At 41.7% G+C, this 60,948-nt stretch overlaps 2 pseudogenes; both read right to left on the bottom strand.

Annotated features, from left to right (window-relative positions):
• Positions 1-233: 233 nt before the first annotated feature.
• Positions 234-31,526, bottom strand: LOC101595450 (annotated as a pseudogene).
• A 27,293-nt stretch (positions 31,527-58,819) lies between these two features.
• LOC101595158 overlaps positions 58,820-60,948 on the bottom strand; it is a 4,734-nt pseudogene continuing 2,605 nt past the window's right edge.

The following is a 60,948-nucleotide window of genomic DNA, read 5'->3' as shown; positions in this document are numbered from 1 at the left end:
TCCAAATCCCTCCATTTGGGGGGGGGGGTGCAGGGAACTTTATTTGGTGGTAGTGACAGAAAGGGGCTCCTTACCCCCCTCCATTTCTTCCAGGGTTGTCTGGGATGGAAACTGAGGAGAAAGATGCTGAGTATGTTGGGGGCTGAGTTGGGCTAGGAACTCCCCAGCAGCTGAGGCCTCTCCTGGGGCCTCTCTTCTTCTCATGTGCTTGCTGGAGTGGGTGATCAGGGCTTTTACTCCTTGGAGGCCATGTGGACCATGAGGCCTACCACCCTGTTGCTATAGCCAAATTTGTTGTCATAGCAGGAAATGAGCTTGACAAAGTGGTCATTGAGGGCAATACCAGCCCCAGCATCAAAGATGGAAGAGTGGGTGTCACTTTTAAAGTTGCAGGAGACAACCCAGTCCTCCATGCAGCCCAGGATGCCTTTAAGGAGGACATCCAATGCCTATTTCACCACCTTCTTGATGTTATCATATTTGACAGCTTTCACCAGGTGGCAGGTGAGATCCATCACAGACACATTGGGGGTGAGCCACCTTACAACCCATGCCAGTAAGCTTTCCCTTCAGCTCTGGGGTGACCTTGCCCACAGCCTTGGCAGTGCCAGTGGATGTAGGGATGATGTTCTGGGAAGCCCCACAGCCATCACACCAGACTTTACCAGAGGAAACATCCATGGTCTTGTGGGTGGCAATGATGGCATGGACTGTGATCATGGGTCCTTCCACAATGCCTAAATTGTCATGGATGACCTTGGCCAGGGGGCCTAAGTAGTTGGTGGTACAGGAGGCATTGCTGACTGTATCAGACAGATTCAGGTTCACTGAGAAGAACTTTCAGACCAAACACAGTTATGGAGGAAGGGATATTTATTGAAGCTTACAGATCCAGGGGAAGTTTCATAAATGGCAGAAGAACCTGGCCTGCCTTCACAGGACCAAGCGGAGAGAGAGAAGCACAGCCAAAAAGCCAAAAGCCACAGCATACTTCAGGAACTCCAGCTAGGTACACTTTGCATATCTTTATGTTGAAATCTGAAACCCACCACCACACCTTAAGATCCACCCAATGACATTGCCTCCAGCCAGGTAGCTACAAATGCAAACTACAAATAATAAAGAACTGAATATATTGGGGCTATCTATTCAAACTACCACATTCTGCCCCTGGCCCCCAATAGATTTATAACCATCACACACTATAAATTGTACTCAGTTCAATTTCAAAGGTCCCCACAGTCTTGACAAGTAAAGATATTAAGACCTGTAAAATCAAACTAGTTAAACATTTCTAACATATAAAGGTACAGAGTAAACATTTTCAACTGGTATAATGCATAACAAGGAGAGACTAAAACGATGCAAATTCAACCACCATCAAATAAACATCAAATTTCTGCAGTTCAAGTTCAATATAACCAGAGACTAACAGTCTCCAGACTTTCCAATTCTTCCCCTCCAGCTGGGCAGAGTAGCCAGAGAACACTTCCATCCCAGGCTAGCAGTACGCTTTATGGTAGCCCTTGCATAGTTCTGGTATACCAGAAAACATCTTGAGGTTTTCATGCAAACCACAGTCCATCTACCAAAGGCTCTTTCAGCCTATCAGAGCATCATGCCCTGCCTCGTGCTGCATTCAGCAGCAGCTCCTGGAACCGTGTGCAATTCATGACCACTCCTCACATTTTCCAAAGGCTCTTTCAGCCTATCAGGGCATCAGGCCCTACCCCATGCTGCATCTCAGCATCAGCTCCTGGAAGCATGTGCAATTCACGACCTCTGCTCGCATTTTTCATGCTTCTGAAACCAATACCAGGTGTGCAGGACACAGCCATATTCTTAATTCACAGACAAAATAAATCATAACCTTGAAAAGCAGGTTCCTTCTCCAGTCAACTCTTTCCAAAAGTGTTTCTATGATAGTCTTTCCTCAGGCATCCTTTCCATGGTAAAGCAATTGGACCATCTTCCTTTAAGATTGCTAATGTGTTTAACAATAGCAGATTCAGTAACCTAAAACCAGTCTCAGTGCCTGTAATTTTAACTTGCTTGAGACTTTCCAGATTAAAAGTCTTAAATCTCTCAGTCCAATATCTCTAGCCAAGCACATCAATCCATTATAAATTTAACCTTGATCAAATTCTCTGGGCCTGGGCAGCAGGATGCAGCCAGCCCTTATGCGAGTAGCCCAGTTCTAACAAAGCCTTCTGCAGTCTTTCCTTCTCCTTAGAAAGCTCATAAGGCAAGCCTTGAAGTTCAATAATGTCTGTACTTAGCATTCACAAACTGTAATCAGAATAGTCCAAAAAACTTGGCTTACCCCTCCAGAAGGCATCTTCAGTTGCAAGCACTAAATTCATGCCTATTCCTCCAAAAGATCAACATCCTCATGGTAAGGTTCATCTCAGACCACTCCTCAGTACCAAATTCTGTAGCAGACAGATTCAAGTTCACTGAGATGAACTTTCTGACTAGACACAGTTATGGAGGAAGGGATATTTATTGAAGCTTACAGATCCAGGAGAAATTCCATAAATGGAAGAAGAACCTTGCTTGCCTTCACAGGACCAAGCAGAGAGAGAGAAGCACAAGCCAAAAAGCCAAAAGCCACAATACACTTCAGGAACTCCAGCTAGGCACACTTTACATTATCTTTAGAGTGAAATCTGAAACCCACCACCACACCTTACGATCCACCCAATGACATTGCCTCCATCCAGATGGCTACAGATGCAAACTACAAACAATAAAGAACTGAATATATTGGGGGCCATGTATTCAAACTACCACACTGAAAATCTTGAGTGAGTTGTCATACTACCCGTGGTTCATGCCTATCACAAACATGGGGCATCAGCAGAAGGAGCAGAGATGACCTTTATGACTCCACCTTTCAAGAGGGCCCCAGCCTTCTCCATGGTAGTGAAGACACTGGTAGACTCCATAACATACTCAGCACCAGCATAACCCCATTTGATGTTGGAAGAGTCTTGCTCCTAGAAGATGGAGATGGCCTTCCCATTGATGACAAGCTGCCTGTTCTCAGCCTTGACTGTGCTTTTTTCTGTATAGTATCCATCTCTTTGTTGAATTCCAATTTCAGGTAATGTTTTGATTTTTTTTTTTTTTTTGAGGTCCTGGGTTTTGCTCTAGCCCCAGCTGACCTGGAATTCACTATGTAGTCTCAGGATGGCCTCAAACTCAGGATATAAGGCATGTGCCACTATGCCCAGCTTCTTTTGATTTTATATATATATATATATATATATATATATATATATATATATATATATATATATATATATATACATATATATATATATATATATATAATTTCTTGTTTCTTTTTCTTTTTTCTCAATTTTTATTAATGTTTTCCATGATTATAAAAAAATCCCATGGTAGTACCCTCTCCCCCCCCACTTTACCTTTTGAAATTCCATTCTCCATCATATTCCCTCCCCATCTCAATCATTCTACTTACATATATACAATACAAACCTATTAAGTACCCTCCTCCCTACCTTTCTCTTCCCTTTATATCTCCTTTTTAACTTATTGGCCTCTGCTACTGAGTTTTTTCCTTCTCACGCAGAAGCCCAGTCATCTGTAGCTAGGATCCACATATGAGGTAGAACATGTGGTGCTTGGCTTTCTGGGCCTGGGTTACCTCAGCATAGTCCTTTCCATGTTTTGATTTTCTTAATGCTTCTTGGACTTCACTCTTGCATTTATATATGTCTACCATAAATTTAACCAGATGGCTATTGAGAACCTTTATTTTTTTTGTCTCACCTTCAATTCATTAACTCTCTTTTGAGGTCTCTCTGGTTTTTGTCTGTTAGGTCAAATGTAGTGAAGATATTTGTATGGACATCATTTATGTGATTGTTGGTTTTTTTCTTAATTTGCAAGCAGCTTTGCAATTTGCTTGGTCAGGGTCATATATTTTGTGTCTTCATTTTGGGGTTCGATTCCTGTTGTTTCCTCTTTGCTTTCATTGGAGACTTACATTGTGGAACTAGGCAACCTTGTTGAAGGTCTCTCAGTTTGTTGGTTCATGTGGTTTCTTTTGCATTATGGTCTGCCCATCACAGTGTGGGAATCTTATTTAGTTAAAGAAGAAGCAAGAGTTTCCCCTTGTAGTGTTTTCAGAGAGTGTTCTGTTTTATGTTTAAATATAATAGGCTAATGATGGCTTTGCATTTGGGATGCACAAGTTGTGCAGGGTATAAGTGCATCAGCAGCTCTGGTCTGGTACTTACTACCAAAGGTGGGATTGTGGGTCTGCGATCTCTTTGATCTGCTCTCAGTTGTGTCTTGGCTGTGGCTCTAGAGCCATAGGACTTGCCTTTTCTCTCCCAGTGTACACATATGGGTAAGTTATAGAGGACTCACTGGTTTCCCCTGGCAGGTGATTGACTGATTTTCCTGTGTTCCCTTTCTAGAGCTGAGGTGACGCCCCAAGTAGTCACTGGGAATGGGGGGGGGGTTGGAGAGATGGTGGGATGGGTTGCTGGGTTCCACAGCCCAGGGAACATCAGGGAGTTAGCTGGTGTGGAGAAAACAGGGGCACTGGCTATGGGGTATACACATGGGGAGCCAAGGCAGCCTGCAGGCCAGCCTAACAAGGAAGCAAGACAGCTGAGTGCAGCTGGAGATGGTAGTGTGGGTAGACTGTAGGCTCAGTCATCAGAGCATGCAGGAACCTGGTGTGGGCCTGAAGCAATGGGGAAGCTTCTGGGAGACAGATGGGATGGGGCCCCCTGAAGACAGGGATGTGCACATGGGCAACTGACAGATGCAGTGGTGGGCAAGGTGGGGGGAAGCCTGTGGGTAGTTCACTGGGAGACAGAGGCGTGTACATGGGCCTTGGCTGGAAACAGCTGTGTGTGTGTGTGTGTGTGTGTGTGTGTGTGTGTGTGTGTGTGTGTTGGGAGGGGGGGTTAAGACAAGGAGGCACCTGGGCTGCAGGTGTTAATGCCTGTAGGTAAAGCAGCAGAGAGCCTTGTCAGGCAGTCAGGGATGCAGAGGCTGGGGCAGGTGGTTGGGGGCCTGCAGGTCTAGTGGGCTGCCTAAGCGGTGAGAATCCAGTTTCCCACTGTGCCCCTAGGTGCCATCCATTGTAGGTCTGCTAAGACCTACTTGGACAGGAGCTCCACACATCTTGCCTGATATTACCCAGGGAGCTGAAGTATGAATAGGAGGCCACCATCTTCTAAAAGATAACTTTCAAGAAAAAAGTGAAAGCCATGTTTGCCATAAGCTTGTGAGATGAATATTTTATTAACTCATCATTGATGAAGGAGCTAGTAAGCTACTATTACCAGCCAAAGGAACCTTCACATACAGATACCTGAGTAGATGAGAATGTTCAGAGAAATGTGTATGATTGCCTCTTCTACCTTTAGTACAGCCTTGAAAGGACCTCAGGATTAGAGTAGAGGGCTACAGACAGGATGTGTTTTGCCCTGTTGTCAGTTATAACAACTTCCTGAGTTGTGAAATGTCACAATGGTAAGGCAACAGTAAAATGGGTTACATTGCAAGGATGATTTTCATGTCTACACAGAGCACAATCTTCCACTGAAGCACAACTTTTCTTCTATAATCATGTTTTGCTTTCAATTGCAGTCCCCAAACTTAGTGTTGAGACAAGTAAATATTCATCTCAAAAACATCAACTACAAGAACTGGATGTGTCCTCTTGTGGTTTCAGTACTGAGGTGGCTAAGAAAAATTACCTTGAATTCCAGGATGCATGGGTTATATAATGAAACCCTATTTTGAGAGTCTTCCTATATATCCTGGCTGGCCTGGTACTTGCTATGTAGCTCTAGCTGCCTTCAAACTCATGGATATCCTCCTGCATCAGCCTCCTGAGTGCTGGCATTTGAAGGATACATCATCACACCTAGCTGGGAACCCATCTTTTAAGAAAAGATTCACAATAACAATCAACATTAATGCTGATGAAATTTAATTCTACTATCTTATCTTCAATTATAAAAATAAGTTAGCAATGTTTAGCAGCACGTAATTTGTACAAATTAATTGCTATCTATAGTTAGACTTACATATATGTATAAGAAGTATGGGAGAAGAACTAGGAAGATGGCTCATGGTTAAAAGCACTTTTTTGCAAAGCCTGCCAGCTAGGGTTCAATTCCTCAGTACCTTTGTAAAGCCATAAATAAAGTGGTTCACACATCTGGAGCTCATTTGCTGTTGCCAGAGGCTACTGATGTGGCCATACACACATGCACACACACACACTCTCTCTCTTCCTCTCTCACAAGTAAATGGATAACTTCTTTAAAACTTTTTAAAGTACAGGAAAAGCCATAATATGCCTTTAATATGTTGGTAGGCAAGCATGCATTCAGCTCTAATGTTTGGCTTAAAAAAATAGCTAAACAAGAAATGTTTTTTAGAAGGCTTGGAAGATTGCTCAGTGGTTAAAGGCACTTGCTTGCAAAGTCTGCTGGCCTCTGACAATTTCCAAGCCACAGAACCAAAAGCAATGCAATGTCTGGTATTTGCAGCAGCAAGAGGCACTGGTGTACCCATACACAGGTACATGTGCAAATAAATGAACAAACTTTTTTATTTTATTATTTATTTCTTTGACAGAGAAAGAGAGAGAGTGAGAGAATGGGCTCACCAAGGCCTCCAGCCACTGCAAACAAACTCCAGACATGTGCGCCCTGTTGTGCATCTGGCTAACATGGATCCTGGGGAATCAAACCTGGGTCCTTTGGCTTTGCAGGCAAATGCCTTAACAGCTAAGCCATCCCTTTAGCCCATGAATAAACTTTTAAAAAAAAATTTAATTTGGGCTGGAGAGATGGCTTAGCGGTTAAGCGCTTGCCTGTGAAGCCTAAGGACCCCGGTTCGAGGCTCGGTTCCCCAGGTCCCATGTTAGCCAGATGCACAAGGGGGCGCACGCGTCTGGAGTTCGTTTGCAGTGGCTGGAAGCCCTGGCTCGCCCATACTCTCTCTCTCCCTCTATCTGTCTTTCTCTCTGTCTGTCACTCTCAAATAAATAAATTTTAAAAAAATTTAATTTAATTTTTTACCAATTTTTAAAAACATTTTCCATGATTATAAAAAATATCCCATGGTAATACCCTCCCTCCCTCTCCCCCTTCCCCTTGGAAATTCCATTCTCCATCATATCCCCTCCCCATCTCAATAAGTCTCTCTTTTATTTTGATGCCATGGTCTTTCCCTCCTCTTATGATGGTCCTATATAGGTAGTGTCAGACAGTGAATAAACTTTTTTAGATGAAGTGCTTTTTTTTTTTTTTTTTTTTTTGCTAGGAGTAGTGGTGCACACCTTTAATCCTAGCACTTAGGAGGCCAAGGTAGAAATATCACGGCGAGTTTGAGGCCAGCATGAGCTTATACAGTGAAACCCAGGTCATGCTGGGCTGGAGTGATACCTTAGAGAACAAAAAATAATTTTTAAGACATGTGACCTAATTTTTTCTTTTTATTTTACTTTTACTCATTTTTATTATTTTGCTGTGATGGGGATACAGAAGGGTTTTTGTGCATTCTGGGAAACACTCTACCACTGTACTACTTCCCCAGCCAGGTTCATTTGTTTGTTTGTTGTTTGTTCATTTGAGGGGGGGGGGGAGGGAAAGTATGGGTGTACTGGGTCCTCTTGCTGCTGCAAATGAACTCCAGATGTATGAGTCACTTTGTGCATTTAGCTTTATTTGGGCACCAGGAAATCAAACCTTGGCCAACAGACTTTGTAAACAATCATCTCAAACCTCTGAGCCATTTCTCCAGCCCCTAAGTTTTATTTTTATTAACAAAAACAGACTATATTAAACATTTTATCTGACCACACACAAGTGGTGATGATGTTACTTGGCCACTTACATCTGCGCTCCTTATTGAATTGAATGACACCAGATCTGACACTTAGCTCATGAGATATTTATATCAGGGTTTCCTCTCGCTGATGTCCTGGAAAGCACTCATTACTATTGCCAATGTGCTGTTGCTGCTGTTATTTGGAGACAGCTTCCTTTTGGCTGATGACATCTCTGTTAGTGAACTCAGGGAAGAATGGAAGACAACTTCTAGAAACTGGTTAGTATTCTGCTTTCTTCTCTTCAGACTTTCACTTCTGGGGCTTGGACAGCCATTAGTTAGAGAAGAGTTGGTAAAGGTGAGGAGGTCAGTCCCATTGTTGTGAACCCAGCACAGTCCACTGTCCTGGCTCATGAGGCAGGGACAACTGCAACTGCACTGTGCATGAGTGAAGTCTGAGGTACACTTCAGGTGTTAGATCAGCTCTTGAGCATTATATTTTGAAGAACCTTGGTCCACTTGACTTGTACTCCTTTCTAAGACTAGCAAGGAATAAAGCATGTGCCTGGTTTTGCCACATGAATGTTGCATCTTGGCGGGTGATCCTTGGTAAACTAACTCACTTGAGGGTGCTGGACAGCAAGATGAGGAACTTGGAGCATGTACAGGGATGTGTAGCCAATACCTTAGAGCCAGGGTAATAGAACAGTACTTGTAGTAGAGTACTTGCTTAGCATGAGCGAAAGATGGTGACAAAAACAAAACACATATCAACTGCCTGCCACACAGTTCATATAAAGCCCACTAGAAGAGGAAGCAAAACACTGAAGTGATTTAGGCAGGTGTTAACCCTAATCCAGGCAGCCAGACCACTTACTTTTGTGATGGCTAGAAATTCTAGGGGTGAGGCATGAGCTCCTGTTTTTAAGAAGTACTCCAGGCCATTCTTAACACTGAATTTTGTAAACATTTGTCATCCCCCTCCATTTTCCTGGATGGTCCTTACAAGCATAGCTACTTGTTCATGACACCTCTTCAGCTGTTTTGATTCTGTCCCTTCAGCTGAGCCCTGAAGCCCAGCTCCTCCTGTTCTCCAGGACCTGATTTGCTGAGATGTCCCCCCAGTTGGTCATTAGTTCAATCTAATGAATCAGGACTTCTGTTGGCTTCCAGGCAGATTTCTCAACTGGTGGAAGACTTTGGGCATGTTGAAAGAGAGAGATGTGCTATCTGTGAAGTTCCAACACAAGAAACAAAATATTATCTCTTTATAATTATGAAGCACTTCTATTTTTTTAATAACAATTATGAATTAGGAGCTGGGGAGATGGGTCAGTAAGTAAAGTCATGCCTTGCAAGCAGGACCAAAAGCTACTGTCATGGTTTAAATCAGAGGTCTCCTATAAGCTCATGAGTTCTGAATGTTTGTTACACAGCTGGTATCAATTTAGGAATTTAGGAATTAGGCTTGCTGGAGGAGGTGTGCCATTGGGGTGGGCTTTGGGGCATTATAGCCAGCCCTCCCTCTCCCATTGCTAGAGATCAGCTCATTCTCCTGCTGCTGTTTTCCACCTGCTATGGCAGAGGTGTTGTCCAGCCTTTGCTCATGTCATGTTCCCTGCCAACATATTTCTCAATACTGTAAGCCACATATACATGCATGTTCACCTGCACATATACATGCACCTCCATATGATCATACACACACACACACACACACATACACACACATAAAAACATAAAAGAGAAAAACATTTTTTTCTGTTGTCCAAGAGTGAAGAAAAATACAATATGACTAGTGAAGACTGTAGAAAAGAGAAACTGATAGTTTCATATGTTACAGGTATGGATGGTGTGACTGTACATCATGATATGATTGTATTTCTACAGAGTAGGGTGGCCACAAGATCAATAAGCCATGTCTTCTTTGTTTTTTTTTTACCAAGAAAAATTGTGCATATTAACCTTTCTCCAGGGGTTGGAGAGATGGCTCAGTAGGAGTGCTTGCCTAAAAAGCCCAATGACCCAGGTTTGATTCCCTAGCACCAATATAAAGCCAGATGCACAAAGTGGCACATGCATCTGGAGTTTGTTTGCAGTGGCTGAAGACCCTGGTGTGCCCATATTCTCTCTCTTCTCTCATTGCAAATAAATAAAAATAGTTTTTAAAAAATGTGTCTGCAGGGCTAGAGGGATGGCTGAGTGGTTAAGGTATTTGCCTGCAAAGCCAAAGGACCCAGGTTCAATTCGCCAGGACCTGCATAAGCCAGATATACAAGATGACACATGCATTTGGAGTTCGTTTGCAGCAGCTGAAGGCCCTGGCATGCTCATTCTCTCTCTCTCTCTCTCTCTCTCTCTCTCTCTCTCTCTCTCTCTGCCTCTTTCTCTCTCAAATAAATAAAATAAATATAAAAAATTTAAAAAATGTTTTTGCAATTTAGAGAAACAAAAATACCTCTGGCAGTATTGCCATTCCTGATTTAAAGCTATAATACAAAGCCTTATTAACAAAAACGCATGGTACTGGCACAAAGACAGATACGAAGATCAGTGGAACAGAAGATGTAAATCCAGGCTGCTATAGTCGTATTTGATTTTCAACAAAAATGTCAAAAACATGCATTGGAGAAAAGTCAGCCTCTTTAACAAATGGTGCTGGGAAAACTATATATCTATATGTAGAAGGATGAAAATAGATCCTTATGTCTCTCCATGCACAAGAATCGAGTCCAAATAGATCTAAGACCTTAATATCAGACCTGAAACTGAAACTGCTAGAGAAAAAAGTAGGGAAACCCTTCAACATATTGGCATAGGTAATAACTTTTTGAGTATAACTCCAGTTGCTCAGAAAAATAAAAACACTAATTAACCAATGATATTACAAAGCTTTTGTACAGCAAAGGACACTGGATAGAGCAAAGAAGCAACCCACAGAATGGGAGAAAAATCTGCCAGATATACATCTGAAAGAGAACTAATATATAGGATCTACAAAGTACTCAGAAAACTAAATAATAAGAAATCAAATAACCAAATTATAAAATGGGCTAAGGAACTAAATAGAGAGTTCTCAAAAGAAGAAATATAGATGGCAGATAAGCATCTAAAAAATGTTCTACATCCTTAGCCATAAGGGAAATGTAAGTGAAAACTACGTTTAGGGGCTGGAGAGATTGCTTAGTGGTTAAGGTGCTTGTCTGCAGAGCCTAAGGACCCAGGTTTGATTCCCCAGTACCCACATAAGTCAGATGCACATGGTGGCACATGCATCTGGAGTGGCTGGAGGCCCTGGTGTGCCCATTCACTCTCTCTATCTGCCTCTCTCTCTCTCTCTCTCTCTTTCTCTCTGTCAAAGAAATAAATAAAAAATATTGAAAAAGTACTTTAAGATTCCATCCTTTGTCAAAATGGCTATCATCAAGAAAACAAATCTGGGTGTGGTGGCACACACCTTTAGTCCCAGCACTCAGGAGGCAGAGGTAGGAAGATTGCCATGAGTAAGAGGCCACCCTGAGACTACATAGTGAATTCCAGGTCAGCCTGAGCTAGAGACCCTACCTTGAGAAAGTAAATGACAATAAATATTGGCAAGGAAGTCAAAAAAGAAGACCCCTTCTACATTACTGGTGGGAATGTAATCTGATACAGCCATTGTGGAAATCACTGTGGAGGTTTCTGAGGCAGCTAAAAATAGATACACCATATGATCCAGTTACACCACTCCTAGGCATATATCCCAAGGACTTTTCTCACTACCTTTGAGATACTTGCACAACCATGGTTATTGCTGTTCTATTCACAGTAGCTAGGAAATGGAACCAGCCTAGATGTTCCCCAACTGATGAATGGATAATGAAGATGTGGCACATTTATACAATGGAATTCTATTCAGTGGTAAAGAAAAATGAAAGTATGAATTTTCAGGGAAATGGATGGATCTGGAAAGGATTATACTAAGTGAGGTAACCCAGCCCCAGAAAGCCAAACATCACATGTTCTCTCTCATATGCGAATTCTAGTTACAAATGTTCAGACTTGTATGTGAGTTGGAGGAAACATCAGTAGCGGAGGCCAGTAAGTTAGAAAAGGAGTATAAAGAAGGGAGAAGAGGGGAGGACTTAAGGGGATGGTATTGTGTATATGTAATTAGATGAGCAGATTACTTGGGGTGAAATGGCCTAAGAGAGATCAAGGAAGAGAAATTGAGTAAAAGAAGGGTGGGAGGGTTAATCAAAATTAAGGATATTGTGAGTAAACCATATTATAACCTACTTTTTTGGATAATGGCATACCCAGAATCCATAGACTATCACTAAAAAAATTCATTGCCAGGAATGGGATATCTTCCAGTAAGTTGTTGGCCAGGGAGGTCCCTGATGCTACCAAGACATTACAGGCTATTGCCAAGAATCTTGGCTTCCCACCAGGAATAGATGACCCTATTGCAGAAGACTTTACATGCCTGGGCTGCAAGGTCACTGAGAAATCAAATGGGCTAAGCTGAAAACCTCCTTCCTGTATGCCAGCTGACAGAAATCTGGAAAAAAAACTGTACCGCATATAGCCCTATGGGAGACAGAAGTCAACAGTGGTGAAAACAGTGGACACTGCAAGCCTCAAGTTTGACTAGCCAGGCCAAATGACTGAATGGGTGCAATTGTGGTATGTCTGTTATGGGGGAAACCAACTGCTCTCTAATTGGACTGGAGCCCCATGGGAGGGAATACATGCTTGGTACTAAAAACCTAATCAAAAGCCTTTGGTGGGGGAAGTCATGAGTCTTAGGAGTATAATGCCTGGTGTTGTCTGGCTAAACACATATATTATGCCCACCAAACTGCCCTGAAAGCACTTTACTTAACATTCATACCCATATATTAAAGTTACTCTTACTTTTGGTTAGAGAAGCTTCTTTTTTTCAAATGGTGGTGATCACTGGGATGACCCAGAAGGTACTAAAGTGCTGAGAAGACATGGAGAAATAGTGTTCAGCATTGAAACATCTGTATCACACCTTCCTATGCTCAGGATTTATTGTGGAAGAGGTGGCAGAAAGAATGTAAGAGCCAAAGAGCAGGTAGGACTCCTTACAATGCAATCGTTCAGACAGAAATTGGCCTCGATGTCCATGACCTCACTGTGCCTAGCACTGCCTTCACAAGACCCTCGTAATAGGAGGAAAAGATGATGACATCAAAATAAAAGAGAGACTAATAGAGAGAGCAAGAGGATATGATGAAGTGTTGATTTGGGAAAAGGAAAGTGGGGGAAGGGAGGAAATTCTCAGTGAGTATAGAAGCTGTCAATAAAAAAATATAAAAGCAATAAAGAGGGCTGGAGAAATGGCTTAGCAGTTAAGGTACTTGCCTATGAAACCTAAGGACCCAGATTCAATTGCCCAGGACCCATGTAAGCCAGAGTAAAAAGGTTTATGTGAAGGTATAGCAATTCTAGGATCTTTTATTTTTAATAAAGATTTTCTAAGGGTAGTAGTTACATTTATTAAGAAAAATAAGCTAAATGTATACCATATGCTTATTTTCAATTTATTTCAAAGACTGACTCAGCCAAAATGCTGACAATATATTATGACATAGCTTTCTTTCAGAGAAGAAAAACTCACAACAGCTTGATTCCCTTGTTTGACTTCATTCATCATCTCAATCTGCCTTCCACATGCTGTGTGAACACTGTCCATCAACTGACAGAAGTTTTGAGGCCTTTCCCATGGGTACTGCTCACTGGTTGGCCAAAAGATTGATGTTGGCAGCTTCATCATTACAGTGTTTGGCCCAATGTTTGAACATTTTTGTTGCATTTTGTTGTTATTTTATAAAAGAGGAAAATGAGCTGTGAGGCTGAGGTAAGATCTGTCATTCTCACGAGTCAGCATGTAGATGGCCATCTGTCCATCTGTCCACAGTCACGCAGGCCTGGCCTGTGCTGTATGTTCCATATTTAAGAAGCATTCAAAACCAATGGTGGTGTTTTTAATACCTGAAATAAAGTCTGAAGATTGTGTCTGAAGGTTGACTAGGGGTTTGCAATGTTCTTTATGTGATGTTTGAAAGTGGCTATCTGACTCTCTGTGTTGAAAAACCTTGGAAGGAAGTGTCTGCAAATATTAAAACAGTCACTTCTGGAATCTGTATATTCTAAATGTTATCAAGAGGCTCTCAATTTCTTTATAAGTAGATGAAGAATTAAGCATTATGCTTAAGCTGGGTGGGGTGGGGGAGAGGAAAATACATGTACTGTAAACCTGGTCAAATGGAGCAGGATATAAGAGTGTTGACTGACTCTGAGAAGCTGGTGTCCTCCCCATGGCCTGTGACGGCTAGTCAATGTTCCTTGTGGATATTAGCCTTTAGTGTCAAATTCAATGCTCCAGGCAGAGCTGAAATGCTCTGGGGTTTGACAGAATCTAAGAATTATTAAAATTAGCAGACTCCTGGCTCTGAGTCCCCAGTGTTACCTAACTATTAAACTAATTTGTTTTTCTGAGCTCTTTGGTTGTAAGCAACCATCCTTTTCCTCTTTTAATTTCTTCTGAAATTTGCTGACACTCAGCATACACCAGACATGTGTATTAAATAATGTCAGACATTGCTTAAGGGTATGGACACCCCTCGCTTTCAGTCTTCCCTCCCATGGCACAGTGGTGGTTTCACATCTTAAATATGCACTTATATATGCATACTCATTTGCTGTTGTCTTTTACAATGTGTGATGACCAAAATTAGAGTGCTCTGACCTTTGCCCAGTGAAATGGAGAGCCCCTGTTTCATTTAGGTAGTCACGAGGCTACAATAGCCCTGCTGAGAGATTCTACATGCACAGACAGCTACATGGACTAGATGTGCTTAAGGTCATGTTTCTCCACAGCCACGACTTGAGTCTGGTATCTGCGCACTTGAGCAACTGGTGTTGTCATAGCTGTGGTGTTGTGTGATGCCTGTCTTGAGTGCCTGGCTTATTTTACTTACCATAATGCCTTCCACATTTGTTCATGATATCACAAATGGGAGAATTCTCTTCACTTTAATACAGAATAACATTTCACTTTGTGTGATATTTTCATATTTACATCTACATTTAACTGCTTCCATATTTTACAGTTGTGAATAGACCAGTTACTAATGTGAGATGTTTCTTTAAGATGCTGATTTCAATACCTTTGCACACATACTGAAAATGGCAGCTGGACCATAGAGTAGTTCTATTTTAATTTTTAAGTGCCCTAGTACTGTTTTTCATAGCAACTTCACCAATTTACTTTCCTACTAATGGTGTAGAAGCATTTCTTTTTCTTCAATCTATACCAATTCTTGTTACTATTTCTTTGTTCTGATAATACTGTCCTACCTCATTGTGGTTTTGATTTGCATTTCTTGATGCCCATTGATGCTCAGCACTTTTTCATATACCTTTTATCTGCTTATATGTGTCCTCTTTGGAGAAATGCCTAGTCAGTTCCTTCGCCTAACCTCTTCTTTTCTGTTCTTTGTACTTACTTTTGAGAAGCAACAATAGAAGGAGTTCTTTTTATTTTAATTCAAAAGTATAATTGGATAAGTAGATTTGTTTACAACTATTCTTATGAAATAATTTTGAAAAACATAAGCACCTTCTTTGCAAATTGCAGAGACATACCTTAACTACAGTGACCTGAGTTTTAGTGGCTACTGTAGAAGAGGTGGAAACAAGCAAGCTTGCTCCAATAGATTAACTATCAAATGCTCAGTCAAAACTTCCATGTGGCCAATTTCTTGATAGAAATCTGTTTTTATTTAGTCTTCTGCCATCTTGCCCTCTTTCTGACTGTCCCCATGTCATCTTTGGCTACTTTATAGGTCACCAAATGGATCACCTGGTAGACTGACCAGTCTGACTTGCTGCTTGTCTAGCCATTCTCTGTCTGGATGTCCTCCAGCCTCAGGTCATTTGCTGGCACTGTTGGTCCCCTGTGAGTCATACCACTGATGAAACCCTTTCTGACTCAGGTGTGGGAGCATCAAAGAAAACATATATATATTTCCTTCCCGAAAGCACATTTGGATAGTTTGGGACATAGCATTATCATTCAGATTTCTGTTAAGTTTTTTTGTAAGCATGGCTGACATGCTGGATTTTTTATGTGTGCTTGATGAAAAGGATCAAATATTAGATTTAGATTTTGCTGGTGTGGTGGTTTGAATCAAGTGTCCCCCATAAACTTAGGTGTTCTGACTGCTAGGTTCCCAGCTGTTGGAGATTTGGGAATTAACGCCTCCTGGAGGCGGTGTATCATTGGGGGCGGGCCTATGGCTATCATAGCCAGTTTTTCCTGGCCAGTGTTTGGTACATTCTCCTGTTGCTATTGTCCATCTTATGTTGGCCAGCGGGTGATGTCCACACTATACTCATGCCATTGTTTTCTCTGCCATCAAGGAGCTTCCCCCTTGAGCCTATAAGCCAAAATAAACCTCTTTTTTTCTCCCACAAGCTGCTCTTTGTTGGGTGATGTCTACCAGCAATGCGAACCTGACTGCAACAGTAAAGTGGTACTGACAGTGGGGTTGCTGCTAGACACCTGACTGTATGGCTTTGACGTTTTGGAGCTGATTTTCAAGAGGAATGTGGAAGGGTTTGAAACCTTGGCCTAAGAGATGTCTTGTAAGTACAGCCTGATGGACTATTCTGGTCAGAGCTGCAAGACCCGGATGCCCTAAGAACTATGGACTGTGAGGTTTGGCTTATGAGGATGAAAAAGAGCTTTGCTTGGATTGGGCTAGCAGTTTGCATGAGAAGCTTGCTGTTATGCCTGTATCCTGAGAAGTTGTGCAGGGTTGCTTTGTATAGAAATGAACTGGAGTGAGAAGAGGGATATGGCACAGAAAGAAAAATCTTTGGGTGAACTATTGCCCATTCAGCTGCAATTGAGAGATTACAACCTTTGAGACTGGCTAGCTGGCCTGCACTGGTGCAAAAGGAAGAATGCAGACTCTTTTGGAGGGGCCTGAGTGCTCAAGAAGTGTCCTGTTCTTCAAAATCTGCTTTATTCCCACTCCCTCCTCCCAGATTAACAAATTGGCACCCTATTTGATATTGTGGAGTATAAGATATGCAGGAAAGAGAGGGTCATTAAGTTTGTAGTGTGGTCTTGTGTTTTCAAAATGGCCATGAGCAGTGTAAAGCAGGTTTTCTGGTTGCTTGCATGAAGACCCGATGGAGCCATGAGGATGAACTGTGGATTGCAGTGGAGATCCAATGGAGATGCAGGGATCATGAGACAGCTGCTAAGGAAAGCTTCCAGCCCCAGATGAAGTTTTCCAGGACTGTGAGTAGTGTAGCTGGAGGGGCTGAATTGGAATACCAGAGACTTGTTGCTGTTTAGAATGATCAGACTTGGAGATTTGTCATTGACTAGTGTTGTTGGACTTGGAGCTAGAAAGTTTGATGTTTACCCTCTTAAATGTTATAGTGATTGAATCTTTCTTTGTTATGCCCAATACTATCTTTTGCAGTGTCAATGTTTATTCTGAGCTATTGTGGATTTTTGGGAGTTTTTTGGTATTATGACTCAGTTGATGATGGGGACTTTTAAGTTGGATGCATTGTATTTTACATCATGTATGGATATCAATTTATGGGGGCAAGGGGCAGAATGTGGTGGTCTGATTCAGATGTCTCCCATAAATGTAGGTGTTCTGAATACTATGTTCCCAGCACATCGATGGAGATTTGGGAATTAACACCTCTTGGAGGCAGTGTTATTGTTGGGGGTGGGCTTATGGGTGGTATAGCCAGTTTCCCCTTGCCAGTGTTTGGCACACTATCCTGTTGTTGTTGATCACCTTATGTGGGCCAGGGAGGTTGTCCACCCTCTTCTCATACCATTGTTTTCCCTGCCATCATGGAGCTTCCCCTCGAGCCTGTAAGCCAAAATAAACCTCTTTTTTCCCCCACAAAGTGATGTTGGTTAGGTGATTTCTACCAGCAATGCAAACCTGACTGAAACAGTTGGATACCTTAAAGATATCATCTATTAATCCTACAAAATGGATTCTGAAGATAGTTCTTCACACACTGTGTTTCTGTAGCTTTCCCTTGGTGGGTATAGAAAGGCTGTTAAACTCATAGTGTGAGGTGATCAAAATTGTAGGACAAGGTGCTAGAAATGTGTGGGTTGATGCTATAGCTACTGTTTCTATTGCTATTTCTCTTCTGTCAGTCTCTCAGTGGATGGTTATAAAAAGTCAACAGTAGCACAAAGCCAAAAGCAGAAGCCAGAAACCTGATGGCATCCATCCTTTTGATTTATCTAAATCCAATGCAGAAGGAGCACCTATGCACTTAAAGTAATCCCAGCTCTTTGTTCCTCATATCTTAGTGACCTCCTTTTCTTAGTTGATAAGAATATGCACATATCCTGATCTGGACAAGTCTACTTGAGCATCCAGTGCAATGGATATGGGACTCAGCATTTCTTAGAACTTTCATCATCAGGCACCCAAACCTTTAAAAGGATCTCCTCTGAAGCCTCTCTGGCTGATTCCTCCTGGTAATTGCACAATGTCCCCATATAAGCCATGGGCATTGTAGTTTGCATGTAGATTCATGGCCATTTCAGTTACATGCTTCTCAGTTTCACAGTAATAGCCCTGTCTTCAGCCCTACTGCAGTCTTGAAGGTCATCTCTAATCACTGCTGACCTCCTTGGAAGCTACCAGTGTTGTTTGGATAAATGAATATGTTATGCCCACCAAATTGCCCTATAAATATTTATGTTTATGCTAATATACTAGTACCGGATGACCTAAAACTCAGTCTGTAGCCCAGGCTGGCCTCAAATTCATGGTGATCCTCCCATCTCAGCCTCCCAAGTGCTGGAATTAAAGGTGTACACCATGACTTGAGTATTTTTAAAGTTTTTTTATTGTAGATGTCTTTTACTTTCTTGGTTTCTTTTATTCCAAGGTTTTCTTTCTTTTTTTCTTTTTGGGTGGTGGGGGCAAATAAATGGGATTGTGTCCCTGCTTTTCTCCTTAGCATATTTGTTATTGGTATATAGAAAGGCTACTGATTTCTGTATGTTAATTTTGTATTCTGTTATTTTGCTGGAAGTGTTTATCAGTTCCAATAGCTTTCTGATGGAGTTTTTAGTGTCTCTTATCTATAGAATTATAACATCTGCAAGTAAAGAAAACTTCCCTTCTTACTTCCCTAATTATATCTCTTATATTTGTGTTTCTTGGGCTAGAGAAATTGCTCAGTGGTTAAAGGTGCTTTCTTTTTTATTCTTTTCATTTTTTAAAAATAAATAGCCCATGGTAATACCCTCCCTCTCCCCGCTTTCCCCTTTGAAACTCCATTCTGCATCATATCCCCTCCCATTCTCAATCAGTCTCTCTTTTATTGTGATGTCTTTATCTTTTCCTTCTATTATGATGGTCTTGTGTAGGTAGTGTCAGGCACTGTAAGGTCATGGATATCCAGGCCTTTTTGTGTCTGGGGAAAGCACGTTGTAAGGAGTCCTACCATTCCTTTGGCTCTTACATTCTTTCTGCCACCTCTTCTGCAATAGACCCTGAGCCTTGGAAGGTGTGATAGAGATATTGCAGTGCTGAGCACTCCAGTCACTTTTGAGCACCATGATGCCTTCTGAGTCATCCCAAGGTCACCACCATCTGAAAAGAGAAGATTCTCTACCAAAAGTGAGAGTATCCTTAATATATGGGTATGAACATTAAGAGAAGTGCTTACTGGGCAGTTTGATGAGCATAGTATATACATTTAGCCAGACAGCAGCAGACAACATTATATCCCTAGGGCTCATGACTACCCTTGTTGTAGGTTTTCAGTATCAGGGATATACTCCTCCAGTCCAATTAGAGGGCAGTTAGTTTCTACCATGACAGATGTGCCACTATTGCACCCATTGGCTCATTTGGCCTGGCTGGCCAATTATAAGGCTTGCAGTGTACACTGTTGAGTATCTTTACTGGTGATTTCTCTCCCTCCCATTGAGCTGCATGTAGAATGGTTTCTTCCAGCTTTCTGTCAGCTGGTCTACATGCAGGAGGTTATCAGCTCAGTTACAATAGGATTTCTCAGTGGCCTTGCAGTCCAAGTATGTGGAGTCTTCAGCAAGAGGGTCTTACCATCTGTTCCTAGTGGGAAACCAAGGGCCTCAGCAATGGCCTGTAATGTTTTAGAGGTATCAGGGAACTTCCTGGCCAACAACTCACTGGAAGGTATCCTATCCCTGGCACTGAAAATTTTCTAATAACAATCTATGGGTCCTGAGTGTTCCATTGTCAAAAAAGTAGGTTTCCATATGATTTATTTATATATCTTAGATTTTGATTAGCCTCCCTCTACCTTTCCTTTACTCAGTCTCTTTCTTTGACCTCACTTAGGCCTTTTCACCCCATTATTCTATTCTATTCTTCTACTTACATATATATAATACCATAACATTCGGTTGTATTCTTAAATATTAGGTTAGGGTAGGTGGCTAAGTGTGGTCTTTATATTTCTTACAGAGTAGAACACCAATGTCAGGAGTAACCAAAGATGATGAGTATGCTTGCTATGTGAATGTCCTTGTGGTGAAACTGGCAACAGTGGTCTTTCTGACATCAAGAATTGCTGGTGGGTAAATAAGCAAGGCTGATATGAAGTATGCTTGGATTTTGTTACTTAGAAATAAGAGGGACATAAGGTGGACTAGTGCTAAGTTTTAAAAGATAGAGGTGGTCTGGAGAGATTGCTTAGTGGTTAAGGCCCTTGACTGAACAGCCAAAGGACCTCTGTTTGATTCCCCAGGATCCATACAAGCCAGATACACAAGATGGCACATACATGTGGAATTCATTTGCAGTGGCTAGAGGCCCTGGATCACCCATTCTTTCCCATCCCCAATCTGTGCCTCTTTCTGTCTTAAATAAATAAAAATAAAATATTGAAAAAAGATGGAGGTGGAAAAGTGTTTGGGAGAGAAAAGTTGAGAGATTTTTAGGTTTTAGATTTTGCTGAGTCTATCAGAGGTTGTAGCAATGGACAATAAAGAGGAGTGCAAGGGAAAAGGTCATAAAGGGATGGAGAATATATGAGTAGTAAAGAATAATAGAAAGGGATGGAGAGATGGCTTAGCAGTTAAGCACTTGCCTGTGAAATCTAAGGATCTCAGTTCAAAGATCGATTCCCCAGGACACACATTAGCCAGATGCACAAGGGGGCACATGTGCCTGGAGCTTGTTTGCAGTGGCTGGAGGCCCTGGCGCACCCATTCTCTCTCTCTCTCTTCCCCCTCTTTCTCTCTCTGTCACTCTCAAATCAATCAATAAATAAAAATAACAATAACAAAAAGGAACAATAGAAAGATGAGAAATCCTAATAGTAGACTGGGTGGAGAAAAATGTAGCACTCACCTAAAATCCAACTAAACAATATAAAAATGACAACAAAACTGGACTGGAATATACATGCATTAGTGGAGAAATTTCTTTTAAAGATTTTAATCAGGTTGTGGTGGCTCACTCATTTAATTCTAGCACTTGGGAAGCTGAAGTTAAAGGATTGTCCAGAGTTCAAGGTCAGCCCCTGCTACAGCGTGAGTCCTGGGTGTGCCTGGGGTACAGACCTTGCCTCAAAAAATGCACTAAAAGATTTGTAAAAATGAAAAAATAACAAAAGTTAACCCTAACACAGAAATTATTTTACAAAGACAAACTTTATTAAAATATACATTAGATCTAACAAATCAGTTTTACTGGGATGGGTTTTGAATCCCTTCTCTGGGGCATATCTTGCCCTGATATGGGAGGTATGATTATCGCTTCTAGCTCAAAACTATGTCCTCATCTTTGCAGTACATCCTTCCCCAACATGTACCAGCCTAGTTACCCTTGAGGTGAGTTTCTATCTCACGTATGCTGAGTTGTAATCTTGGTTTCCTCATGGTGCACTATGGGCTATCCTCAGCTGACCAAGCCGACCAGCAATTTGGTTCGAGTGGGGTGGTGTGAATGATGTGTGGGAGGGCCGATGGCGTCCTGTGGTATCCTGCAGTCCCCAGTGGGCTTCTGGTGCTGATGTATGGGCGGGGGGGGGGGGGGGAAGGCTGTGGAATGCTGTCTGGAGGTGCTGCAAGCCTGGGATGAGTAGGATAATCTTTCCCAGTTGTTTCTTCCTGTTTCTTTTGAAATAGGGTGTCATTGTATAGCACAGGCTGTCCTGAAACTTGTGATTCTCCTTCATCTGTCTGCCACACGTGAGATCACACATATATGCTTACATATCCAACATCCTCTTTCAGTTTTTATTGCATTTATTTGAATTCTATCTCTTTTTCTGAATCTGAGCAAAGACTTGTTGCTAAAACATGATTTTATTTATTTGCAAGCAGAGAGAGAATGAGAATGGATGTGTCAGAGCCTAGTGCCAACACAAATGAACTCCAGAAATATGTGCCACTTGGTGCATCTGGCTTCCTGTAGGTACTGGGGAATCAAACCCAGGCCTTCAGGCTTTGAAAACAAGTACCTTTAACATTGAGTCATCTCTCCATCCCAATTTGCTGATTACTTTCAGTGTATGATATGTGTGTGTGGCATGCGTGTATTCGTATAGTGTATGCACATGTGTGTGCAGCTGCACAGGCCCCATATGCATGCATGTGTGGAAGCCAGAAGAATATCAGGTATCCTCTACTGCTCCTTTGTTTTATTTCCTTAAGATAGAGTCAAGCTGCTGTTTTCAGTCCAAATGGCTGACCAGTGAGACCTAGTAATTCTGTTCCCCACAACACCCGTGCTAGATCCATACATGGCTGTTCTCAGCTTTTTATATGGGTGCTGGGATCAAATTCAGATGGTCATGGCTGCTCCTAGCCCTCATGCGTGCACAGTAATCACTTTTACCTGCTAATCCATTTCCCTAGTGCATCCCCAAAGGGATGCCTCAATGCTGTGAAGGGAGGAAAGAATTCGACCTCAGAATAAAAACAACTTTAATTTTGTTGTTTTTTTTTCTAGTATATTTTCTAGTCTTTACATATTTCTTTCAGCTTTAGTCTTTATTTTCTTCCTTCTGTTAGCTTATCTAGTTCATTTTAAAAAAATTCTTTGAGATGTAAAGTTATGTTGTTTATTTTATATCTTGCTTCTTTTTAAATTTCAAGTATTTATTGCTATAAACTTCCCTCTTGGGACTGATTTTGCTGCACCTTGTATGCTTTGGTATGCTGTGTTTTTATTTGTCTCAAGATGTTTTCTAATTTCTATTTTGATTTGTTCTTTGACCTGATGCTTTTTCATGAGTGTTCCTTATAGTCCATGCATTTTTGAATTTTCTCATCTTCTTTTTTCTATTTCTAGTCTCATTACATTATGGTTTAAAAAGACATCTGACATAATTTCCATCTTGTTAAATTTGTCATGAGGTTTTATGACCTGACATTTGTAGAAGAATGTGTATTCTGCCACATGTCTGTTATGTCCATTTGATTTATATGGTTACATCTATCCTTGTGGATTTTTTTCTCTAGATGTTCTATCCATTATTGAATATTAGCCATTAAAGTTTCTGGCTATAGATGTATTGTTATACCTCTCTCTTTTAGATCTGCCAATGTTCACCTTATATATTTAGATAATATGACATTTGGTGCATATATATTTCTATTTTGTTTTGTGGGGGGTGACCTAACTTTTAAAATATTTTTATTTTATTTATGTGTGTTTGTGTGTGTGTGTGAGAGAGAGAGACAGGGACAGAGAGACAAGGGGGGAGAGTATGGATGCACCAGGGCTTCTTGCTATTGCAAATGAACTGCAGACACATGTACATCTGGTTTTATGTGGATGCTAGGGAATGGACACAGGTGAGCAGGCTTTGCAATGAAGTGCCTTTAATCTCTGAGACATCTCCCTAGACCTAAATTTACTTTAAAAAATATTTCTTGGGGCTGGAGAGATGACTTAGCAGTTAATACGTAGGCCTGCAAAGCCAAATAACCTAGGTTTGATTACCCAGGACCCACATAAGCCAGATGTACAAGGTGGCACATGCATCTGGAGTTGATTTGCAGTGGCTGGAGGCAACTGACATGCCCCTTCTCTCTATCTGTCTCTGTCTCTTTCTCATAAATAAATAAATAAAAATTAAAAAAATATTTTTTTATTTGTACATGTATGTGTGTGTAGGGGGTACGGGCACACCAGGGATTCCAGCCACTGCAAATAAATGCCAAATGCTCTTCTTGGGTCACATTTTGTGTCTGGCTTTACATAAGTGGCTGGAGAATTGAACCCCAGCCAGCATGCTTTGAAACAGGTACCTTTAACCACTAAGCAATCTCCCCAATCCTTGAATTTACTTGTATGTAATAAGTCTTCTTTGACTGTTGTGACAGATTTTTGTTTTATGTTTGGTTTTTTGAGGTAGGGTCTCACTCTAGCCCAGGCTGACCTGGAATTCACTATGGAGTCTCAGGGTGACCTCGAACTCACAGCAATCCTCCTATCTCTGCCTCCTGAGTACTGGGATTAAAGGCATGTGCCACCACGCCCAGCTTTATTGCTGTGACAGTTTTGACAGGGTCTATTTTGTCTAAGTATAGCCTCTCCTGCTCGGTTGTGGTCACTATTTATTTGAGATCAGTCCATTCCTTTCCTTTTTACCTAAGTGTGTCCGTAGACCTATGAGAGCCTAAGTGGGTGCTCACCTCCCTCCAGGAAGTCCTGCATAAGAAGTGCTCATGCAGGAGAATGGAGCAACAGAAAGCGCTGATCCCTCCTGAAGGAGGAACAATCTTCCAATCCTGACATTCTAAGAGTAAATTGGAAGGAAAAATGTTGGTGGCATGTTTGTTTATTTTCACAAACTTAAAAACTTCTCTAGGAATATGAATTGGCAACAGAAAAATGTGCAATTCATTTTATAACAGAAACACAATTCTTTTTGTGTTTTTTATTTGTGAATTTGACTTTGACCTACAGCGTGTGCTGATACACTTTCTACAACAGGATTGAACAGGATTTAAACCATAATGTAATGAGACTAGAAATAGAAAAACGATGAGAAAATTCAAAAATGCATGGACTATAAGGAACACTCATGAAAAAGCATCAGGTCAAAGAACAAATCAAAATAGAAATTAGAAAACATCTTGAGACAAATAAAAACACAGCATACCAAAGCATACAAGGAATCCAGGAAGAGCAAGAAAGGCCAATAGTAAGAGGGCTCTGGCCTCATACCCAGAGCTCCTCACAGCCTCTGGGCAAACATGTGATGCCAAAATCCCTCAGAGGTGCCATTCACCCATTGGTGCCTTCCATTGTCACCACAGAATAGAAAATACTTTACATCATGAATGTCACTTTCTCTTGGGGAACTGGGGAAAATACTTATCTATGCAAGGCATTGGATGATTCAGGGAGAAGTTTAAATACTGCTTATCCTTCAAAGATCAAAGATAGCCTTCTCTGAAAGTTGAGTGTTCCAAAACTCTGGGAAATTTTAGTTCTTACAATAATACTACAGTTGTCCATTTTGTCCTGGGGTGCCTGAATGCCGTGGAGAGAGGAAGGGTGGTGGACGCCTCTCCAAATCCTTCCCATCTACTCTCCTGAAGGCTGCAGTTGGACTTGTTCCTACATGCGTTGTGAAACTGACATGCGGCTTTCTTATCTTTAGAGAAGTGTGGTCAAGGACCTTTCTAGAACCTCTTGTTCTTACCTGAAAGGGGTCCTGTTCTGGCATAAAGCATGGTTGTCACATTCATGTGCCAGTTGTCTTATTCCCAAACCTCTGCAGAGCCTAGTGTCACCAAAAGAAATGTGGACCAGTGGGGTCTGTCCACGGGCTCCCTGGTGCTGTTCAAGAGCTGACTGCTAGTCTGAATTCCAGGGTTGACACAGATTGGGTAATCTCAGAATCTCAGAGAAGGCACCATCTTCTTCTCTTTTCCGGGATCTCTCATCCCTTGCTAAGTTACTAAGAAATAACTATGTCTCAAGTGATTTAGGAATCAGGAAGTGGTTCAACTGCACTTGAGTATTCTTTTTCAATTTTTTAAAAAATTATTAAAACTTTGAGGGAAAACCCATTGTGGTGGTGCAGGCCTTTAATGCCAGCACTTGGGAAGCAGAGGTGGGAGGATTGCTGTGAGTCGAGGCCACCCTGAGACTACACAGTGAATTCCAGGTCAGCCTGGACTAGAGTAGAGTGAGATCCTATCTTAAACTCCACCCCCCCCCCCCAAAAAATGCCACCATCATGAACAAAATAAAACAACTTTGAGGTAGAGAGAGAAAGAGGCAGATAGAGAGGTAGAGAATGGGCACATCAGGGCCTTCAGCCGCTGCAAACAAACTCCAGACGCATACCTGGGTTCTGGGGAATTGGACCTGGGTCCTTTGACTTTGCTGGCAAGTGTCTTAATCGCCAAGCCACCTTTCCAGCCCTGGAGTGTTCCTAAAAACGGCTTATCTGGGACTGGGGTCTACTGTAGCTCACCAGTTGAGCATGTGTACTCGTTATGCATGAGAATTTGTGCTCAATCTCCAGCACACTCCAATAAAAAGCTGCAGGTGTTAATACTTCTGCGAAAATTACTTAGTAGTAATATCCCCGTTCAGGTATCATAGGTTCCAGTACAGCCTGCCACCTTCACTGATGTGCACCTCCAGAGTCTTGGTTGGAGTGGGTTGGGGCGTGGTAATGTCCTTATTCCTCTGGCCTCACTCTCTCCTGGCAGCCTCTGCCCACCCTGCCTCCTAGGTACCATAATCACATTTACTGTAGGCCTCAGCCTGGCTTTGCAAAGAAAAAGTCCTGCAAGAAATGCACCACACCCCTTAATGCTAAGGAAGAGGACCTGATCTCAGCTGTGCTTTACACGAAGAGAGGACAGCATAGATGCTCCCTGCAGGATGGTGGCAGTACTACGTCATCTCTGCCCATGAAGGGCAGGTGTGGGAACAGCCTGGTGCATCTGTGAGTCATTCACCCTCCAGGACGTAGACCCTAAGTCTGTCCTTTCCCAAGAGTCTTCTTCCTGTCCTTGCATGCATTCCTCAGGTGCCCTTGTACTTCTTCCCAAGCCAGGCCAGGGTAGCTCTCCTCTCTGCATCCCTCCAGAACAAGTCCAGTTTGATTCTCCTGTCAGATGTTAACTGATGCAGCTTGCTGCATGCACCGTGTCTGTGTGAGCACAGCTCCCAGATCGCCATCATTCTTCAAGTCTGGAGCAGGTCTGCAGAGGGTCCTGAGCTCAGTTGAAGGCCTCTGACGGGAAAGACCTGACTCACAGGATCCAAGGCGTGTGTAATCTTGTTGGTGATCCTAAGACACCATGTAGTGGGTAGATTTTGTTGTTGTTGTTGTTATCTTTCGGCCTCCGCAAGGCAAAATGTGCATAGGCAGGGAGCGCGCTGCGGGAGACATCGCCACCTAGCGGTAACAAGCCTACACCACTAATGACAGGACAAGTCCTTGAAGTCCCACCTTTATGGATTCAGTCTTCATCTGGTTTCACTCTGGAAAAGACACTTTATAAAAATGACTAGACCTGAAAAACACTGCGTTGCTTTTCATTTGGATTCCCTTCCTAAGCCTTAAATAAAAATGTAATTTTTATCAAAATGCTTAGCCCTTTTCTACATGTTCCCCAAGAAGTGTCATAGTAAAGCACGAAAGCAGCTGTGCCTCTAATGTAATCCATCTTCCAGAGCTTACTGCCGAGATGAAAGCCAGGACCAAGCCCGTCTTCTAATCTCATTGAGAAAAAAATCTCATAAAGAATATTTACGAGCTGGGATTATGGCTCAATGGTTAAAGGTACTTGCTTGGAAAGCCTGCTAACCCAAGGTTCAATTTCCAAGCCACTCATGTAAAGGCAAAAGCAAAAAGTGGCACAAAGTGGCCTGGAGAGATGGTTAAGTGGTAAAAGACACTCTCTTGAAAAGCCAGATGGCCTAGGTTCAAATCCTCAGCACCCATGTAAAGTCAGATGTACAAAGTGGTGCAGGTGTCTGGAGTTCTTTTGCAGTGGCAAGAGGCCTAGGTGTGTCCATATTCACTCTCTCTGTTTACAAATAAATAATAAGATAGTTTTAAAGAGGCACAAGGTTCTGGAGTTCGTTTTTTTTTTTTTTTTTTTTTTTTGTAATACCAAGAGGCCTTGGCATGTCCATATACACATGCAAATAAATAAATAAATAACAGGAAATTAAAATATTTGTCCCTCCACTCTCACTCCCTTTTATTTTGTGTTTCTTGTTTTGAAATAACATCTTGTGTAGCTCAAGTTAGCGTGGAACTTTTCTACGTAGCTGGCTGCTCTCAGTCTTGCAAACCTCAGCTGCTAGAGGGCTGGGGTTGTATGCATATATAACCACACCCACATTCCCAAATTTTGTATTTGGCAGAAAGATAGCATAAGAAATGAACAAGCTCTGTGTCTAAATCTAATAGTTGGTCATTAAACACTTGGGGCATTTGAGGAGAGGCATAGAGATGGTCAGGTTGAAGCTCAGTGAGCTTCCTGAACATTTAGGGACACTGTGGGCTGCACAGTATGAGCGCTTCCATGCAAGAATCACAGAGAGGGAAGAGGCCGGGCAGCAGGAGAACAAAGTGTGAATGTCTACAACATAGGATTGTTTCTTAGTCTCAGGAGGAGACACTGTCCCCACTTTCCTGTCAACTTGTTCTCAATTCTAAATTTTCTAACCACTTAATTCATAAAGATTTCTTTTGTAAACATGGAAAATAAATTAAATCTCACATGGAATATTTGGTTGATTAGACACAAAGTTTCAATTAAACTGCTCTCTTTCCCCCCCCTTTTAAATTTTGTTGGAGACTCTAGTTATGTAGCAAAGACTGGCCTCCAATTCATGATCCTCCAGCCTCAGCCTCCTGAGTGCTGAGATTACAGACCCACCCCTTTCCCACCCAGCTGGGATTATATTTATTTGCAATAACATCACACCCTCCACCTAAGAGGTCTTCTTTTCTGAAGCCAGCTTTTCTCGTGGATGTGGAAGGATCTACAGAGGATCTATTCTAGCTTCGTGAATTCCGTGTGTCCAAGAAAGTAGCTGGTGAGCTTGGTATCCAGATGACATGACTGTTTAAGTCTCCAGTGTCCTGAAAGTATCACTCATGAGCCTCATATTTCCCTTAAGGCCTGGGACTTTTTCATGAACAATTTGTGGATATAAACTTAAATAGGACATCCTCCAGTAAGAATACAGTGTTCCGTGCTAGTGTGAGAAGCTGTCATGGAGACCTTTGTCCTTCACTATGTCATTTAAATTGCCATTTAAGACACATTTTAAGCTAATGGCTAGCTGTGTATAGCTGATTTTAATATGGAAGAACTAGCATATGGACATTTAAAAATGAAATGTAGTGTTACACAAGGTTGGGCTTTAATCATTTAATCATTCATGTTAAAATAGTGTCTCCTGATTTTCCTCTTTGTTTGTATTTGATCTATTATGACAGTAAGGTACTAGGATATGAGTATTTAGTCAAATGAATTTATTGGAAACTGTATTTCAGTGACAATCACTAAGATTTTTATAGAGATTGAGAATAATATGTAAGTTTACCTGGAGATTAATAACATTTAGCAATTCAACAATATAAATGTTCAATCGTTGTCATTTTAAAGAGGCTTAAGTCACCAAGGAGTCTCAGCATCTCATCTTTCATTTTTATTTGAGGCCGTGAACTCCTGATTGAATGGTCTTGACTGATCCTTAGGTTCACTTCCTCCACACACCTGGTACCGTCCCCACGCTGGCACCACTGCTCAACCTTGGGGGAGGTCTTTCTGGTGACTCCCAAGTACGTCTGAGCAAAAGTTTATATTTCATTTTCACACACTGTTTCATAAGAATCTATAAATCTTACCTAGACTAATAAAATATAAAATAATTCAAAAATATTAAAGAGTCAATGGTGCTTTCCCCCTTCTTTTTATGTGCATCTTTTAAATTCAAGATACTGGGCTGGGGAGATGGCTTAGCAATAACTTGCTTGCTAGGCCTAAGTACTCAGGTTTGATTCCCCAGATCCCACATAAGGCCAGATGCTCAAGGTGGTGCATGCATCTGGAGTGTGCATGCAGTGGCTAGGGAGGCCCTGGCGCACCCATTTTTTTCCCCTATCTATCTTCCCCCCTCTCAAATAAATAAATAAAAATAAAATAAAATTTAGATACCAAATGATCAGCCCTGGGGCCCGGTGGTAAAGTGATTGCTAAGCACATGTGGTCTTCTGGGTTTGGTCTCCAGCACACACACACACACACACACACACACACACACAAATACACACTCTAAAACCAGAAACATTTGCCTGAGAATTTGGCTTTCACTACTTTTCCCACTTACAATAACACACCTACTGAAATTATTTCCGGGTATCACAAGCAGCCGCCACTTTTGCTGTTGGTTCTATGACAAGTGAATTATTACTTTCACCATCACATGCAGTTCCTGCTGGTGAAGAATACTAGGATGTAGTGGCATCCTGCACACCTGTGGGACCTGAATGCAACATGAGCCCCCGGTGGCACTTGAGGGGCCTGGAGTATCTTTAGAACTCAAGTGTGAGATTCATGGCCATTACTGAGACACACATTATTTCCGTGTTTCAAACCCTTTCTTGGGCTGGAGAGATGGCTTAGCGGTTAAGTGCTTGCCTGTGAAGCCTAACAACCCCGGTTTGAGGCTCGGTTCCCCAGGTCCCACGTTAGCCAGATGCAGAAGGGGGCGCACGGGTCTGGAGTTCGTTTTCAGAGGCTGGAAGCCCTGGCGCGCCCATTCTCTCTTTCTCCCTCTATCTGTCTTTCTCTCTGTGTCTGTTGCTCTCAAATAAATAAATAAATAAATTAAAAACAAACAAACAAACAAAACACCCTTTCTTGAGAGTGCAATCCTGATTGACCTTTGAATGGCGGCAGAATTGTCTTCACCTGGCAGGGGCTGCAGAGCCAAGCAGAAGGTCAGCAGAAGGTGTATCTCCCAACTGGAAAAAATGAACGCAATGCCACCTGGGGATGGCTTTACAGATGTCACTTCCAAATGCCCCAATCTTGGGTTGGAGAGATGGCTGGCTTGCGGTTAAGGCGCTTGCCTGTGAAGCCTAAGGACCCAGATTCGATTCTTCAGCTCCCACAATAAGCCTTCTGCACCAGGTGATGCATGTGCCTGGAGTTCCTTTGCAGTGGCTAGTGGCACTGACGTGCCCATTCTCACTCTCTCTGCCTCAAATAAACAAATAAACAAAATGTCACAATCGTGGGTGATAACAGTGTTTGCAGCTAGCAGCTCTCCTTCATCTTCAATGGAGCCAGGGCCTCATCGTCACCTGTGATCCTCAACTGTGATAGGCCTGATTGACCTTACCATAATGTGAGGTCTCACTTCCTCGGGCGAGCTGGGTGTTGTCTAGAGGATCCTTGGGGGACTGCAAGCTGCTTAGGAAGGACCCGTCTGCTGAAGGAAGAGCAGCCCAGGAAGCTCTCCCAGCCCGGTCTCTGCAGCCTCGGCGGCCCTCTGGTACGGGAGCTCTGCGGACCCCGCACCGGCCTCGGCCCACCCGCAGGGCCGGGGAGCCGCTTCCCCAGACACGCTGACCCACTTTCCACTCTCGCTCGGCTCTTTCGGCTGGGGAGACATTTTGATACGCTTTTCAAACTGTATGCATTACTGTTTTTTGTTGGTGCAAACCCACCTTTTTGGTATTTACTCTGAAACATGTTCATGTTGAAAGACTGGGCTGCGTTTTTACAGGGACCCGAGGATGCCCGCGTAGCAATTGCAGTCTCAGCCCTCTCCGCTCCTTCCTCATGCTCTCGAGGCGGTCTCCCCACCGGTTTTCAGTTGGCAAGGGAAGTCCGCACACTTGCTCTCGTCAATCTCGCCCGGAGTCGGTGGAATTCTTCCCGAATCTCCCCGCCACGGCTGGGAGGGAGGCTCGAAGGGCGTGGCCGGCGTGGCAGGCGCGTGCCGGCCTGGAGCGCACCTGCCGGGCTCAGCCGCCCACGTCCCCTCCCGCTTCCAGGGCGCGGTATTCTGAGCAGCAGCTTCCGGCATTCGCTCAGGGACTGTCACGCCCTGCCCATGCCTTCCTCAACGTCATTATGTCAGGAGCATGACCCACAAGCTGCAGTACTGATGAACGCCAGGGAAGGAGAGGAACCAGTGGGGAACCATTGAGGCCATGAAGTCCGGCCACATGTTGTGACAGCATTCACAGGTGGGGATTGCAAGTGGTTTTGAGGCCTGGGAGGTACCTCTCCCTTGGATGGGCTGAAGCCCCCCCCCCCCCCCCCCGTGGAAGAAATTGCCCAGGATTTTCATTTGCTTGCATGTGGCATGGGTGAAGACATAGAGACCTTCCAGTCAGGAGGACTCAGCATTCACGGGCCAACTGGAGGGGCGCCTGAGCCCTCGTCAGACAACTGACTTGTAGATAGGTATCTCTAGCCGCCATGACTTACTTGGGAAAATAAATTTCCATCCCTTATAGTCTGTGGTCTTTTGTTACAGTTGTGTAAACAAAGAAACCATTTCTTCTCCAGGAAGAGCAGGAAGGAGACTGGCAGCTCCAGAGCACTGGGGTGAACTGCAGAGGGCCTCAGGCTGGTCTGGTGTTGTAAGGCCCACTCCTTAGGCGGGAATTTTGTGGATCTCTACGTCTGTCTGGCCTAGGGTCCGATAAATCCTTATTCTGGGGAAAGAAGACTCCATTCCACGTCATACCCCATTTCCTGAGGGAGGACTGCATGAGTAATTTTTTTTCTTTTTGGTGTGTGTGTGTTCGGAGGGGGACTGGATTGAGACAGAGTAGCCATGTAGCCCAGACTACAACATAGCCTCAAACTCGTGACCCCTTGTCTCAGCCTTCTGAGTGCTGAGGTTACATGAGTACACTATGACGCCCATTTCCTTCTTGTATGGCCAAATAATGACACACAACCATCTATCTTTCAATATCTTCAGGGAATTGGTTTAAGAACTCTTGGGACACCGAAATCTTTGGATGTTCAAGTCTGTTATACAAAATGGAATAGTATTCACATATAATCCATGTGTATATTCCCGCACTTCTTAAATCTTCCCTAGATATTTTTAATACCTAATACTATGTAAATGCAACATAATAGTGATTATACTATTTAGGAAATAATAATAAGAAAAAAAAGGGTCTACAGAGGTTCACAAATATCCATTTTTTCTCACTATTTTCCATTATGGGTTGAATCCATGTGGTATCTGCTAATGCTGGAACCAACTCTGCTGCTTTGTGCTCACGTTCCGACATGGAGGGACATTTGGGTATCCCCACTTGTGGACTATGTGAAACGTGCTGCTGAGCTCTCCCTTCCAGGGTGAGGCATCTGCAATTTGAGTTTCACATTCTCAGTAGCATGCCCCTCCCCCCAAGCTCTAGAGAGAGCAGGATCAGGGATATAGCTGGGAGGAAAGTTTTTGTTTAGGGAGTATCACAGGACGGGGGTATATCACTGACATTTCTGGAAATCTGAGGGCCAGGTGCAGAGCATTTTGGCATCCTAAAGCAGGGCTCAGGAGGCCTCCACCCAGCCTCTCTCCTACCCAGTCTCCACACCTCCCCTACGAGACAGGGAAATGTACACTAACCATTTTTCTAACTTTCACAGGTTCCCTGAGCTTCCACAGCTGAGCAGAAGCTGCCTTTAGGCTTACTGCATGGGCTACCACTCCCTGGGAGTTGCAGATTTTGTGATCTCCCTGTAATTATAGCTTCAGTTTCCTGTAGCTACATTAAATCCCAGGTGCTTTGAATCATGTTTTTTGGCTAAATTGTCTGCTGAGGGAATGTGGCGTAGCCCTTAGTTTGTACTTCGTGGACTATTAACATGAAAGTTCCTTTTAAATATGTAGATAAAATGGTGAATATTTCAGCCTCTTCTTTTTCTGATGAATGAATACATGTCACACGTTCTGGATCCATGCCACACCAGAAGGGGTCAGCAGCAGACTTGCAGAACCACTGGGGACACAGTACCCCTGGGAGCTTAATGACATAGAAACAGAGAAAGACAAAGGTCACTGGGGCTAGGAAGGGGAGGGCTGAGGATGGCAACAAGGTGGACACTGGGCAACCCAACAGTGAGAATGGCAAGTAGTTCTAATGGTAAATAGCATAATAGGACAGCTCTATTCTAAAAGTTAATTATACATTTCCAAATAGCCAGAGGAAAAGAGTTTAAAATGTTTTCAACACATTAAAGTGACAATATTTGATCAGTCAAAAATGTTAATTACCCTGAAGCTGATGATATAATTATAGGAAGATCACATACTGAATACATGTATTAAATTATCACAATGTTTGACCCCATAAGTAAATGCACGCATTACATATAAATTTAAGAAAGATGGGTTGGGGAGCTGGCTTAGCAGTTAAAGACACTTGCTTGCAAAGTCTGCTAGCTTGGGTTCAATTCCCCAGTACCCACATAAAGTCAGATGCACAAAGTGGCCCATGAATCTGGAATTTGTTTGCAGTGGCAAGAGGTTTTGCCATGCCCATGTGCTCGCTCTCAATCTCTCAGCAATTAAGAAAAAAAAAAAAAAAAAAGATCTCTATCATGACCTCCAAGGCCCAGGGAATATAGCAGATGAGCAGACAGAAAGAACATCAGAGATGGAGGATAGGGAGGAGTAATTTGGGACACCATCCTCTAGCCATAAAGTGACTGGTGCACTCAGGATCTCCTTAAGACCTGCACAATGTTGAGACCATCAACATTTTTAATTTTTTTGTTTAGTTTTACTTATTTGAGAGTGATAGACAGAAAGAGGCAGATAGAGAGAGAGAGAATGGGCACATCAGGGCCTCCAGCCACTGCAAACAAACTCCAGACGCGTGCACCCCCTTGTGCATCTGGCTAACGTGGGTCCTGGGGAGTCGAGCCTGGAACCAGGGTCCTTAGGCTTCACAGGCAAACGCTTAACCTATAAGCCATCTCTCCAGCCTGAGACCATCAACATTTTGACATAGATGATGGGGTAGGAGAAAAGAAAATAAAGAAAGAGAATGAGACATCAAAATAGAAGAGAGACTGCTTGGAAAGAGGACAGAATTCATTCAGTGGAATGAAGGTGAGGGAGGGGGCCAAATGAGGGTAATGGGAAGAGACTATGATTAAATTACAGTATGTTCATGTATGAAAATTCTCAATAAAAAAGAAAACAAACCCAATATGTTACATGGTAGGAGCTTACTAAGCTGTGAAATTCCACACACACATGCATTCTTTTGGTTATGACAATTCTTAGCAGATAATGATGGTGATATGTCCATGGTATTTACTTCAAGCCTCTCTTTTTCCATCTCTTTCTGGAAGCAGAATTTGAGAATGGTGGCAGCACCGTGCTCTCAGAGATGCCACAAGCGCTGACATTGTTTCAGTGTCATTTCTTACCTTTTTGATACAGAAGTGATTCATCAAGCCCGAGGTGTGCTACTATCCCCCACATCTCTCACCTAGACCAAGTTAAGCCAAAAGTCCCTGCTTCTTGTAGTATGAAAGCCATGTAACCAAGACTCCTTCTGAGGGTGGAACATACTTTTTAGAAAAAGATAAAAATTGCTTCCCTCTCAGTCATAATCATGCTGTCCTTCACAGTAGCAAGAGTCATCAGCTCTACGTTGGGGTTGATTGGGAAAGTTTCTTTTGTTAGAGGCCTCAGATTTATCACCCACCATTCAAATTGATTTTGTGTACTAGAGAGCAGGAATTCTTCACTTCTGAAGCTAGCACTTCTTGTATTTTATTGCTAGCATAGGGAATGGGAGGATATTAGAATTCTGTTCAGGATGCGGTCATGGTCTGTTTGTTTCTGGTGTCACTTTGGTTGCCAGTAACATTAAAGAGAAAGGAAGGCAAAGGAAAAGAGGACGAGGGAGATGGCTCAGTTGGTAACAGCCCTTGCTGTGCAAGCACGAGGATCTCAGTTCTATTCCCAGCACCCACATCTCAAAAAAACTAAAACAAAAACAAGTAAACAGTGCTTCAGGATGGAGAGAGACAAAAGGAACACCAAGGCTTGCAACAAGCTCTGGGTTCAGTGAGAGACTTCGTCTCCAGGAAATAAGGTTGGCGAGTGGTAGAAGACACTTGATGTCTTCCTCTGGCCTCTGCATGCATGCACACGAGACACACATATCCCACACACAAGTACACACATCAGAATCACACAAGAAGAAAGGCCAACTGCTATACAAAAATGCTCCATAGACACTCATTCACTGTTGGTAGGAATGCAGGATGGTACAACCACTTTGGAAAGCAATATGGAGACTCCTGAAAAAGCTGACTATAGAGATACCAACAGACCCAGTTATACCCTTACTAGGCATCTACCCTAAAACCTTCAAACCACAGGCCAGAGAGATTTGCTCAACCATGTTTGTAGCGGCTCAATTTGTAATAGCTAAAAGCTGAAATCAACCCAGATGTCCATCACTAGAAGAATAGATAACTAAGATGTGGTATATCTACACAATGGAATTCTATACAGCAGTAAGAAAAAATGACACAAAGAAATTTGAGGAAAAATGGTTGAACCTGGAACAGATCATTACCCAATCACAGAAAAAAAAAATTGACACAGGGCTGGAGATATGGATTAGCGGTTAAGCGCTTGCCTGTGAAGCCTAAGGACCCCGGTTCGAGGCTTGGTTCCCCAGGTCCCACGTTAGTCAGATGCACAAGGGGGCGCACGCATCTGGAGTTTGTTTGCAGAGGCTAGAAGCCCTGGCACGCCCATTCTCTCTCTCTCCATCTATCTGTCTTTCTCTCTGTGTCTGTCGCTCTCAAATAAATAAATAAATAAATAAATAAATAAATAAATAAAATCGACACATAGTCTCATTCAACAACACCTAATCTGAATCTACCCAAGATAGTTTACATACCCAGCAAGCACATCATGGATTAGACACTAGGATGAATGGGTAGGGAGCGTAGGGCATCAAAGGGGTGGGAAACACTAATCTGGACCCAAACGGCTATGGTACCATAAAATTGTACTTCCTAGAAGGCAGACCAAATGGCTGAACCTTCAGTAGACCCTTACAGGAAACACCTGAACCACAAGACACTGGAGAGAGCAGGATCAAGTCTAACCTAAATCTTCTACATCTTCCTTCCCTCCCTCTCCCCCCCCTCTCCTCTTTAACTCTTGTATATTAGTTATTTTTTTTCTCATTTTCTTAGTGGGCACTGACTTGTAACCCACACTACCAGCATGGGGCTATCATCCACAACGAGCTTTTGATCAGAGAAACCTACAAGGTTTCTTAAAACAATGACAGACTTCTGTCAGAGTACTTGATGACCCACCAACGGTCAGTGGTAAGACCCTATTGTTGAAGACTCCATACGCAGCTGACACGTAAAATGGAATGGCATGGCTGGAAGCCAGGAGAGAGTCAGTCCCCAGACAGTCAGCGTGTCTAGTGCCAGAAGGTGCTACATGGGCAACTGGGGGAAACGACCAATATCTGTCCAAGCAACTCATGGTCTAACCTACTTAGCAACAAATAACCTGGTGTGATGCCCACATGAATGCAATAGTGGCACACAGCCATGGTGGGGAACCAACTGCTCTTGATTTGGCTAACTGATGCCCTCAGTGGTACTAGACCCATAGCTGGAGCTGGGAAACAAGTCAGAACCATATCCAAACATAAGCCCACTCTCCAATATCAAGCTACCATGAATCATGGGGTACAAGAGGGCCTACACCTATTAAACTCTTTGTCAAAAAAAAGTGTTATCTCAATTTTCTGGGTGCTAACTTACTCTCCGTTGGAGAATCTGCTTCTCTTTTCAGATAGATGCAGATCCTAAGGAGAGAGCTGCCCCATCATACTTCAAAAGGGGCCCGACTGAAACTAAGGAAAATTGGCAAAACAAGCAAGGGTGCTGTTTTCCTGATGAGCCAGATACCAGCACAAGGGGAAAGGAGACCAACACAGAGAAAAATCAACTCCTACCAAACCAGAGAGCCAGAGCCTCAGAGGCCCCCAACACCTCATCACTGAAGCAGACCAAAAATGAACCCAACATAGCTCAGGGAAATTTTGTGGAAGAGGGAGTGGAAAGCATGTCAGAGCCACATGTTGGGTTATGATATGCAGAGACATTTCTTGTACCAATACCTGTGGGCTAACTCCACAATGCATGACCCATTTACATCAACAAAGAGGGGCCATTGGGAGGGGATAGGTCATGGATGAGCCTAAACAATGGTAACAAACTGCCTGTATTTGCTGAAAAGAAAACTAATAAATTAAATTTAAAAAAGAGGATTATTGAAAAGAAAAAAAAAATGCTCCATAGGCAGGTGTAGTGGCACATGCCTTTAATTCCAGCACTTGGGAGGCAGAAGTTAGGAGGTTCACCATGAGTTCAAGGCCACCCTGAGACTACATAGTGAATTCCAGGTCAGCCTGGACTAAGTTAAACCCTACCTCAAAAAGCAAAAACAAGGGCTTGAGGGATGGCTTAGAAGTTAAGGCATTTGCCTGCAAAGCCAAAGGATCCAGGTTCGATTCCCCAGGACCCATGTTAGCCAGATGCACAAGGGGAGCATGTGTCTGGAGTTCATCTGCAGTGGCTGAAGGCCCTGGCCTGCCCATTATCTCCCTCTTTCTCTCTCTCTTCCTCTTTCTCTGTCAAATAAATAAAAATAAAATATTAAACAACAACAAAAATAAAAATGCTCAACATCATTAACTTTCACTGCAAAATTTAAAAACACACTGAAGAAAAGACAAGAAAAAGATGAGGAAAGATTTGAACACACCATGCAATAGGTTTGTCTGGGATTCTTATCATAGTCCCACAAAGTGAGATATTTAACAGAAATTTACCATCTCAGGTCTGGAGCGTGGTGGTCCAAGGTGTTGGCAGGGCCAGCTTCTGCTGAGGCATCTGCTTGGCTTGCAGAGGCTGTATTCTTCCTGTGTGCTCACCTGGTCTTCCCCTGTGTGTGCCTATGCTCCCGGCTCCTATTCTTATTAAGGACACTGGTTTGTTAGATTAGGTACCAACAATATGGATTTATTTTCAAGTACTTCTTTAAAAAGTCTATCTCCAGTGTAGTGAATATGGCTCAGCAGTTAAAGGCATTTATTTGCAAAGCCTGCTGGCCTAGGTTTGATTCCTTTGTATCTACATAAAGCCAGATGCACAAAGTGACATATGCATGCATCTGGAGTTTGTTTGCAGCAGAAAGAGGCCCTGACACCTCTCTCTCTCACTCTGTCTCCCTTGCAAATAAATGAAAAAGAATTTATCCCCAGGTAAGGATACATTATGAATTACTGAAGGCTAGGATTTCAGTACATGAATTTTAAGGACACGCACTTCAGCCTATAAAGTATTAGGTGATATATATATATATATATATATATATATATATATATATATATATATATGTATGTATATATATGCATATATATATATATTTGTCAAACTTTAGTTTCACATATTGCAGTCCTTCCAGTTTTACTTTCTATTGCCTTGGATCTGAAGCCAATCATGGTCTAATAATACTAAAAAGGAAAATTTCAGAATAAACATTCAAGTTTTAAGTTGCATGAGGAAAGCTTGTGCTGTCTTATTCTGTTGCACTCTGGTTGTGAGTCATCACTATGGACCAGCAAATGTGCTCTGTATATGCTACCCACCCACCAACACTAAGTAACTCTCTCATTTATCACGTTATTATCAGAAAGAGAAAGAATAAGCAGAGGAGGAAGAGGAGGAGGAAAAGAAAGAGAAGACAGAGAGACTATGCGATTTTTAAATTATAGAATATTGTTCTAGTTCTTCTCTTTTACTATTGTTGTTCTTAATATCTTACTCTGTCCAGTTTATGAATTAACATCTTCATCATGGGTAAATATATGTAGCAGAAAAACATAGTCTATATTGGGCTTAATTCCATCTAAGATTGCAGGCATTCACTGAAAGTCTTGGAATGTATCCTTCACAGACAAGGGAGGAATACTATGTCTATGTAAGCATGTGTACTGGGTTGCAATATAAGGTAAATTTCCTATTATGTAAGTTTGTGGTCAAGAATGATTAAAAAACTTAAGCTTAATCTGATGATAGGGTATCCTGCCCTACCCTCTTCAACCTTAAGATAGAGCAGAAACCGTAAGTTTTTTAAGCCAGTGGGGAAGGGTATGAATCAACAGAAGATGGACTGTTCGTGCATACCTTATATGTCCTCGTTGAGGTATTGCTTGTTCTCCAGATTGCTGCTAAGTTCCTTGTGGTTGTAGGACTAAAGTCCTCTTTCCCACTGGTCATCCGCTGGGGTCTCTGAGCCCTTGCAGGATGCTCTTGTGTCCCTGCTGCATAGCCTTTCCACTTCTGTAGCCCAGAAACTCTTCCTAAATCTCACCCTTCCCCTCAGTTTTCCCTTTTGCCACCAGCCAGACAGGAGGAACTTTGAGGTTTCTAGTACTCCTGTGTGTGTGTGTGTGTGTGTGTGTGTGTGTGTGTGTGTGTAGTAGCAGCAGCAGCAGTAGATATGGTAGGGTGCATGTTGTGTATGTGCATGTGGTGTATGTAAGTATATGCACAGATGTGGCATCCTGGTGGCATCCTGTGGTACATACAAAAATCAGAGGAAAATGTCAGGTGTCCTCCTCCCTCCTCCTGCTCATCTGCTTGTTTCCTTGAGATGGAGCCCCTCTCTTCACTGATTCTGGAGCTTTGGCAGGTTTTCAAGCCGCAGTGATCCTTTCCAGTCTCTGCTCTCCTCAGGACTGGTGTTACAGACATGTGTGACTGTGCCCACCAGCGCCCTCCAGCCCTCATGTTTGTGCAGAAAGCTCTCTTAACAGCTGAGCCATTTCTCCAGCCCTAAGTTAGCAATCATAATTACTTCTGCAAAATCTCTCTTGCTGGGAATTTTATCAAGTCACATGTTTACTTTCTCTGGGATTAGACTAGGAGGCCTATACCACTACAGACCCTACAAGGTGACTGCAAACTTACACTTATCAGTAGAGTTGTACATTCTGGTATCTGTGGAGAAGATCCCTCCAAAGTCTTCCAAGTTTTTGTTTTGTCCTTTTTATCCTTTTGTCCCCTTAAGACATCAGCTGGGTTTGTCTCTACTCATAAAATATTCCAGTGGAATATTTCCTTCTTTCTTCCTGTCAGATGCTTCTGGACCTTGCTCTGTGAACTCTCTGAACCCCTTTGCTTTCCTGCTGGACTCTGCTAGTGAGCTAAACAAAGGATCCCTCCATATGTGTATGAAGTCATGTGTTTGCTTTGTGGCCAGGGTGACTCCGTTCTCCATAAGGCCTGTATTGTAGTTTATGAAACTTTCTAGTCCCTCTTTTACTTACCAGAAACCCACTGTCCTCTTAGATCATCTATCACTCTGCCTTTTGAACACAGTAGTCTATAAATCCACCTTGTGTATAATGTTCCATCTCTATAGGCCTGTATGGGTGACTGGTATCTTGAAAAGAAACTTAGTGGAGGTATTTTAGCATATATGGATATTTTTTTGATAGTAAGGACTGACCAAAAAGTTGAACAATCATAAAGAAAACACACAACTATGATTTTTCTTGGATCTAGATCAATGGACAGAGAAGCAGATTATTGGGCTCATGCCTGGACTTACAGGAAATAGACAGCCACAGGCAGCTTGCCAGATAGTTCTGAGACCAAGCTCTTTTTATTTAGAGGACAGAAGACCTGATTTTATGAGTATCAGGCTTATCCATGGCCATTGAACCTAGGAGTCAGACAGCCCTGCTGGGTTTACCCCTCGTTAACCAAAAGCTATTAGTAAAACTTCAACGAGTTCCTATATTGATTTAGCACTGTGTTTTGCAAGTCTGTAGCCAGGTTACCGATTGACTATTTCTTATGCAGTTGAATCTCTGGTTTTAAGTGACTCTTGCTATATCTGATAATCAGGACCATGTACTCTTACACAGCTGGCATCATCTCACTGTGTCTTCCAGGATGTGAACCATCCTTTTGTCTAGTGAATTCACCCTCTATGCTGCTCCCTCATTAAGTCCCTTTGTAGCCATCTTGATGACCACATCTGTGGTTAATATATTACAATGTTTGTGTTCATGCTGTCCACATTATACCTAACAATGATGCTGGTAACTCACGTGTGACAACAAGAAGTCACAGGGCCAAGGTGAAAGTTCTCAACTTGCCAGGTGCGGTGGTGTGTGCCTTTAATTCCAGCACATGCCTTTAATTTCAGCACATGTAGGCTGAGGTAGGAGGATCACTGTGAGTTCGAGGCCATCTTGAGTGTACATAGTGAATTCCTGGTTAGCCTGGGTTAGAATTAGACCCTACCTCAAAACAAAACAAAACAAAACAAAAATAAAAACAAACAAAAAACCTGCACACCAGTTCTCAACTTATAGAAAGAAAAAAAAATCATATATAAACATGGCTAAGATCTCTACTATTCATGATGTTGGAATGAAGAAAAAGAAATTCATGCCATTTTTGCTGTGGTACCTCAAATTGTGAGTTATGACCACTTAGTTAGGATGGAACAGGCACTGGGCTTGTATATGTATGCACAGGATAAATAGTATGCATGGATTCAGTACCACCTGTAGTTTTAGGCATCCAGTGGGCATTTTGGAATATATTCTTACAGGGAAGGAACGACTACTGTACATGTTCACGTTGACAGAATTGATCATTAAAATTATTTAATAGATAAGAACATCAACTTCAGAAAATAATCAAATTTAAAAAGTTAAAAATAATATTGTAACTTTTAGTTTGTGAGTTCTGGAAATATGAAAAAAGTGGCATGCTTTTTTACCTTCCCCCTTTCTCTTTCTATATTTTGGGCAAGCATTCACTTAATGGATAATCCAAAGCCCTTCCTTCTCCCATGCTTGTCTGTCTTATTCCTTCCGCCTCCCCTTCTTTAACGACAACAGTTAATGTCCTACTGGAACTTGCATTTCCTGGTGTTCATGTCCCATAATAGCAGAGCTGCTATTGAAATTGCTTCTTTATTTAATTCATTGCAGCTAGTACTTATCAACCTGTACAACATGCAGGTTTCTACTGGTGCACTCCTGTTCTCCCTCACAAACTCTCTGCCTACCAGGAGGATGCAATAAGTGCTCAAGTAATTGTCATCTTGCAAGAATGAAGAAGCTACAGGTTGCCAAGGCAGTGGAAAGAAGAGTGACAGAAGGAAGGAGATGATACTAATGGCACACAGAGCCTGAGAGTGGAACATAGGTTCAGTGTGGGAATTTGTGGGAATTTGGAGGAGGTCTCATAAAGAAGATGTCCTGGAAGACAAGCCCTGAGCTCCTAGGATACTCAAAGATAGATGTGGAGCAGTGGCATGGAGTGATTGGAGCTGGGTAGAAAGGAGTGGAAAATTTAGCAAAGATTTGGAGGCTCTTGGGTAAGTTCTTTGGCAATACATGGAAGGGAATTGATCATAGAACTCTGGGGTATCTATATCCATATCTATATCTGTTTCAGCTGTTTCAGCTATTAAGGAAAAGATGGAAAGAGATGAAATGAATGGGATGATGCTAGGGCTTGCTGCTTATCCATGGAAGAATAATGAGAGAATTATCATAAACCTGGAGGTTGATAGAACAGATGTGAGCACTAAGACAAATGAACACAGTAGTACTTGTGACAGCTAACACAGAGAGGCATTTTATTTCCTGCTGGGATGTGTTGGATCTCATGAAAATTGCTCATCTAGTTCCTTCTCACCTTCCTCACCAACTCCCTTTTCCCAGTATCATGCTCTCCTCCTGGACTGCTGATAACATTTCTTTTCAGACACACAAAGGCCTCTGGCGTAGCTAGTTTTCCTGCTGCCTTTGACTGTGCCTTCTGAGGTTTCCATTCTTACCCTCCTCTATCTGGGTCGTCATTAGTACCTACTGACTGTAGCTTATTCCAGAACATTTCTCTGGCAAGATCAAGGACTTTACAGGGTTCCAGTGACAGCTTACAGTGTGGTGGTATTCAAGTGAAGCCTTTAGCTTCTACCTGTCTGATGTAATTGGATCTGCATTTCTCCCATTAGATCCATCTGCTTGTCTTGGTTGCCAACTAATGACTAATGGGAACTAATGAAACCTACAGGGAGTGTGGCCCAGTGAGATGATGTTAGGTCATTGAGGGCAGGCCCTTGAAGGGAATATTGGGACCCTGGCCCTTTTTTACTCTTTGTTTCCTGACCACCAAGAGGGAAAAGTTTCCTCCACTCGCATCCTTCTGCCACGATGGGCTGCCTCACCTCATGCCCAAAAGAAATGGTGCCAAGTGGTCATGGACAGAAACCTCTGAAACCATGAGTGGGAACAAACTCTCCTTTACATTGATTTCTTTAGGTATTTTGTCACAGTGATGGAAAGCTGATTAACACACTTGTCCTTCCTGATTCATGTCAGGTATTCCACTGGTAACTAACCTACTCATTTTGAGTGAGATATGTTTCCAATAGTTCTAAACGTATTTCTCCACTGAGTCCACCTTTCCCTCATTGTCCCGCATGGTCCATCAACCATGTGTCTTACTGCTCTAATTTAAGGTCTGCATTCATTCTTTCCCTCCTACTTTTACATTAGTTAATTCCTAGCATATCTCTGGGTGATACATCTGTCCCACCTTGACCCAGACACTGTCTGTGACAACACTGGGATAGAACTTTGCTCAGTCTCAATGACCAACCTGACTGTTGTTACAAGAACACTTAGATGATGGTCAACTTGGTACTGTTTTGCTCTGTGAGAGGCAATTTCTAGAATCACTTATTGTTTGGTACTACTGGCATACTGTGGAATCAAGCAATTCTACCAAACATCCTACAATTCACACTATATACTCACAACATCCTCTTGCCCCAAATGGCAATAATGCTAAGATTAAGCTTTGCAGGCCTAGAATAGAAGTCATAAGGTGCCGAGACCCTCCTATTCAGGGAATGGGTGTACTCCGTTGACTTCCTGCCCATGTTTGTTTTGCCTGTTCTGTCCAGCACCTTGGGCCTGGTGTAGCTCCTCAGCTGGTGTCTGCTGCATCTCTAGTGCCTGTGCTTAGCTAACTCTTCTCTGTGTTCTTTCCTTCTCTCATGCTGTTTTATACAAATAATGACTCCATCATTTCAGGTCATTCTACAGTACAGTTTCTTACAGGCACTCTTAGTCTCACCATCCCCCATGCCAGGCTTGAGGTAGTATATTTTTATTTATTTATTTGAGAGAGAGGAGAGAGAGAGAGCACCAGAGCCTCCAGCCACTGTAAATGAACTCCAGATGCATACACTACCTTTTGTGCATGTGGATTAAATAGGTTTTGGGCAATTGAAACTGGGTTCTTTGGCTTTTTTTTTTTTTTTTTTAAATTAACTGCTAAGCCATCTTCCCAAATGTTGAGGTACTTCCTGAATGCTCACTTCACCAACGGAACTTCTCTCTCACCTCTGGAGGTTCAGCATTTCAGTCAGAGAAATGAAGTTTAATAGGATAAATGACAGACAAATTTTTCTGGTTTGCAGGGGCAAGGGGAGTGAGCCCCAATAACTCAGTAAGATTTAGAAGCTTCCTTGCCCTCTCCAGAGGAGGGAGGAAAGTGAAATTGTAAATAATTTTAGAGGAATAGCAAAGGGTTTTTAGGGAAGATGAATGAATCCAAAGAACAGTTGCCTGGAACTAAGTTTGTCTGAACTATATTGTCATCCATCCCTGTAAACTAATCTTCTAGAGGATTTATCTTCAAATAGGGGAATTTCAGAGAAACTATCTCCTTGTACTTTAGGAGTTCAGGATTACTACAGGGAGTTGAAGAAGGTTGGAGAAACTTGGTTCTGAGACTGCGTGTGTTTTATTAACTTTCTGTTGACAGTTTTCATACATACATATCATGTATTTTGATCATAATCCCCTCCCATTATTTTCTTTGGTCACTGCCCCTCATGCTTCTTCCATTGAACCCCTTCTTCTTTATAATTAGTAACTTTTCTATTTTGAGGTCTTATTTCTATTTTTTTTCCTTTTTCCATTACCCATATATTGTAGTTAGCTTCATGTCACTGGCAGAAAGCCCCCAACCAAAAGCAACTTGCAAGGGGAAAGAGTTTATTTTGCCTTGAAGAATTGAGTGGAAACTCCATGATGGCAGGGAAGACCATGGCATGAGCAGAGGCTGGACATCACCTCTAGGTGGACAACAGCAGTAGGAGACTGTGTCAAATACTGGCCAGAGGAAGTTGGCTATAACATTAATAAGATGAACCCCCCAAACACACCTACTCCACTAAGGATTGAATTCCCAAATTTCCATCAGTGGGGAACCAAACATTCAGAACACATAAATTTATGAGGGACACATGAATCAAACCATCACAGCATATCATGGACAACTGCTGTGGGATCCTGAATGTGGCCACTCCATGTCCAGAAGACAGCATTCCAAATCATTCCTCCCCATCCTTTACCTCTTATGCTCATTCAGCCACATCTCCTGAAATGTTCCCTGAGCCTTGGAAGATGTTTTGTGTGTGTGTATATACGTACATACATACATATATACATACATACATACATACATACATACATACATATGTACATTTATTTATTCATCTGTTTTTCTGTTGCTTTATTTATTCATCCGTTTTTCTGTTGTTGGACACCTCAGCTGATTACATGCTTATTTCACAGCAATAAACATCAATGAATAGTATCTCTGTCACATGTTGACTTATACTCCTTCAGATACATACCCAGGAGCAGTGCAGCTACAGCATATAGTAGTTCTCTTTTTATTTATTTATTTCTTAGGAAACATGTATTATTGCCATGTTTTTTTTTTTTCTTTTTGCTTTTGTTGTTGTTATTTTGTTTTTCAAGGTAGGGTCTCACTCTATCTCAGGCTAACCTGGAACTCACTCTGTCGTCTCAGGATGGTCTCAAACTCATGGTGATCCTCCTACCTCTGCCTGCCAAGTGCTGGGATTAAAGGCATGTACCACTATGCCTGGCTTGATTGCCATGTTTTTAATGCAAAGAATTTAGCATGTGTGTGTCATGCTATAGAGTATTGCTTTCTGAGCCCAGAACTTGCACAAGTATGTTGGTGTTATTATTTCTGTATCTGCTCTTTAACTCTGAATATTTTTGGGATAGGATTTATAGCTTTTCCAAAGAGTTATATGCCTTATATTGGGACACAGCAGACCTTTAGAATATGGATGTGATTCAATGATTTCAGGTAAAGAACAAATGAGTGAATAAATCAATGAATGGATGAAGTGACTAGAGCCCCATGTTTCAGAACTGACATCCAGAGCTGATGCACCCATAGTGGGAAACTTATGTTAAATATGTAAAGAACAGCAACTTGGATTGAGAAGCAGCACTTTATGAAGATGTGTAATACTGGTCAAGCTGAAGTATATCTGGTTGAATATTATCTTACTTTATCAAATTTCCAAGTACATGGAAACTGTCAGGAGGGGAAAGTCCATATGAATTAGCATGTGATTAGGTTGGAAATGCCAAATGGGGGGGTGACATATCATTTTAACTGTGTGTCTTTGGTTTTTTATTTTTAGTGTGTAGGCTCAATTGTGACAACAATCAAGTGAGGCCTTGCACAAAGCTCTAGTCCTGTACCCTCATTGCTCTCAGCTGTAACATGAGGTCTTCAGTATGTCTAGGGCTTCTACTGCTTTTATTTTATTGAATCCAGAAATTAGGATGTTTGATTTAATTGACAGGATGTAAGTGGAATGCCACAGAAAGAGAAATCTAAGCTGAGTTATTGCACTGGAGTCACTGGTGAGGGAATATGTAATCCAAACAGCTGGAAATAAAATCCATCAGCTCACAAATGGAGACGCCAGCTGTATCTACACTCATGGCCAGCTGGACTGAACACACCCATCCAGAAAGCCTGCTGAACTTCTCATTAGCTTCCACAGCTCTAGTGGCTATTGCTCATGTTTAGTTTATCTCTGTAACAGTCAAAGTTGATACTTGCTGGGAAAGACCACAGGCAGTAATAGGATGTCAGGACATGTGAACACCAAGGCTATGTTGAAAATGGCTACAAGTTCTCTCTCTCTCTCTTGTGCCTGGCACATAAAGTCCATTGAACTGATTGTGAGATTGTCAGTGAAAAGTAAAACAAGAGGTGAATAAATTCGTAAGAGCTTCCAGGTCTATTTCTTCGTTTTCCTCTTGTAAATTCCCAGTGCTCATTAAAGTGCTTCAGATCCCGAGAATACCAGCAGCAAGGGAACCTGCAAAGGCTCTTTGCAAAGTAGTTCATTTCAGTCAGACTTTCAACAATTCATTAGTCAAGTCTGACAACTCCTTTTGATCTCATATGGTAAGTACAAAAATGAGGATAAATATTTATGAATTTCAATAGAAACTTGACATTGACCCAACATCTATGTTTGGCATCAAGGGACTTGTCTTGATGAACAAGCATGAGCCAGTTCAGGCATTTCTCATGGAGATTCTGCCTTGAGCCTGTAAGCCAAAATAAACCTCTTTTTCCCACAAGCTACTCTTAGTTGGTTGATTTCTACCAGCAATGAGAACTTGACTACAACAATAAGGTTTCAATTTTACAAAAAATTAATTTATTTTTAAACTAAAATATTTTTTCAGTGTTAATGATCAAACCCAAGGCCTCATACCATGCTACTCCATTTCTATACTTAAATTTAAATCAAGCCAACATAAATGTTAAAACAATGGAGTAAAACCTTATTATTATTCTAATTTTTGGATAGTGAAACAAATTTTATTAGGTCAATTCTTCTTCACTTTTCTTAAGTTTTAAAATATTTTATTTGTATTTATTTATTTGAGAGAAAAAGAGGGAATATGGGAGGGAGATAGAGAGAGATAGAAAGGGCACACCAGGGCCTCCAGCCTCTACAAATGAGTTCCAGATACATGTGTCACATTGTGCATCTGGCTATGTAGGTCCTGGGGAATTGAAGCTGGGTCCTTTGGCTGTACCTTAACCACTAAACTATCTCTCCAGCCCCAGTTCTTTAAAAATATATTATTTATTTATTTATTTATGAGCATGCACATGTGCACGCTTGCACGCACACACACAGAGTATGGGAGAACCAGGGACTCTTACCCTTACAGGTGAATACCAGATTCATGTACCATTTTGTGCATCTGGCTTTACAAAGGTACTGGGGAATTGAACCTTGGGCTGGCGTATTTTGCAAGCCAGCACCTTTAACAACAAAGCCATCTCCCCAGCCCCTGGAACAATTCTTTTCTTTAAAAAAAGTGATGATAGAAGTGGTGTTAGAGAAAGGAAGATTAAAAAGAGTTCATCTGGGCTGGAGAGATGGATTAGCGGTTAAGCGCTTGCCTGTGAAGCCTAAGGACCCCGGTTCGAGGCTCGGTTCCCCAGGTCCCATGTTAGCCAGATGCACAAAGGGGCGCATGCGTCTGGAGTTCGTTTGCAGAGGCTGGAAGCCCTGGCGCACCCATTCTCTCTCTCTCCCTCTATCTGTCTTTCTCTCTGTGTCTGTCATTCTCAAATAAATAAATAAAAATTAAAAAAAAATTAAAAAAAGAGTTCATCTTCATTTTTCTCAGAATTACTTTTTCTTGTGTTGAATCTAATTTTATGGCAGTATTATATTGGAATTATGCCCTTATAAGGCTTGTGCTTAAATGGAAGAAAAATGTCTAATCTGTATTCTCCATACTGTGAACAAGACAAGAACTGTCTGTCCTTTCCCAGAGTTTTCAAGGGACAGTCATACTGATGCAGGGCATAAGTCCCACAAGGGTCACAGCTCTGCAAAGGAAAAAAATGGGATGTCTAACTCATTGCTGTTGGATTTTAAGTACTGTCCATATACTTGATGACACCCTCAAGTTTCAGGATGTTGCTGGTGAGATCATATTAAAAATAAGAATAAGCATTTTATGATTATTGCTGTAACATATTCCATTAAGTGAGGCATCACTATAGGAAATGTCAAAAGGCCACCAGTAGTTCTATGTGTGTCTTTACCAGTGATTCATAACAGAGGGGAAAAATCAGAGAAGAAATTTAATTTTCACTTTGCATTGCTATGTATGTGTGTGTGTGTGTGTGTGTGTGTGTGTGTGTGTGTATGTATGAATGTATGTATGTATGTATGGATGGATGGATGGATGGATGGATGGATGTGAGTATGTGTGTATGAGTGCATACTTGCCACAGCATATGTACGGAGGAGGTCAGAGGACAACTTTGACACATCTGGTCTCAATTTTCCTTGAACCAGGGTCTCTTGCCACTGTAAACCCAGGTCAGACTAGCTGGCCCATGAGCTTCATCTTCTCCTGGCTCAGCCTCCTACCGTTGTAGGCACCTTTGAGATTACAAATGTGTTTGCTACCTTGTATCCAATTTTATGTGTATGCTGTGAAAATGAGCCAGGCTGGCAACCTTTAAACAAGTGTCTTTAACCACTCAGCAATCTTCCCAGCCCCAGCCATTGCTTTTGCTTATTTTGTGATAGTACTCATTGGCTATTTCAGACATCATTGAATAAAAGATATGCTATTTTTGTCAAAAGGGCTTAGGATTTCACCTGCTTTATACAGCTGCATTTGGCCTGTTGTGTTATGTATAAATGTGTTTCATATGTGCATTTTGTTCTCTCCTGGTAGGTAACACAGGTCCCCACGGACAGAGGTTATGTCTTCAATTGTCTCCATAAGAGCTATGCCCTTACTGCAAGGTGGGGAAATTTAAGGAAGAATATGGAAGAAAATGTATCCATGCTTCCAGGCATGGACTAGAGGTTTCCCATGATAAACTTCCCCTGGGAAGAGGTAAGAACAAGAACTGAGGCCACAGATGCAGGAGATACTATGTAAGTCACCTTCCCTGAGGCCTGGGGGTGGCTTTAGGAAAGCAGAGGGCTTTGACTGAGTGTCATGGTAGGTCCATATGCCCAGGGCCGGCTTGCTGAGTGCCATGCATCCAGCCCCCAAATGTTGGACCACCCAGCCCCGTGGTCTCTGAGCCAATCGGAGACTCTGCCCCATGGGTGCTCTTCACTTTCTTGTGTTGGTGACAGGCATGGCCATTCCACTGCAGCCAATTCATGTGAAGACTATGGATAAAGAAGAAGCTAAGGCTGAGGATGGATGTGGCTCCTATTAAGAGACTCTGCTGCTGATTATATTTATTACAAGGCTGCCAGATATGGAGAAATAAAACAAAACAGAAACAAGAAAACAAGACAGGAAAAGGATGCCTCATTTAATCTGAATTTCAGGAAAACAGTAAATAGTGTTTAAATGTAAGCATATTCCAAAATGTTATATATGTCACTGGATGTGTTCCATTTGAACTGACAACCCCAAGCAAATGATATTTCAATATCAGCTATAGTATAGAATAACAGTTAAAGTGAATTCACTCACTGGTACATCAGGACCTACTCTAAGAAGAACTAGATTCATATTCTCCCCACCGTGTGTGTGTGTGTGTGTGCGTGTGTGTGTGTGTGTGTTGCCAGAGGACAACTTCGGGTGTCATCATTAGTAATGCTATGAACTTCCTTTGAGATAGGGTCTCTCATTGGCCTAAAGCTCACCTGTTAGACTAGATTGTCTGGTCAGTAAGCCAGAGAAGTGCCTTTCTCTGCCTCTCATTCACTGAGATGTAGGCATGTAAGCAAACTCAGAACCTCAAGCACTTTACCAACTGAGTTATGTACCCAGTGCCTAGATCCTAGCTTGATGGTTTACATTGACCTCAGCTCCATAGGACCTAGAATCACCTGTGAGGGATCATTTGTATTAGTTTAGCCTTTAGGTGTGCCTATGAGGTATTATCTTGATTAGGGTAAGATGGGAAGACTCACCTTAACTGTGGGTTGCTTCATTCCATGGGTTGGGGTTCTGGACTATATAAAAAGGAGAGAGCTGTCTTAGCACTACTATCTCTTTGCTTCTTTGCTGTGAATTTATGCTTCTTGTCAGGCATTTTGTCTCAGCAATGAGGAAGTTACTGACACACTAGCTCTCTTAAAGAACTCACTTTGTTAGGGAAATTCTAGCATCTCTCCTAGACCCACTCTCGGTCCATGTCTGTGTATGACCATGTCAGTATGATGAGTGTGTATCTGCGCAGACCTGCGTGGTATGATAGATTTGCATAATGGGCTCATGTGTGGCTGTATATGCATGTACATGCATGTGTGTTTTTATGTGCATGTTTATGGCTGGTAGAAAGAACTCCATCTCACAGAAATGTGTGCTTGTGAACCAGGGTTTGGACCTCTGTCACAGTCATCTTCTGTTATTTGTGAACACTGGACTTGCTGGTTAGTTATGACCCCTGGCAGAAAAGGGCACTTTGTAGCAGTCTTGGAGAAGAAATGGTGGTCTTAACAAAGGCCTAATTCTTCCAAACTTTAAATCAGATTTCTTAAAAAAAATAAAAATAAAAGGATTTGAGGCCTGGGTTTATGGAGGACAGAGAAAGAGAGAATCACTCTTCCTAACATCAATTTTTCTTCATCCATACAAGAAAAACAAAGATGTAGGGGAGAAAAATAGCAGCAAGAAATATGGTGATAGATGCAGGATGGCATTCACATGCTCATTTTCTAAATTTTGAAGGTTTGAAGAGAAAGATATTGAACTGTATTTGGAAAATCCTTTGGAAACACTAGATCATATTCAGAAGGAAGCCAAGTTTGATAAAGTAGTTGTAGAGCTTTTATATGAATGTATGTTGAATCCATTAAAAACGACATATATTCGTAAGCATCAGGCAATTTAATCACCCAGAAGCTTCCAAATTAATTGATGACAAAATACATGCTTAATGATATTTTTGAATTCAGGAGTATGATATTTCTTGCACTTTAGCATATATACTGAATGGAAATGCCAGTCATTGTAACTGCACATGAGTGCTTTTTTGAGATTTACAAAACTTCTGAAATGAGAAACAAAGGGAGAGCTTGTGAGCACTGTCAGGCATATGCTTATAAGGAGAGTTCTACATGGAAGTGTGGGTACTCACACAATTTCTAGAAGTTGTCCCACCTATAAAAAGTTTATGTTTGGGCCTTCAAAAGAAAAAAAAAGGCACTTCATAGCCTTCTTCAATTTCATGCCAGGGATCTATGAAAATGATAACAATTTGCTCATCAGAACAGCAAGGTAGTCTGTTATTTTTACTTGTTTGATTTGATTCAAAGATTAAGAAGCTGATACAGATGCACATCAATAACCTTCACATTATACTTTCATCGAATTTTTACCCATGCAAAGTTTTCCCTAAAAATTAAAAAGGAATTATATATTTCCCTAAAAATTAAAAAGGAATTATAAGATATTGGATAGCTGCTGCTTCCTCTCCAGCTGTCTCTACTTCTGGCTCAGCCTCTACTGATGCAGTGTGAGGTGCCTCTCTCCTCCCTTTCCTAATTGTGTTGGGGTTAATAAGTGAGGCCTTTGAATTCCTGCAAAGACAGCTCCTAACTTCCCTCTAGACTCTGGCTCCAAAGAGCTATTTCCTCCCCTGGAATTACTCATGCCCTGCAGGGGTGCTTTCCCTGGCTGGGGCTCCACAGTTACTTTCTGAGCTGGGTTCCATGTTACAAATGTCAACATACTCCAAAATGAAGAGGGTGCTTGAGTGTCCCACAACCTGCTTTTGGTAAACACTTTCAAATACAATCATTCATTCTATAAATATTTATTCAAGGCCAGATACTCTGCCAAGTTCTTTATTATAATTGTAGGAACTGAAAATAGACTTGGCTCTGCTCTCATACAATTGACAAGTGTGTAGAGACATATATCAAGCCAAAAATCACATAGCAAGTGCACTTTTCCATCCATTGAGACAACAAGGTGCTATATTGCTTCCAGAGCCTTTTCAAGGAAAGTCAAGGACAGCTGCTCAGAGAAATGCTTAAACTAACTGATGTGAAGAAAGCAATACAGCTTGGAGAAGGCAAGAGATGGGTTGAGAACCTGTATCTGGAGGTGTTTCACAGTTTCTAAGAAGACCATGAGGTAGGAGTGAACAGGTGTCAACACATCCAAGGATGGGGTATGTGAGTCAAACAGTGGGCTGGGTAAACACTGGGGCTTATATAGTCAATTCATAATTTTTCCTCCTAGAGATGGGGGTCTTGCTATATAACCCAAGTAAATCTGAACTCAAAATCCTGCCTTAGCACCTTGAGTATTATAGGTGTATAATCTTGGGATTATAGGTGTTTACCATGGGCCATTTGAGAAGTCTATGTAGTAGAAACCAAGCCCACTGCTGATTTTGGCCAAGCAAAATGACAGACCAACAGGTCAATTAAGTCTCTCATGTGATGTGCCCATCACAACCTTCACACCTGCCAGAGTGGGGCTGAGGAGAAGCACAGGGAGTAGAAAGCCTTTATAAAAGAAATATTTTATTTTTATTTATTTATTTATGTGAGAGAGAGAGAGAAAGAGAGAGAGAGAGAGAGAGAGAGAGAGAGAGAGAGAGAGAGGGAGGGAGGGAGGGAGAGAGACAGAGAGGCAGGTAGAGAGAGAGAGAATGGTTGCACTAGGGCCTCCAGCCACCATAGACTCCAGACACATTTGCCACCTTGTGCATCTGGCTTACATGGGTCCTGGGGAATCAAACCAGGGTTCTTTGGCTTTGCAGGCAAGAAACTTAACTATTAAGCTATCTCTCCAGTTCTAGAAAGCTTTTTTTCAGTGAGTAGTGATTATGGATAACTGTGAACTTCCCTATAGAACTGAGTTTCTGTTTGGCATTATTGCCCGTTAGCCCAGATGACTTTCTGTACTAGCTCTAGGAGTAGAAGTCTGTTGGTGACAACTTAGCTCCACTTTGGTTTGTTTGTTTAAAAATGCCTTTGTAAGCTGTGGGCTGATCAGTGGTAGATTGTTTATCATGTTCAATGACCTGGGTTCAATCCTCAGCAATTGAAAAATACTTTTAAAACATAATTTTTACTTCATTTATGAAGAATAATTTTTGTGGGTATTAAAATCGTAATTGATTATTTTGTCTTTCAACACTTTACATATATTATTTCATTGTCTTATTGTCACACCACTCTAATGTGAAATTTTCTTAATGTTCTCTTTCTTTGGCTATCTAATGCTTCATGGCTTTTGTTTTTATAGATCTTCACTTCTGAATCATCCATGACAGCATATTGGTGGGCACAGGTCCTGAGCAGGTAACAGCAGCTGCTGTGAGGTCATCAATGCAATGACCACTCTGTGTCTGGAAGATAGCATTCCAAAGCACTCTTCCGCATCCTTTGGATCTTATAATTTTTTCTGCTTTCTCTTCTGAAAATGGCCCATAACCTTGGAGGGCATGATAGAGATGTTTCACTTAGTGTTAATCACTTAACTGTCACTTCTCAGCTCTTTGATGAGTTTTAAGTCTCCCCAAGAGTCATTGCCATTTAAAAAGAGAAGCACCTCTAACCAAAAGTGAAAGTAGTCTAATATATGGGCATAAACATAATTAGATGGCAATTTAGTTGGCATAATATACTCAGTAAAACAATAGCAGGAGCTTCCTCCTTAGGACTTATCATTTTCCCAGCCTCCGACTTTTGAATAGGTTTTGGCATCCTTGGAGCAGGTTTCAAGTCTAATAAGGGAATAGATGATTGCCCCCATAACAGACATGCCACTTTTGCACTAGTGTACACATCTTACGAGGCTAGAAAATTGTGTAATTTGTAGGATATGATGTTGGTAAAGACTATTGATGCCAGTAGGCTGTGGTAGCTTGTTAGAGGGGAGCAGGCTTCTGGCTTAGATCTTGCTTGATTTCTCAGTGTCCTACAACCAAAACATGTGCTGTGTTCAGCAAAAGGGTCTCATTTTCTAGTTCTGGTGCATATCAAAGAGCCTTGGCAATAGACTTTATTGCTTTGAGGGCCTCTGAGGCCTCTTTGGTCAACAACTCACTGGGAGGTATTGCATCTCTGGCACTGTGATTTTTCTCAGTGGCTTCATTGTACAGCATTACTCACCCCCCCCCCCCAAAGTACTGCTATCAAAACTCTTCATTTTAAAAATATTTTTTATTAACATATGACAGAGAGAGAGAGAGAGAGAGAGAGAGAGAGAGAGAGAGAGAGAGAGAGAATGGGAGAACAAGGGCCTCTTGCCACTGTAAACTCTAGATGCAAGCACCACTTTGAGATTGCAACTTTATGTAGAAACTTGGGAATTAAGCCTTTAACCACTGAGCAATCTGTCCAGCCCCAAACTCTCTATTTTAAAAAATTATATGTATCTTTAATTAGCCAACAAAGAAGTAGGTTTCCATATGGCATTATAAAATTGGGTTAATCCTCCCTCCTCATCTCGATCTCCTCCCCTAACCCTACTTAATTAGACATTTCCACTCTGGGTATTTACCACTCTGCTTATGTATATACTATCTCTTTCACTTATGGCCTCCATTCTCCTCCTTCCTTCACGGCTCCTTTCTAGCTTCCTGGCCTCTAATATTGACTTTACTCTTACTTACATACAAATCTAAAAGTAAAAGCTAAGATCTTCATATGAGAGAGAACATTTATCATTTGACTTTCTAATTCTGGGCTCCCTCAAGTGGAATAATCTTTCCCAGACCCATCCATTTCCTGCAGATTTCATTTTTCTTCAGAACTGAACACAACTCCATTGTGTCTATGTACAAGACCTTCATTATCTGCCCATCAGACAATGAGCATATAGGTGTTTCCATTTCCTAACTATTGTGAAAAGAGCAGCAATTGAAATGGATGAGCAAGCATCTCTGTATTAGTCCTTAGGGTATATGTCCAGTCACACAACATGGTAAATATATCTTTAAGTTTCAGAAACCTCCATACTGATTTCCCTAAGAGCTACGCCAGTTAGCATTCCCATAAAAATAGGTAAGAGTTTGTCTTTCCCCACTTCTTTGCCCACATTTATTGCCATTTGATTTCATGATAATAATCATTTTGTCCAGAGTGAGATGGAATCTCAGAGAAGTTCCAATTTGCATTTTTATGATGGCTAAAGATCTTAAACAATTTTAAAAAATATTTATTGCCTATTTGTATTTATTCTTCTGAAAACTATTTAGTCCTACAGATCATTTTAAAAAATTAGGTTGCTTGACATGTTTTTTGAGTTATTTGTATAGCCTACATATTAATCCTCTGTCAGAGACATAGTTGGCAAGTGATTTTTCCCATTCTGTAGGCTGCCTCTGCTCAATTGACAGTGTCATTTGTAATGCAAATCCTATTTAATTTCATGAGGCCACATTGGTTTATTATTGGTCTTATTTCTTAAGAGACTAGAGTTCTATTCAGAAAGTCCTTGCTTATGACTATGCTGAAGTAGTGCCTATTTTTCCTGGAACAGTTTCAGGTCTGATGTTTAGGTTTTTGATGCATTTGGAGTCAATTCTGTGCATAGAAAGAGGTAAGGTTCTAGTTTCATTATCCTACATATAAATAATTTTCATAATGACATTTATTAAAGAGGCTGACTTTCCTCCAGTGAATTTTGTCAAAATTCTGATGACTGTAGCTACATGAGTTTATATATGAATTCACTATTCTGTTCCATTGGTCTACTTGTTTGTTTTTCTGCCAGTACCATGCTGGGTTTTTTATTGGGGTGGGGGGAAGCTCTGTAATTATACCTTGTAATTAGGGATGGTGATACCTTTAGAACTATTTTGTTTCTCAAGATTGCATTGGTTATCCAAGGTCTTTTGTGCTTCCTTATAAATTCTAGCTTTTTTTTTTTTTTTTTTTTTTTTTTGTATTTTAGGGAAGAATGACATTGGAATTTTGACAGGGATTGCATTAAATCTGTAGACTGTTTTTGATAAGACAGCCATTTCCACAGTATTATTTCTTCCAATCCATGAACATGAGGTGTCTTTCCACTTTCCTAGTGTCTTCTTCAATTTCTTTCTTGAGTGTTTTAAAATTTTATTGTAGAGTTCTTCCACTTCCTTGCGGTTTATTCCAAAGTTTATTTTAATTTTGTGAGGTAATTGTCAATGGGATTGTTTTTCTGATTTCATTCTCAGTTGGTTCCTGGTATAAAGAGAGGCTACTAATTCCTGTTTGTTGATCTGGTATCCTGCTACTTTGCTGAAGGTGTTGATCAGCTCTAACAGTGTTCTGGAAGTGTCTTTAGTGTCTCTTGTGTATAGTATCATATCATCTGCAAATAAAGAAAATTTGACTTCTTCCTTTCCTGTTTTTATCCCTTTTCTTAGAATACCTTTTGTCTTAATGCTCTACCACAGAATTCCAGAACCGTGTTTCATAAGAGTGGAGAAAGTAGGGCTTAGCTGTTAAGGTGCTTACCTGTGAAGCCTAAGGACCCATGTTCAATTCTCCAGATCCCATGCAAGCCAGGTGCACAAAGGTGAGGCAAGCACAAGGTCACACATGCTCAGTAGGTTGCAAAAGCATCTGGGGTTTGATGTGGCTGAGGCCCTGGAGTGCCAGTTTTCTCCCTCTTGCTCTGCCCCTCTCTCTCTGCCCCTCCTACCTAAAATAAAATAATAAAAAAAAAAACAGTGAGAAAATAGACACCCTTATCATGTACCTAATTTTAGTGGAAATGGCTTAGTTTTCCCACATTTATTATAATGGTGGCTATAGAGTTGTTGTACATAGCCTTTATTATGTTAAGATATGTTCCTTCTATTCTTAGTTCCTTCAGGAGTTTAATTATAAAACAATATTAGAACTTGTCAAATGATTTTTCTGCATCAATCGAGATGATCATGTAGTATTTTTGTCCTTTAGTCTATCTTTTTCTGACACAGCTTCTCATTGTTTATTTATGACAAACACTCCATGAATATCCCTATCCACAATTTCCTCAGGTCAGAAGTTCTTTGAGACAATGCCATCAGCCTTTGCTACTCACAGAATAGAATCATCTGACTTGCCCATCCTGCGAATGCCCCACAGATAGCGTAGGTTTTAAACTGTCGGTTAAAACAGCTGACCTTTTCAGCCTTGGCCACGTTCATCTGGATGGACGCGTGGTCCTTGGCTCCAGTGATGCAGTTGCTTGCGGAGCATTTCCGCGGCACTTAAGGTCCACAAACTCGCCGGCGTCGTTCGGCACGTGGATGCTACGCTTGCCTCCTCCGACGATTGTGAGCACGGAAAGGTCCTTTAGCCTATTTCATACAGTATATTACACTTATAGATGTTCATATATTGAACCATCCCTGAACCTCTAGAATAAAACCCACTTGATTAGGATGAATGATCTCTTTGATTTGCTCCTGCATGCTCTTTGTATTTTGTTGAGCATTTTGCATATATGCTTAGGAGGGAGATTGGTCTGTAATTTTCTTTTCTGTTGTGTTTATTGTTTTAGGGTAGTATTGACTCTATGAGAGGAGTGTGGTAGTAGTCCTTCCTTTTCTGTCTTATGAAATAGTTTAAGGAGAATTAGAGTTTATTCATTGAAGTTCTGCTAAAATTTAGCAGTTTTAGTTGGGCGATTTTTTTTTGGACTGTTTAGTGTTTTAATCTCATCTTGGATTTATTTAGGTAGGTCATATATATCTGGAAATTAGCCATTTCTGTTAGATTTTTCAATTTAGTGGAGTATATGTTTTAAGGTATGTCCTTATTATTTTCTGACTTTTATAGTTATTTCTTAAAGTGGTGCCTGATCATTTCTTTTAAAAAATATTTCAAGTTTTTATTTTCTTTAAAAAAACACATATATTTAATATATATAACACATATATATATGGAAAACATCCATAATTATATACAATATCCCATGGTAATTCCCTCCCTACCCCCACTTTTCATTTTGAAATTCCACTCTCCATCATATCCTCTCCCCCTCTGTATCAGTCTCTCCTTTATTTTGATGTCATGTTCTTTCTTCCTTTTATAATGGTCTTGTGTAGATAGTGTCAGGCACTATGAGGTCATGGATATCAAGGCCATTTTGTGTCTGGAGGAGCACATTTTAAGGAGTCCTATCCTTCCTTTGGCTCTTACACTCTTTTTGCCACCTCTTCCGCAATGGACCCTGAACCATGGAAGATGTAATTGAGGTATTTCAGTGCTAAGCACTCCACTGTCACTTCTTCTCAGTACTATGATGCCTTCTGAGTCATTCCAAGGTCATTGCCATTTGAAAAGAAAAGGTTCTCTAACCAAAAGTGAGTGTAGCATTAATATATGGGTATGGGGCTGGAGGTACCCAGGTTTGAATCTCTAGGACCCACATTAGCCAGATGCACAAGGGGGCACATGCATCTGGACTTCATTTACAGTGGCTGGAGGCCCTGGCGTGCCCATTCTCTCCCCCCCCCTTTCTCAAATATACATATGGGTATGAACATTAAGTGCTTACTGGACATTTTGGTAAGCATGGTGTATACATTTAGCCAGACAGCAATAGACGTTACACCCCGAGGGCTCATGACTACCACTGTTGTAGTTTTTCACTATCAGGGATGTATTCACTTCCATGGAGCAGACCTCCAATCCAATTAGAGGGCGATTGATTCCCCCATAGAAGATGTGCCACTATTTCATCCATTGGCTCACGTGGCCTGGCTGGCCAAATTTAAGCCTTGCAGTGTCCACTCTTGAGTATCTTCACTGGCGATTTCTCTCTCTCCCATTAAACTGTATGCAGTGTGGTTTTTTCCAGCTTTCTGTCAGCTGGTCTACATGAAGGAGGTTTACAGCTCAGCTCCAGCAGGATTTCTCAATGACCATGCAGCCCAAGTATGTGGAGTCTTCAGCAAAAGGGTCTTACCATCTATTCCTGGTGGGAAACCAAAGGCCTTGGCAATTGCCTGTAATATTTTGGGGGCATCAGGGACCTTCCTGGCCAACAACTCACTGGAAGGTATACCATCCCTGGCACTGAAAGTTTTCTAGTAACAATCTGTGGCTCCTGTGTGTTCCATTGTCCAGAAAGTAGGTTTCCATATGACTTATT

The sequence above is a fragment of the Jaculus jaculus genome, chromosome 3 (genome assembly GCF_020740685.1).
Source record: "Jaculus jaculus isolate mJacJac1 chromosome 3, mJacJac1.mat.Y.cur, whole genome shotgun sequence".
Classification (NCBI taxonomy): domain Eukaryota; kingdom Metazoa; phylum Chordata; class Mammalia; order Rodentia; family Dipodidae; genus Jaculus; species Jaculus jaculus.
This window is presented reverse-complemented; position numbering and strand designations above follow the sequence as displayed.